Source organism: Phaethon aethereus, assembly GCF_964289735.1.
Source record: "Phaethon aethereus genome assembly, chromosome: 10".
NCBI classification, from domain to species: Eukaryota; Metazoa; Chordata; class Aves; order Phaethontiformes; family Phaethontidae; genus Phaethon; species Phaethon aethereus.
The window spans coordinates 713,657-782,413 of NC_138586.1; the positions used below are offsets into that span (position 1 = coordinate 713,657).

The 68,757-nt window shown below is 53.7% G+C and overlaps 6 protein-coding genes across 7 annotated transcripts; 5 read left to right on the top strand and 1 right to left on the bottom strand.

Moving 5' to 3' along the window:
• Positions 1-19,245: 19,245 nt before the first annotated feature.
• Positions 19,246-37,481, bottom strand: AIFM1 (apoptosis inducing factor mitochondria associated 1; the record flags this gene model as incomplete). Of its 2 annotated transcripts, none has more annotated exons than XM_082004115.1 (16): positions 19,246-19,664; positions 20,832-21,028; positions 21,606-21,730; positions 23,363-23,505; positions 24,045-24,185; positions 24,266-24,354; positions 25,394-25,501; positions 26,200-26,308; positions 27,508-27,584; positions 28,261-28,345; positions 29,096-29,186; positions 30,001-30,131; positions 30,259-30,395; positions 32,483-32,576; positions 34,635-34,762; positions 37,394-37,481. In XM_082004115.1, 16 exons carry the CDS (start codon positions 37,479-37,481, stop codon positions 19,593-19,595), a joined length of 1,815 nt encoding a protein of 604 aa, XP_081860241.1. In that variant the 3' UTR covers positions 19,246-19,592. The 2 variants fall into 2 exon arrangements, with proteins under 2 accessions (XP_081860241.1, XP_081860240.1); XM_082004114.1 differs by lacking the exon at positions 34,635-34,762 and adding an exon at positions 35,674-35,816.
• A 31-nt stretch (positions 37,482-37,512) lies between these two features.
• On the top strand, positions 37,513-41,542 carry MARS2 (methionyl-tRNA synthetase 2, mitochondrial; the record flags this gene model as incomplete). Its single annotated transcript, XM_082004157.1, has 3 exons — positions 37,513-37,849; positions 38,074-38,408; positions 40,397-41,542. Coding segments are annotated over 3 exons (1,818 nt in total), but the record flags the coding sequence as incomplete, so codon positions are not given.
• Positions 41,543-43,947: 2,405 nt separating this feature from the next.
• On the top strand, positions 43,948-48,146 carry RAB33A (RAB33A, member RAS oncogene family; the record flags this gene model as incomplete). The annotated part of the gene is made up of 2 exons (XM_082004129.1): positions 43,948-44,169; positions 47,691-48,146. The coding sequence occupies 2 exons, from the start codon at positions 43,948-43,950 to the stop codon at positions 48,144-48,146; spliced, it is 678 nt and encodes a 225-aa protein (XP_081860255.1).
• A 173-nt stretch (positions 48,147-48,319) lies between these two features.
• Positions 48,320-51,353, top strand: RBMX2 (RNA binding motif protein X-linked 2; the record flags this gene model as incomplete). The annotated part of the gene is made up of 6 exons (XM_082004158.1): positions 48,320-48,324; positions 48,412-48,527; positions 48,611-48,662; positions 48,732-48,861; positions 48,989-49,169; positions 50,911-51,353. The coding sequence occupies 6 exons, from the start codon at positions 48,320-48,322 to the stop codon at positions 51,351-51,353; spliced, it is 927 nt and encodes a 308-aa protein (XP_081860284.1).
• Positions 51,354-52,173: 820 nt separating this feature from the next.
• On the top strand, positions 52,174-60,265 carry SLC25A14 (solute carrier family 25 member 14; the record flags this gene model as incomplete). The annotated part of the gene is made up of 9 exons (XM_082004282.1): positions 52,174-52,237; positions 52,318-52,465; positions 52,887-52,981; positions 54,574-54,659; positions 55,423-55,518; positions 57,650-57,774; positions 58,867-59,002; positions 59,387-59,467; positions 60,224-60,265. 9 exons carry the CDS (start codon positions 52,174-52,176, stop codon positions 60,263-60,265), a joined length of 873 nt encoding a protein of 290 aa, XP_081860408.1.
• A 5,516-nt stretch (positions 60,266-65,781) lies between these two features.
• On the top strand, positions 65,782-66,762 carry GPR119 (G protein-coupled receptor 119; the record flags this gene model as incomplete). Its single annotated transcript, XM_082003991.1, has 1 exon — positions 65,782-66,762. The coding sequence occupies one exon, from the start codon at positions 65,782-65,784 to the stop codon at positions 66,760-66,762; it is 981 nt and encodes a 326-aa protein (XP_081860117.1).
• Positions 66,763-68,757: the final 1,995 nt, after the last annotated feature.

Consider the following 68,757-nt stretch of genomic DNA (forward strand, 5'->3'; position numbering starts at 1 on the left):
TACTGCAGTGCAGTGCCACCCAGCGCGCCAGGCTGTCCGTCTGCAAGAGAAGCCGAGGAGAGAGGCTGCGTGACTGTGGCCCTTGCCCCCGCGCCCCCGCTGGAAGAGCTCCTGCGGCCGGGCTCCCATGCCAGGCCCCAGGGCAGCTCTCGGCCCCGCAGGCGGCTGCTGCCCTGCCCCCAGAGCCCGCTGGCCAGAGGCCTGGTCCCCCGCGGCCCACGGCCAGTCTCGGGAGCACCCCCGGCATGCCCGGTCAGCCTGCCGGGCACGGCACAGGGGGTTCAGCTTGCTACGTGGGCTGGGCCCACCTGACCCCGCCTGCGCGTCGGGAAGACGTTTGGCCCGGTCTTCCTCGGGCTGCCTACCTGTGCGCAGCGGCTCTCAGCGGCCTGCGAGCTCTCTGGGCAGGTGAGCCGTGGCAGCCTGACCCCATGGTGGGTCGGGGCCGGGCTCTGGATACACTGTGGCGCTGCACGTGGCTGCCTGTGGCGTGCCTGCGGGCAGGAGGAGGAGAAGGCGTGGGATGGAGGCGGCCGCCTTGGTGCCGCGGCCCCCAGAGCGCCAGCAAAACCCGGCACCAAGGCAGCTCTGTGCGGCCCCATCCCAGCGCCGGCCTCTCCCTCCTGCCCCGTCCCTCACCTGGCGCCTCTTCTGCAGGCTCGGCAGCCTGGTGTCAGGCTGGGAGCGGGCGTTCGCCTCCTCGTCCATGGGCATCTTTGGCGTCTTCGGCCGCAGACCTTCCACGGGCACCCAGGGGAGATGCTGCCTCCTGAGGGAGGTGCTGTCCTGGGAGTGGGCACCCCAGGGCGCTCGCTCCTTAAATACCCCCCCGTCACCACGGGGACCCATGTCACAATGGCCTCTGGGCACGATGCGGCCCCCTGTCACAGAGCCCTGGCGGTCGCCGTGGAGACGCCCAGGCCCGGGACCGCCAGAGGCAGCTGTAGGCCTGCGCCCCTTGGGCACCTTCCTGCGGGGCTTGTGCTGGGCCGGTGCCACGGCTGCGGGTGCGCGGCCCGCCACGGGCAGGGCCTGGCTGCTGCTGCTTTCCCCCCGAGAGGGAGAGCGCAGCCCCTGCCGGCGTTGCGTGATGCGAGATGGCTTCTTCTCCCTTGCTTCAGGGCAACAAGCCGCGGCTCTCCCTGCCCCGTGGAAAGGGCGTCCGCCCGACCGTCGCTGAAGAGAGAGACACGAGCCTGGCGGCCAAGCAGAGCAGCGGGTGAACGCCGGCTCGGGCCGGCAGCGGTCCTTTCGGGGTGTTCGTTAAACCGTTTACCGCATGGCTGTGTGACAGGCTGGGGAGCAGGCCAGGGCTGGGGCAGCCATGCCGTGCCAGTGCCGGGCCACGCTCTGCCCGCTGATCTGGGGAGACTCCCGGCGATCCGAGCAACTGCCAGCGCCATCTTCCAGAAAGGCAAGGAGGAGCGGTGGGAGAACCTGCGGGCTGTGCCGGGGCTCCGGGGACAGGCAGAGACGGCACTGCGGAGCGAGGCCAGCGGAGGCCCCGGCGCCTGGAGCGCCGCAGGCAGGAGATTCTCTGCCTTCACAGCCAAAGACCCGACCCAGGAAGTATCCGGGAGGGAAGCCCAGGCTGTGCATGGGCTCACGCTACGCTACAGCTTCCCAAAGATATTCTTCCGAGCTGGTTTCCAGCAAGATGAAGTTGTTCTCCCTTTGCTCCACTTTTAGTCATGAGCTTCGCGTGCCAGCTCTTTGCAGAAGAGACAGGAGGACAAGGTGATTTCCCATCCCCAGGGATGAATCACGAGACTCCTGCACCAGGTGCTCCAAGCCCAGGCCCACCTCTGTCCGTCCTCTGCTGCAGCTCCGGGGACAGAAGGCCGTCACTCGGGGCAGCTTCCAGAAGCCTGGTGCTCAGTGGCTCAGACGCTGCCAGATGGGTCGGGGAGGATGGAGCGGGCTCACTCGTCTCCTTCCCACTTCCAATGCTGCCTCTGGAAACAGTCAGCTCCTCACTCAGTTCCTCCAGTGCTTGCATGTGCGAGAATCACAGAATCATTAAGGCTGCAAAAGACCTATAAGAACATCAAGTCCAACCCCCAACCCCACCCCACCATGCCCACTAAAGGGACATTAATAAATTAGGAATAAAATGAAACCCACGAACCCAAAGCAAAGCACAGCACCTGAATCGGGATCCCATGCACATGGCCGCTGCCGTTGGGGTCAGTGTTTTCCCCACAACAGGGAGTATTCCTCAAGAGACGAGAAATGTTAGTAGCAGCCGGGGGACAGCCCCGGCTCCAGCGCCACAGCTCCCCTCGTGTACAGGCCCTCGGCGACCCGTACTATTTCATCCCATCGGGATGGACTTTTCCTACGCAGGCAGCGTGTACTGCAAGAGCACAGCCCTCCACGCAGCCAGCCAGCAGGACTGCAAGCTCACCGGCTGCGAAGCTGCTGCAAGGAAAGAGGGAGCTCTGCAGGCTTCTCCGTTGTTGATACAAGGGAAGGACTGACAACAGCAGACAGCAGACTCCCCTTTCAAAACTGGCAACGCGCAGGCGCAGCAAGAAGGCGTTTAACTTAGAACAATCTGACTTTATTGGTGCAAACTCTAGGTGACTGGAAATATTCACAAGTACTCAGAGGAAGCTGTCCGAGAGGAAGGGGTGCACACAGCCAGCGGGTCCCCGCTGCCCTCCTTGCTCCGCTTGCAGAGATCCCATACTGGAGCCTAGTCTTCGTGGATGTTGAAAAGCTTTGCTACTTCGTTGAGATCGTCATGCTCTTCCCCATCTTTGATGATCTGAAGGAAGGAAGAGCGCATTAAAACCTGCACACGCTATAAACAACCAGCGCCGCAGGACTGTACGTGGTCACCAGCCAAGGCGATGAATTTCTTCGATCCTCTCTGAAGCTCTGCAGACGACAACTCACCAACTTAGGCAGTCCACAACACGACAACGGTACTTACCGCAGCCAAATGTATAGGGGAGTCTTGAATGTAGCATCCTCTGCCTCCAGGAATGGCTGGAGTTAAAGCCAACCTCCCTGTCCCTGTCGGATTTGCTTCTGATGTCTGGGTTCCCCTTTACAGCTGGGGAGAACAAGTCTCTCCAAGAAGGGATTCATCTCAACTCTGGCAAGACGAGCCAGTCTCTTGGCATTGACTTAGAGGAGCCAGCGTAAAGTGGCTTAAACTTGCAAACCTATCTTTTAGGCAACGAGACTAAGAGGCCAAGGCTCCTGCACATACTCGGCTCTCCGATTTACAGGAAGGGGTGCTAAGAGAAGGAAGCAAAGGATCTCTCTTTTGCGGGGACTGGACAAGTAGCAGGTTTAAACTGCATCACGAAAGCTTCGCATTAGATACCAACGCAAACGTCCAACACTTAAGAACAGTTCATGTGGGGACAGGTCACCTGGGGATAGTGTCGAATCTCAGTTTAAATTACGGAAAGTCTCCAAAGATCTTACAAAATGACCTAAGCAGCAGATGTTACAAAACGGCAGACTGTGGCGCATGAAGACAGGCTAAGCACCTACTCAAGGCTGCTTCTAAGCCTGACTTTTTGTGGCTGTGCATCCAGAGTGATAGATGCTTAAGACTGTTTTAGACACTTGTACATTAGGCACAGTAGCACAAAAATAGGACAGTCCACTCTGATGCCCAGCCGAGCAATAGGCATCCTGTTGAAGATGCTCCATGGCACGACTCCTACTACAACTTTATCCCTGAGGTAGGAAATGGCACCTTTGCCATAGTCTTCTCCTTGCTTTGGAACTGGAGGCGTTGCTGAAAAGCTTGGAGAAACGTGAACTTCTGAGGCTTCTGCTTCCGTTTCACTCTCTGATCGGATGCCTGTCCCTAATGCAAAGACACGAGATCTCAAACATCCAGGGCAGAAAAAAGCAGCAGCTATTTGCCTGTGGTGGTGAAAGCAGACTGAAGAGCAGGGTTCTGTAAGACACTGAGGTGTTTTTTCTTTCGCTGGAGTTGCGTCCAGCAAAAGTTAAGTTTCCGTAACACGAGAATGAAGCAATGCTAACATGAAGCACAACACTGACAATGCCCAACTTCCATCACCAAATGCAAAAGACAGAACAGTCGACTTCTTGGGGGCAGCATAGACAAAATACATTTCTTAGGTCCCCAGGCCACCTCTTCTGTGCAAAACCTGATCTTTTTATTGCTACAGAGGAAAGTAAGCTTCACTGGGAAAGAAAGTTTTAATCTTGGTAAATTAGTTACATGGTGTCTTCTTGGAGGAATGTTACATTTTCATATGGAAGCCAGCCTTTACAGCTTGCTCTAGAAAAGAAGCAAACTGACCGATGTCTCCTAGTGCTGTACAGTGAGATCGGACTGACGCTGCGGCCACTGCACAGCGCGAGACACAAAACCTTCATGAGCGCAGACGGCTCCCCAGCACGACTATAGCCCTACCTGATTGCTCCGTCACGCTTTTCGGTGTGTCTTTTGCTGTTGCTTTGGCAGACTCCTACTGTTGGCAAACTACTGTCAACAAGGCCAATGGCTTCGAACCCTACACTAGGACCCAGATTGCTCCTAGGAATGAAGCGGAGGGGAAAGAAAAACCCAAAATCATTTGTAGCATTAGTGAGACAAATACAAGGCAATTCCCTCCAGCCCCAAGTCCTTAACGACACTGCTGTGTGAGAGAGATGGTGGTACGCAGGCTGACTGACGCACGTTAGTCTCTTCTGCATACGTTAGGGTGGAACAAGGAGTCCAGCCACAGCAAGTCTAAGGCCATCAGTTTCAGAAGAAAGCAGTTCAATGAACAAACCCCTAAAATACTGAAGGCCTGCTCCCTTGAAGGAAGCTGGGTGGCTTCCACGAGCTGCATGTGTCTCGACCCTTCAGAAAGAAGTCACGCATCTGACCTCCGCATTCAAACGCGAGTATCGAGACGCAGTTCGGACGTACCTGCAAAATCTGCTCTGTTGCCTGCTCAGTACAAACGCGACCAGGAGACCGAGCTGGGGCAGAAGCAAGCGTTCCTTCAGGTCGTAATAAGACCATTTGACCAAACTTGTAGCAATGCTGAGTTACAAGCACGAGCACTCCCACCACCGCGGAGGCCCCCACCTTGCCCTGCGCGGCATCCGCTCAGCCTCACCCCGCTCCCCGCACCCCTCGTGCGTGCCCAGGAACAGCCCTCTGGGAGAGGGCAGGCACGGCGCCCGGGTGCAGGGCAGCTCCGATCCCGGGAGCTGGTAGAGTTTTATTTTAGAGACGGGACAATCTCGGGTTTTCTGGCTCTCCCCTGCTCTGCAGCAGCAGCGTTGGGTGGGTTTTTTTGGTCGGTTCCTTTTTGTTTTTTTCTTTGTGTTGTGTTTCTTCCCAGCCGGGCAGGTGCTCCCCCTTCCCCTTGGGCTCCCAGCCGCCAGCCTCCCCTCCCGGGGGCCAGGCAGCACCTTCTTTAAGCCGAGGGATTTTTGCCTTTGGGTGTGTATTCTGGTTGCTCTTTCAGATTTCTGTTTTATTATAAGCAGCGACAGGCTGTGGTGTCAAAAACACTGATGTACAGACAACACCTGCCTCAGGCCCCCTGTCTCCTGCCTTGCCTTCCTTGTCCCGAGTCTGATGCCTGCTGTGGGCAGGGCTCCTTGCGTGGCGGCCTGAGCCCGTGGGTCAGCAAGTGGCGACAGCGAGGCTGCCTGCCAAGAGCTGCCCCCAGGAGCTGGGCCGTGGGGCAGGCGTGGGCTGCGGTGCTCAGCGGGCAGCGCTGTCTTTTTGCACCATGGAGCCGGGGGACACCGTCAAGCTGCAAAAAGCTGTTGGGGAGACGCTCCTGCTCCTCCCAGCACACACCACCGGCATGGGCCTTGCCTGCAGCCGTCTTTCTCCCGAGATGGGCCACGCACAGACGAGCACTGGGGGAAAACTGGTGTCTTTTATTGTCCTGAGCAAGCGTCCACGGCCGAGCGGCGGCTGGCAGCACGATGTCCTCAGGGCAGCTGCATGCCTGGGGCACCGTCCACGCGCCCATCCCTCGCGTGCCTCCCCACGCCGCTCCCTCCAGATGCTGCGCAGTCTCAGGGCCTGGCGCTGGCAGTGGGGTGCTCCTGCTCTTGCTGTCCCGTGATGCAGCTGCAGCGGAAAGCCCTGCGCAGAGCCCGCAGAGCCCTCCTGAGGAGGGAGTGTGGCCGTTGCCTTTGAGCTGGGGTGGACAGCACGAGGGCGGCGATGCCTGTGGAGAGAGGGGAGCTGTAGGTGAGGGGCCACGTGGGCGACAGACAAGCTCCTGCCTGTCCCCCCCCGCCCAGCGCTTTCCCCAGGGAGGGGTGGCCGGGGTGTGGCCAGCCCCCGTGCATGCAGTGCTGCTGGCCTGGCCTGGGTGCCGCTCGCCGGGCTGGCGCTCGACTCGTGCACGTACCTGGGTCATTGTCGCGCACGTCCTCGCAGCCGGAGGAGGGCTGTGCGTCAGCTCTGTGCGTGGAGGCCGCTTCACCCTCGTGCGCTGCCAGGGAGGAGACAGTGATGGAGCTGCTCTCTCCTTGTTGGTCACCAGACACGGAAGAAGCCATGCTTTCTCCGTCCTCGTGTGCTGCTGGGACCAGAGGGGCTGTGGTGTCCACTCCTTGATGCTCTTCAGCCAGGGGAGACTCAGTGTCCTGTGCTGCTGGAGGTGTTACAGCCGTTGCCGCATCCACACTTTGTTCCAGGTCCTGCTGTTCCACCGGCTGCTGGTTGAGTTCTTGGACCACAAGCACAGCCCTCCTGACGGTCCCGCTCACTATGTATTGGGCTGTGATCTGCAGAACCTCCTCGTCGTGCACGGGGCTGCTGTGTGGGGCAGGTGCCTGGCTCTCTGCCTCAGCGGCTGCACCCTGCTTGCTGGAAGCTGGTGCTGGTGCCTCGTCTTGTGCTGTGGGAGAGACAGGCGCATGGAGCCCGTCTTCCTCAAGGAGGGTTGTGCCAGCGTGTGCCAGAGGGCTTTGAGGCAGTAACGATGCCACTTCAGCCTCGTCTGCTGCCAGGGAAGAGACAGTGGTGGAGCTGCCCTCTCCTTGTAGGTCACCAGACACGGAAGAAGCCATGCTTTCTCCGTCCTCGTGTGCTGCTGTGACCAGAGGGGCTATGGTGTCCACTCCTTGAGGCTCTTCAGCCAAGGGAGACTCGATGTCCTGTGGTGTTGGAGGTGTTGCAGCCGTCGCCGCATCGAGGTCCTGCTGTTCCGCCGGCTGCTGGTCGAGTCCCTGGACCACAAGCACAGCCCTCCTGACGTCCTCGCTCACTATGTGTTGGGCTGTGGCCTGCAGAACCTGCTCAACATCGATGGGCCTGCTGTGTGGGGCAGGTGCCTGGCTCTCTGCCTCTGCGGCTGCAGCCTGCTCGCTGCAAGCTGGTGCTGGTGCTCCGTCTTGTGCCGCGGGAGAGAGAGGCGCATGGAGCCCCTCTTCCTCAAGGAGTGGTGTGCCAGCGAGTGCCGGAGGGCTTTGAGGCAGTAACGAAGGCTCGTGCACTGCCAGGGAGACGATGATGGAGCTGCCCTCTCCTTGTAGGTCACCAGACACGGGAGAAGCCATGCTTTCTTTGTCCTCGTGTGCTGCTGGCACCAGAGGGGCTGTGGTGTCCTCTCCTTGGGGCTCTTCAGCCAAGGGAGACTCGGTGCCCTGCAGGGCTGCAGGTGTTGCAGCCGTCACCGCATCCAGGTCCTGCTGTTGCGCTGGCTGCTGGTCGAGTCCCTGGACCACAAGCACAGCCCTCCTGATGTCCTCGCTCGCTATGTAGTGGGCTGTGGCCTGCAGAACCTGCTCATCATCCATGGGGCTGCTCTGTGGGGCAGGGGCCTGGCTCGCTGCGGCTGCAGCTGCAGCCTGCTCGCTGGGAGCTGGTGCCTGTGCCTCCTCTTGTGCCGCGGGAGAGAGGCGCGCGCGGTGCCCCTCTTCCTCAGGGGCTCCGGCCTGGGCAGAAGCTGCTGGCTCGGCATCCGTGTGACTCGCCGGGGCAGGAGACGTGCTCTGCAGGTCGCCGGCTGCCTCTCCTGCTGCCTCTGTGCCCATGCTGCCGGGCTGGGCGCGCCCCTCCTGGGGGTCCTGGAAGAGCTCCGGGCACAAGGGGTTGACCCAGATGTTCCGGATGGTGATCACCTCTGGCTGCCACAGGCTGGAAAAGCTGGTCCCCTTGCAGAGCTGAAAGAGAGGGGCGGTTTGCAAAGGGAGCCTGGCTCCAGCAGCAAATGCCTGCCGGGGACCTGCCTGCAGCGGCTGCTGGGAGAAGGGTGCAGGAGATGATGGGGCTGCAGCTGTGCGGCGCAGCGGCAGGCCCCAGGCAGAGGGAGGCTCATCCCCCTGTCCCGTCCCGTCCCATCCTTGGCACTCACCTGCCTGGGTCTGACACGGAGCTGCCCCGGCCTTGTCAGGGAGAAACGCTGCCCCTCGTCCTCCTGCTGCCGCAGCTCGCTCTCCTCCCGGCTGCCCTGGTGCCGCTGCACAGTGGCTTTCCTGAGCTGGGCCAGGCTGCGCCCGGTGCGGGCCAGGCAGCTCCTCTCCAGCTCCTCCAGATGGCCTGTCCTCGCTGTCGTTGCCACAGCCGTGGTGCCACACACCATGCTGTGTGCCCGGTCCCGCTGTGCTGCCGGCTGCTGGCTGGGTCCCAGGCTCCCAGTGAAAATCTTGTCCAGGACCTTAGTCACTAGGCACTGGGCTGTGTCCTCCACAGCGGCGGTGTAGCCTGTGGGGCTGCGTGGGGCAGGCCCCCAGCTCTCCAGTCTCGCGGCTGCGCCCCGCTCACCGCAGATGCCCCAAGCGGATGGGACAAGCTGCTGGTGGCCGCTGGCTGCGGGGCTGCTGGCCCTTTCTCTGCCTCCGGCTGAAGATGCAGACGGTGCTGCAGGCAGAGGCGGCAGCTTGCAGCAGGTGCTGGCAGCCCGTGGCGGCCGAGCTGCGGGTACGTGCCCGGGTGCCGCTGCCTGCCTGCGGAGTGGCAGCAAGGGTGCGTCCTCTGGCATTGCACTACTGCAGTGCAGTGCCACCCAGCGCGCCAGGCTGTCCGTCTGCAAGAGAAGCCGAGGAGAGAGGCTGCGTGACTGTGGCCCTTGCCCCCGCACCCCCACTGGAAGAGCTCCTGCGGCCGGGCTCCCATGCCAGGCCCCAGGGCAGCTCTCGGCCCCGCAGGCGGCTGCTGCCCTGCCCCCAGAGCCCGCTGGCCAGAGGCCTGGTCCCCCGCGGCCCACGGCCAGTCTCGGGAGCACCCCCGGCATGCCCGGTCAGCCTGCCGGGCACGGCACAGGGGGTTCAGCTTGCTACGTGGGCTGGGCCCACCTGACCCCGCCTGCGCATCAGGAAGACGTTTGGCCCAGTCTCCCTCGGGCTGCCTACCTGTGCGCAGTGGCTCTCAGCGGCCTGCGAGCTCTCTGGGCAGGGGAGCCGTGGCAGCCTGACCCCATGGCGGGTCGGGGCCGGGCTCTGGATACACTGCGGCGCTTCACTTGGCTGCCTGTGGCGTGCCTGCGGGCAGGAGGAGGAGAAGGCGTGGGATGGAGGCGGCCGCCTTGGTGCCGCGGCCCCCAGAGCGCCAGCAAAACCCGGCACCAAGGCAGCTCCGTGCGGCCCCGTCCCAGCGCCGGCCTCTCCCTCCTGCCCTGTCCCTCACCTGGCGCCTCTTCTGCAGGCTCGGCAGCCTGGTGTCAGGCTGGGAGCGGGCGTTCGCTTCCTCGTCCATGGGCATCTTTGGCGTCTTCGGCCGCAGACCTTCCACGGGCACCCAGGGGAGATGCTGCCTCCTGAGGGAGGTGCTGTCCTGGGAGTGGGCACCCCAGGGCGCTCGCTCCTTAAATACCCCCCGTCACCACGGGGACCCATGTCACAATGGCCTCTGGGCACGATGCGGCCCCCTGTCACAGAGCCCTGGCGGTCGCCGTGGAGACGCCCAGGCCCGGGACCGCCAGAGGCAGCTGTAGGCCTGCGCCCCTTGGGCACCTTCCTGCGGGGCTTGTGCTGGGCCGGTGCCACGGCCGCGGGTGCGCGGCCCGCCACGGGCAGGGCCTGGCTGCTGCTGCTTTCCCCCCGAGAGGGAGAGCGCAGCCCCTGCCGGCGTTGCGTGATGTGAGCTGGCTTCTTCTCCCTTGCTTCAGGGCAACGAGCCGCGGCTCTCCCTGCCCCGTGGAAAGGGCGTCCGCCCGACCGTCGCTGAAGAGAGAGACACGAGCCTGGCGGCCAAGCAGAGCAGCGGGTGAACGCCGGCTCGGGCCGGCAGCGGTCCTTTCGGGGTGTTCGTTAAACCCTTTACCGCGTGGCTGTGTAACAGGCTGGGGAGCAGGCCAGGGCTGGGGCAGCCATGCCGTGCCAGTGCCGGGCCACGCTCTGCCTGCTGATCTGGGGAGACTCCCAGCGATCCGAGCAACTGCCAGCGCCATCTTCCAGAAAGGCAAGGAGGAGCGGTGGGAGAACCTGCGGGCTGCGCCGGGGCTCCGGGGACAGGCAGAGATGGCACCGCGGAGCGAGGCCAGCGGAGGCCCCGGCGCCTGGAGCGCCGCAGGCAGGAGATTCTCTGCCTTCACAGCCAAAGACCCGACCCAGGAAGTATCCGGGAGGGAAGCCCAGGCTGTGCATGGGCTCACGCTACGCTACAGCTTCCCAAAGATATTCTTCCGAGCTGGTTTCCAGCAAGATGAAGTTGTTCTCCCTTTGCTCCACTTTTAGTCATGAGCTTCGCGTGCCAGCTCTTTGCAGAAGAGACAGGAGGACAAGGTGATTTCCCATCCCCAGGGATGAATCACGAGACTCCTGCACCAGGTGCTCCAAGCCCAGGCCCACCTCTGTCCGTCCTCTGCTGCAGCTCCGGGGACAGAAGGCCGTCACTCGGGGCAGCTTCCAGAAGCCTGGTGCTCGGTGGCTCAGAGGCTGCCAGATGGGTCGGGGAGGATGGAGCGGGCTCACTCATCTCCTTCCCACTTCCAATGCTGCCTCTGGAAACAGTCAGCTCCTCACTCAGTTCCTCCAGTGCTTGCATGTGCGAGAATCACAGAATCATTAAGGCTGCAAAAGACCTATAAGAACATCAAGTCCAACCCCCAACCCCACCCCACCATGCCCACTAAAGGGACATTAATAAATTAGGAATAAAATGAAACCCACGAACCCAAAGCAAAGCACAGCACCTGAATCGGGATCCCATGCACATGGCCGCTGCCGTTGGGGTCAGTGTTTTCCCCACAACAGGGAGTATTCCTCAAGAGACGAGAAATGTTAGTAGCAGCCGGGGGACAGCCCCGGCTCCAGCGCCACGGCTCCCCTCGTGTACAGGCACTCGGCGGCCTGTACTATTTCATCCCATCGGGATGGACTTTTCCTACGCAGGCAGCGTGTACTGCAAGAGCACAGCCCTCCACGCAGCCAGCCAGCAGGACTGCAAGCTCACCGGCTGCGAAGCTGCTGCAAGGAAAGAGGGAGCTCTGCAGGCTTCTCCGTTGTTGATACAAGGGAAGGACTGACAACAGCAGACAGCAGACTCCCCTTTCAAAACTGGCAACGCGCAGGCGCAGCAAGAAGGCGTTTAACTTAGAACAATCTGACTTTATTGGTGCAAACTCTAGGTGACTGGAAATATTCACAAGTACTCAGAGGAAGCTGTCCGAGAGGAAGGGGTGCACACAGCCAGCGGGTCCCCGCTGCCCTCCTTGCTCCGCTTGCAGAGATCCCATACTGGAGCCTAGTCTTCGTGGATGTTGAAAAGCTTTGCTACTTCGTTGAGATCGTCATGCTCTTCCCCATCTTTGATGATCTGAAGGAAGGAAGAACGCATTAAAACCTGCACACGCTATAAACAACCAGCGCCGCAGGACTGTACGTGGTCACCAGCCAAGGCGATGAATTTCTTCGATCCTCTCTGAAGCTCTGCAGACGACAACTCACCAACTTAGGCAGTCCACAACACGACAACGGTACTTACCGCAGCCAAATGTATAGGGGAGTCTTGAATGTAGCATCCTCTGCCTCCAGGAATGGCTGGAGTTAAAGCCAACCTCCCTGTCCCTGTCGGATTTGCTTCTGATGTCTGGGTTCCCCTTTACAGCTGGGGAGAACAAGTCTCTCCAAGAAGGGATTCATCTCAACTCTGGCAAGACGAGCCAGTCTCTTGGCATTGACTTAGAGGAGCCAGCGTAAAGTGGCTTAAACTTGCAAACCTATCTTTTAGGCAACGAGACTAAGAGGCCAAGGCTCCTGCACATACTCGGCTCTCCGATTTACAGGAAGGGGTGCTAAGAGAAGGAAGCAAAGGATCTCTCTTTTGCGGGGACTGGACAAGTAGCAGGTTTAAACTGCATCACGAAAGCTTCGCATTAGATACCAACGCAAACGTCCAACACAGTTCATGTGGGGACAGGTCACCTGGGGATAGTGTCGAATCTCAGTTTAAATTACGGAAAGTCTCCAAAGATCTTACAAAATGACCTAAGCAGCAGATGTTACAAAACGGCAGACTGTGGCGCATGAAGACAGGCTAAGCACCTACTCAAGGCTGCTTCTAAGCCTGACTTTTTGTGGCTGTGCATCCAGAGTGATAGACGCTTAAGACTGTTTTAGACACTTGTACATTAGGCACAGTAGCACAAAAATAGGACAGTCCACTCTGATGCCCAGCCGAGCAATAGGCATCCTGTTGAAGATGCTCCATGGCACGATTCCAACTACAACTTTATCCCTGAGGTAGGAAATGGCACCTTTGCCATAGTCTTCTCCTTGCTTTGGAACTGGAGGCGTTGCTGAAAAGCTTGGAGAAACGTGAACTTCTGAGGCTTCTGCTTCCGTTTCACTCTCTGATCGGATGCCTGTCCCTAATGCAAAGACACGAGATCTCAAACATCCAGGGCAGAAAAAAGCAGCAGCTATTTGCCTGTGGTGGTGAAAGCAGACTGAAGAGCAGGGTTCTGTAAGACGCTGAGGTGTTTTTTCTTTCGCTGGAGTTGCGTCCAGCAAAAGTTAAGTTTCCGTAACACGAGAATGAAGCAATGCTAACATGAAGCACAACACTGACAATGCCCAACTTCCATCACCAAATGCAAAAGACAGAACAGTCGACTTCTTGGGGGCAGCATAGACAAAATACATTTCTTAGGTCCCCAGGCCACCTCTTCTGTGCAAAACCTGATCTTTTTATTGCTACGGAGGAAAGTAAGCTTCACTGGGAAAGAAAGTTTTAATCTTGGTAAATTAGTTACATGGTGTCTTCTTGGAGGAATGTTACATTTTCATATGGAAGCCAGCCTTTACAGCTTGCTCTAGAAAAGAAGCAAACTGACCGATGTCTCCTAGTGCTGTACAGTGAGATCGGACTGACGCTGCGGCCACTGCACAGCGCGAGACACAAAACCTTCATGAGCGCAGACGGCTCCCCAGCACGACTATAGCCCTACCTGATTGCTCCGTCACGCTTTTCGGTGTGTCTTTTGCTGTTGCTTTGGCAGAGTCCTACTGTTGGCAAACTACTGTCAACAAGGCCAATGGCTTCGAACCCTACACTAGGACCCAGATCGCTCCTAGGAATGAAGCGGAGGGGAAAGAAAAACCCAAAATCATTTGTAGCATTAGTGAGACAAATACAAGGCAATTCCCTCCAGCCCCAAGTCCTTAACGACACTGCTGTGTGAGAGAGATGGTGGTACGCAGGCTGACTGACGCACGTTAGTCTCTTCTGCATACGTTAGGGTGGAACAAGGAGTCCAGCCACAGCAAGTCTAAGGCCATCAGTTTCAGAAGAAAGCAGTTCAATGAACAAACCCCTAAAATACTGAAGGCCTGCTCCCTTGAAGGAAGCTGGGTGGCTTCCACGAGCTGCATGTGTCTCGACCCTTCAGAAAGAAGTCACGCATCTGACCTCCGCATTCAAACGCGAGTATCGAGACGCAGTTCGGACGTACCTGCAAAATCTGCTCTGTTGCCTGCTCAGTACAAACGCGACCAGGAGACCGAGCTGGGGCAGAAGCAAGCGTTCCTTCAGGTCGTAATAAGACCATTTGACCAAACTTGTAGCAATGCTGAGTTACAAGCACGAGCACTCTCACCACCGCGGAGGCCCCCTCCTTGCCCTGCGCGGCATCCGCTCAGCCTCACCCCGCTCCCCGCACCCCTCGTGCGTGCCCAGGAACAGCCCTCTGGGAGAGGGCAGGCACGGCGCCCGGGTGCAGGGCAGCTCCGATCCCGGGAGCTGGTAGAGTTTTATTTTAGAGACGGGACAATCTCGGGTTTTCTGGCTCTCCCCTGCTCTGCAGCAGCAGCGTTGGGTGGGTTTTTTTGGTCGGTTCCTTTTTGTTTTTTTCTTTGTGTTGTGTTTCTTCCCAGCCGGGCAGGTGTTCCCCCTTCCCCTTGGGCTCCCAGCCGCCAGCCTCCCCTCCCGGGGGCCAGGCAGCACCTTCTTTAAGCCGAGGGATTTTTGCCTTTGGGTGTGTATTCTGGTTGCTCTTTCAGATTTCTGTTTTATTATAAGCAGCGACAGGCTGTGGTGTCAAAAACACTGATGTACAGACAACACCTGCCTCAGGCCCCCTGTCTCCTGCCTTGCCTTCCTTGTCCCGAGTCTGATGCCTGCTGTGGGCAGGGCTCCTTGCGTGGCGGCCTGAGCCCGTGGGTCAGCAAGTGGCGACAGCGAGGCTGCCTGCCAAGAGCTGCCCCCAGGAGCTGGGCCGTGGGGCAGGCGTGGGCTGCGGTGCTCAGCGGGCAGCGCTGTCTTTTTGCACCATGGAGCCGGGGGACACCGTCAAGCTGCAAAAAGCTGTTGGGGAGACGCTCCTGCTCCTCCCAGCACACACCACCAGCATGGGCCTTGCCTGCAGCCGTCTTTCTCCCGAGATGGACCACGCACAGACGAGCACTGGGGGAAAACTGGTGTCTTTTATTGTCCTGAGCAAGCGTCCACGGCCGAGCGGCGGCTGGCAGCACGATGTCCTCAGGGCAGCTGCATGCCTGGGGCACCGTCCACGCGCCCATCCCTCGCGTGCCTCCCCACGCCGCTCCCTCCAGATGCTGCGCAGTCTCAGGGCCTGGCGCTGGCAGTGGGGTGCTCCTGCTCTTGCTGTCCCGTGATGCAGCTGCAGCGGAAAGCCCTGCGCAGAGCCCGCAGAGCCCTCCTGAGGAGGGAGTGTGGCCGTTGCCTTTGAGCTGGGGTGGACAGCACGAGGGCGGCGATGCCTGTGGAGAGAGGGGAGCTGTAGGTGAGGGGCCACGTGGGCGACAGACAAGCTCCTGCCTGTCCCCCCCGCCCAGCGCTTTCCCCAGGGAGGGGTGGCCGGGGTGTGGCCAGCCCCCGTGCATGCAGTGCTGCTGGCCTGGCCTGGGTGCCGCTCGCCGGGCTGGCGCTCGACTCGTGCACGTACCTGGGTCATTGTCGCGCACGTCCTCGCAGCCGGAGGAGGGCTGTGCGTCAGCTCTGTGCGTGGAGGCCGCTTCACCCTCGTGCGCTGCCAGGGAGGAGACAGTGGTGGAGCTGCTCTCTCCTTGTTGGTCACCAGACACGGGAGAAGCCATGCTTTCTTTGTCCTCGTGTGCTGCTGGCACCAGAGGGGCTGTGGTGTCCTCTCCTTGGGGCTCTTCAGCCAAGGGAGACTCTGTGCCCTGCAGGGCTGCAGGTGTTGCAGCCGTCACCGCATCCAGGTCCTGCTGTTGCGCTGGCTGCTGGTCGAGTCCCTGGACCACAAGCACAGCCCTCCTGATGTCCTCGCTCGCTATGTAGTGGGCTGTGGCCTGCAGAACCTGCTCATCATCCATGGGGCTGCTCTGTGGGGCAGGGGCCTGGCTCGCTGCGGCTGCAGCTGCAGCCTGCTCGCTGGGAGCTGGTGCCTGTGCCTCCTCTTGTGCCGCGGGAGAGAGGCGCGCGCGGTGCCCCTCTTTCTCAGGGGCTCCGGCCTGGGCAGAAGCTGCTGGCTCGGCATCCGTGGGACTCGCCGGGGCAGGAGACGTGCTCTGCAGGTCGCCAGCTGCCTCTCCTGCTGCCTCTGTGCCCATGCTGCCGGGCTGGGCGCGCCCCTCCTGGGGGTCCTGGAAGAGCTCCGGGCACAGGGGGTTGACCCAGATGTTCCGGATGGTGATCACCTCTGGCTGCCACAGGCTGGAAAAGCTGGTCCCCTTGCAGAGCTGAAAGAGAGGGGCGGTTTGCAAAGGGAGCCTGGCTCCAGCAGCAAATACCTGCCAGGGACCTGCCTGCAGCGGCTGCTGGGAGAAGGGTGCAGGAGATGATGGGGCTGCAGCTGTGCGGCGCAGCGGCAGGCCCCAGGCAGAGGGAGGCTCATCCCCCTGTCCCGTCCTGTCCCGTCCCATCCTTGGCACTCACCTGCCTGGGTCTGACACGGAGCTGCCCCGGCCTTGTCAGGGAGAAACGCTGCCCCTCGTCCTCCTGCTGCCGCAGCTTGCTCTCCTCCCGGCCGCCCTGGTGCTGCTGCACAGTGTCTTTCCTGAGCTGGGCCAGGCTGCGCCCGGTGCGGGCCAGGCAGCTCCTCTCCAGCTCCTCCAGATGGCCTGTCCTCGCTGTCATTGCCACAGCCGTGGTGCCACACACCATGCTGTGTGCCCGGTCCCGCTGTGCTGCCGGCTGCTGGCTGGGTCCCAGGCTCCCAGTGAAAATCTTGTCCAGGACCTTAGTCACTAGGCACTGGGCTGTGTCCTCCACAGCGGCGGTGTAGCCTGTGGGGCTGCGTGGGGCAGGCCCCCAGCTCTCCAGTCTCGCGGCTGCGCCCCGCTCACCGCAGATGCCCCAAGCGGATGGGACAAGCTGCTGGTGGCCGCTGGCTGCGGGGCTGCTGGCCCTTTCTCTGCCTCCGGCTGAAGATGCAGACGATGCTGCGGGCAGAGGCGGCAGCTTGCAGCGGGTGCTGGCAGCCCGTGGCGGCCGAGCTGCGGGTACGTGCCCGGGTGCCGCTGCCTGCCTGCGGAGTGGCAGCAAGGGTGTGTCCTCTGGGATTGCACTACTGCAGTGCAGTGCCACCCAGCGCGCCAGGCTGTCCGTCTGCAAGAGAAGCCGAGGAGAGAGGCTGCGTGACTGTGGCCCTTGCCCCCGCGCCCCCGCTGGAAGAGCTCCTGCGGCCGGGCTCCCATGCCAGGCCCCCAGGGCAGCTCTCGGCCCCGCAGGCGGCGGCTGCCCTGCCCCCAGAGCCCGCTGGCCAGAGGCCTGGTCCCCCGCGGCCCACGGCCAGTCTCGGGAGCACCCCCGGCATGCCCGGTCAGCCTGCCGGGCACGGCACAGGGGGTTCAGCTTGCTACGTGGGCTGGGCCCACCTGACCCCGCCTGCGCGTCGGGAAGACGTTTGGCCCGGTCTTCCTCGGGCTGCCTACCTGTGCGCAGCGGCTCTCAGCGGCCTGCGAGCTCTCTGGGCAGGTGAGCCGTGGCAGCCTGACCCCATGGTGGGTCGGGGCCGGGCTCTGGATACACTGCGGCGCTGCACGTGGCTGCCTGTGGCGTGCCTGCGGGCAGGAGGAGGAGAAGGCGTGGGATGGAGGCGGCCGCCTTGGTGCCGCGGCCCCCAGAGCGCCAGCAAAACCCGGCACCAAGGCAGCTCTGTGCGGCCCCGTCCCAGCGCCGGCCTCTCCCTCCTGCCCCGTCCCTCACCTGGCGCCTCTTCTGCAGGCTCGGCAGCCTGGTGTCAGGCTGGGAGCGGGCGTTCGCCTCCTCGTCCATGGGCATCTTTGGCGTCTTCTGCCGCAGACCTTCCACGGGCACCCAGGGGAGATGCTGCCTCCTGAGGGAGGTGCTGTCCTGGGAGTGGGCACCCCAGGGCGCTCGCTCCTTAAATACCCCCCCGTCACCACGGGGACCCATGTCACAATGGCCTCTGGGCACGATGCGGCCCCCTGTCACAGAGCCCTGGCGGTCGCCGTGGAGACGCCCAGGCCCGGGACCGCCAGAGGCAGCTGTAGGCCTGCGCCCCTTGGGCACCTTCCTGCGGGGCTTGTGCTGGGCCAGTGCCACGGCCGCGGGTGCGCGGCCCGCCACGGGCAGGGCCTGGCTGCTGCTGCTTTCCCCCCGAGAGGGAGAGCGCAGCCCCTGCCGGCGTTGCGTGATGCGAGATGGCTTCTTCTCCCTTGCTTCAGGGCAACGAGCCGCGGCTCTCCCTGCCCCGTGGAAAGGGCGTCCGCCCGACCGTCGCTGAAGAGAGAGACACGAGCCTGGCGGCCAAGCAGAGCAGCGGGTGAACGCCGGCTCGGGCCGGCAGCGGTCCTTTCGGGGTGTTCGTTAAACCGTTTACCGCATGGCTGTGTGACAGGCTGGGGAGCAGGCCAGGGCTGGGGCAGCCATGCCGTGCCAGTGCCGGGCCACGCTCTGCCCGCTGATCTGGGGAGACTCCCGGCGATCCGAGCAACTGCCAGCGCCATCTTCCAGAAAGGCAAGGAGGAGCGGTGGGAGAACGTGCGGGCTGTGCCGGGGCTCCGGGGACAGGCAGAGACGGCACTGCGGAGCGAGGCCAGCGGAGGCCCCGGCGCCTGGAGCGCCGCAGGCAGGAGATTCTCTGCCTTCACAGCCAAAGACCCGACCCAGGAAGTATCCGGGAGGGAAGCCCAGGCTGTGCATGGGCTCACGCTACGCTACAGCTTCCCAAAGATATTCTTCCGAGCTGGTTTCCAGCAAGATGAAGTTGTTCTCCCTTTGCTCCACTTTTAGTCATGAGCTTCGCGTGCCAGCTCTTTGCAGAAGAGACAGGAGGACAAGGTGATTTCCCATCCCCAGGGATGAATCACGAGACTCCTGCACCAGGTGCTCCAAGCCCAGGCCCACCTCTGTCCGTCCTCTGCTGCAGCTCCGGGGACAGAAGGCCGTCACTCGGGGCAGCTTCCAGAAGCCTGGTGCTCAGTGGCTCAGAGGCTGCCAGATGGGTCGGGGAGGATGGAGCGGGCTCACTCGTCTCCTTCCCACTTCCAATGCTGCCTCTGGAAACAGTCAGCTCCTCACTCAGTTCCTCCAGTGCTTGCATGTGCGAGAATCACAGAATCATTAAGGCTGCAAAAGACCTATAAGAACATCAAGTCCAACCCCCAACCCCACCCCACCATGCCCACTAAAGGGACATTAATAAATTAGGAATAAAATGAAACCCACGAACCCAAAGCAAAGCACAGCACCTGAATCGGGATCCCATGCACATGGCCGCTGCCGTTGGGGTCAGTGTTTTCCCCACAACAGGGAGTATTCCTCAAGAGACGAGAAATGTTAGTAGCAGCCGGGGGACAGCCCCGGCTCCAGCGCCACGGCTCCCCTCGTGTACAGGCACTCGGCGACCCGTACTATTTCATCCCATCGGGATGGACTTTTCCTACGCAGGCAGCGTGTACTGCAAGAGCACAGCCCTCCACGCAGCCAGCCAGCAGGACTGCAAGCTCACCGGCTGCGAAGCTGCTGCAAGGAAAGAGGGAGCTCTGCAGGCTTCTCCGTTGTTGATACAAGGGAAGGACTGACAACAGCAGACAGCAGACTCCCCTTTCAAAACTGGCAACGCGCAGGCGCAGCAAGAAGGCGTTTAACTTAGAACAATCTGACTTTATTGGTGCAAACTCTAGGTGACTGGAAATATTCACAAGTACTCAGAGGAAGCTGTCCGAGAGGAAGGGGTGCACACAGCCAGCGGGTCCCCGCTGCCCTCCTTGCTCCGCTTGCAGAGATCCCATACTGGAGCCTAGTCTTCGTGGATGTTGAAAAGCTTTGCTACTTCGTTGAGATCGTCATGCTCTTCCCCATCTTTGATGATCTGAAGGAAGGAAGAGCGCATTAAAACCTGCACACGCTATAAACAACCAGCGCCGCAGGACTGTACGTGGTCACCAGCCAAGGCGATGAATTTCTTCGATCCTCTCTGAAGCTCTGCAGACGACAACTCACCAACTTAGGCAGTCCACAACACGACAACGGTACTTACCGCAGCCAAATGTATAGGGGAGTCTTGAATGTAGCAACCTCTGCCTCCAGGAATGGCTGGAGTTAAAGCCAACCTCCCTGTCCCTGTCGGATTTGCTTCTGATGTCTGGGTTCCCCTTTACAGCTGGGGAGAACAAGTCTCTCCAAGAAGGGATTCATCTCAACTCTGGCAAGACGAGCCAGTCTCTTGGCATTGACTTAGAGGAGCCAGCGTAAAGTGGCTTAAACTTGCAAACCTATCTTTTAGGCAACGAGACTAAGAGGCCAAGGCTCCTGCACATACTCGGCTCTCCGATTTACAGGAAGGGGTGCTAAGAGAAGGAAGCAAAGGATCTCTCTTTTGCGGGGACTGGACAAGTAGCAGGTTTAAACTGCATCACGAAAGCTTCGCATTAGATACCAACGCAAACGTCCAACACTTAAGAACAGTTCATGTGGGGACAGGTCACCTGGGGATAGTGTCGAATCTCAGTTTAAATTACGGAAAGTCTCCAAAGATCTTACAAAATGACCTAAGCAGCAGATGTTACAAAACGACAGACTGTGGCGCATGAAGACAGGCTAAGCACCTACTCAAGGCTGCTTCTAAGCCTGACTTTTTGTGGCTGTGCATCCAGAGTGATAGATGCTTAAGACTGTTTTAGACACTTGTACATTAGGCACAGTAGCACAAAAATAGGACAGTTCACTCTGATGCCCAGTCGCATGTGATTCTTGCCTGTTCTTGTTACAGAATTTTGGCCATGCAAAGGCAAGGCCTGAAACATAAACCTGACTCAAGTTGTTTCTGTAAGAATTTTGAACAAACCTTCGGAAAAGCACAAGCACATCCCCCGCCATTCACCCGAGACAGGGCTACCATTGGGTATTGCACAGCTCTGCTCCACACAGGGCGTCTGCACTTAGGTATCCGCATTTTAAACTGGCAGATTCATTCTTCCACAAGAAAATCCCCTCTCTAAGCAAGCCTCACTGTTCAGCACACTAGTCCTGTACTGACCTTGCGAGCAATAGGCATCCTGTTGAAGATGTTCCATAGCACGATTCCTACCACAACTTTATCCCTGAGGTAGAAAATCACACCTTTGCCATAGTCTTCTCCTTGCTTTGGAACTTGAGGCGTTGCTGAAAAGCTTGGAGAAACGTGAACTTCTGAGGCTTCTGCTTCCGTTTCACTCTCTGATCGGATGCCTGTCCCTAATGCAAAGACACGAGATCTCAAACATCCAGGGCAGAAAAAAGCAGCAGCTATTTGCCTGTGGTGGTGAAAGCAGACTGAAGAGCAGGGTTCTGTAAGACACTGAGGTGTTTTTTCTTTCGCTGGAGTTGCGTCCAGCAAAAGTTAAGTTTCCGTAACATGAGAATGAAGCAATGCTAACATGAAGCACAACACTGACAATGCCCAACTTCCATCACCAAATGCAAAAGACAGAACAGTCGACTTCTTGGGGGCAGCATAGACAAAATACATTTCTTAGGTCCCCAGGCCACCTCTTCTGTGCAAAACCTGATCTTTTTATTGCTACGGAGGAAATTAAGCTTCACTTCAAGAAAGTTTTAAACTTGGTAAATTAGTTACATGGTGTCTTCTTGGAGGAACATTACATTTTCATATGGAAGCCAGCCTTTACAGCTTGCTCTAGAAAAGAAGCAAACTGACCGATGTCTCCTAGTGCTGTACAGTGAGATCGGACTGACGCTGCGGCCACTGCACAGCGCGAGACACAAAACCTTCATGAGCGCAGACGGCTCCCCAGCACGACTATAGCCCTACCTGATTGCTCCGTCACGCTTTTCGGTGTGTCTTTTGCTGTTGCTTTGGCAAAGACTCCTACTGTTGGCAAACTACTGTCAACAAGGCCAATGGCTTCGTACCCTACATTAGGACCCAGATCGCTCCTAGGAATGAAGCGGGGGGGGAAAGAAAAACCCAAAATCATTTGTAGCATTAGTGAGACAAATACAAGGCAATTCCCTCCAGCCCCAAGTCCTTAACGACACTGCTGTGTGAGAGAGATGGTGGTACGCAGGCTGACTGACGCACGTTAGTCTCTTCTGCATACGTTAGGGTGGAACAAGGAGTCCAGTCCTTCAGGTCGTAATAAGACCATTTGACCAAACTTGTAGCAATGCTGAGTTACAAGCACCACACTCTCACCACCGCAGAGGCCCCCTCCTGCTTATAAGCACCAGGCTTTGCAGCACAGACAATTATTTAGTGTATATTTCAGAGAGAGCATATAAGGAATATAAGAGAGAAGAATACATTGCTGTAACACCTCCTTGAACTGGTCACCAGCTGAATTTGAACTGGGGTGCTTATAGCAGTCAATGCAGCTGTGGCTTGGGTCCCAGTAAGCACAGTGTCAAAAGTGTTCCCAAGTATGCTGAGGAAATAAATGCATCCCAGAAAACAATTTGGATCTCTGTACGTATATCTGGCCAGAATCCTCCAGCACAGACTGGGGTTACTGGAAGGAATACCAGTAACATGCCAGCTAACCAGACTAGGCACCCAGCAGTGGGTAAGTCAGCGCTCAGGAGGGATCCTAAACATCTTGGAAAAAACCACAGGAAGTGTTCTTGCTATTTGCCAGCTTTTTAGCACAGGAGAAGGAAGCCTCGCTCAGTGAGGGCTGCCAAACCCCCCAAGTTAGCACCTGTCAACAAAACACAAGACTGCAACTCAGTCCCCCAGTTGCCTGCATCTGTGTCATGATCACAGCATCTTGAAGAAAAACACACAATTGAAATGGATGCTTTTGTGTCCTTGTTTAAAAGTGAAGTGAGAAACTCTTCTGGTTGCAGAGTCCATGCAGCATAGACCAACTGTTCAGGAAAATAACAGCAAGTCATACATATTTTTCAGGGGATTTCTCCAAGAAAAGTAAAACTCCTTTCCCCATATTTAAACCCCTGCTAACTTTAAATTTATGATCTTCAGCTAACAGGCTTTGGGATTTTTTTTCTGTGTGTTATTTTTTGTTTGCTTAGGTTTTTTGTGTTTTGTTTTAAAAATAACTTCAAAAAGACCCAGCAGAACCACCCATTTTCTTGATACCTCTCTTTTGAAAACAACAAACTTTCATGTATGCTCCTGGATGCAGCGATGTGTTGCTACTAAAGCATCAGTTCAGCTAATCAGCAAAGTTGCAACAAAACTGAAGCCAAGAGACTGTGCTGAGGAACTTTAGATAACTGTAACAGAAAAGCTGCTGCTAAGTTCAACCTGTAAATTAGCCTGCTTTGAGGAAGGGGCTGCTTTTTATCGCTACCTGCTTTGCTGAATGGGACTCATTGAAGAAGAAACTGGGATCTGCAGGAAGGAAAAACATTTCAGAGAGGTCAGGGCAGAGCAGCAAATGCTCAAATGCCCTCCCATTCCCTGAGCTTCTGGGAACAAGAAGCTGTACAAGGTGTTTGCTGAAGTAGTTTCACTACACTCAGGAAACGGAAACCTTTGCAAGGTGTATCTTATAGCTCCCGCAATGTGGCCAAATAAGAAATAGCAAAAGAAGAAATCAGCGTTACCAGAACATGGACTGATGCCAGTAGGGCTTCGCTGCTCCTGTCATGTTTTCTCCAGCTAGTCTTCCACTCACAACTGCATGATCATGGTGCTCCACACGTCGCCTACCTAGTTTGATATCATAGAAGCAGGCAGCATCCCCTGCCTTACAAAAGAATCATTCAGTGAGGACTAAACATTGACACTGAAAGCTTAAATTAATGCACAAACAAAAAAGGCATTGGGAAAACAAAGTGGAACCGAGTTTTTCTGAGAAATCCCAAACACCACCACCATCTTATCCCACTCCCCAGTCTACGCAAGTTACAATTTCTCAGTATGTTTCACTGATCTTCAGAAAAACAAGACAGCGTCAGATATGTTTTTCCAGAGGAATCAGTCTTGACCCCCACCAAAGGGACTCTTACACAACAGAGTAATCCTTGCTATCTTTAAGCTACCCCAACTCCTTTTACGCAGTATGAATATTCACAAACTCGCAGACTCGTTACCACAGCAACAAAGCATGCTGTGGTGCATGAAGAGCCTCCATGGCTGCTGGAAGGATCTGCACTGCAACTGGTCTCATTACTTGCTATTTTTTGCCCTATTCATTTAGTTGAGGTATACCAGCCGCCCTAACTCTGTGTATTCCGATTGCATCAGGATAACCAGCAGACAGAAAACTCCTCCGCACATACTCACCACCCAGATATTGGAGCGTGCCTGCAGCTCCGCATTCACCCTGAACCCTCCAAAGTCAGAGTCCACCTCCAGCCCAGCTGACTTTGCTAATTCCACATTAGGTTCCAGCCCTACTGCAGCCACAATGTGATCTGTCTCCACCTGTTTGGGAATTCAGAATTATTATCTTAATTTTCTCAATGTCCCTTCAAACTTCACCCTCTCCTCACTTTTAAATTTACCTTTCGGCCATCTTTCAGTTTAATCATCAGCCGATTGCCACAGAGAGAGACGGACTTTACCACAGCATTAGGCATGACGTTAACACCCTCTGGAAAAAAAAAAGATAGGAAACATAACTACTTGCTCAGGGCTAGACAGATTTCAGCTGAAGCAGGCACCTTTGGTGCAAACAGATGCAGGCAGAACAGGAGCCAGGTCAGAAACCAAGAGAGAGACAACCTTATCTTTGCTGCATGTGCCTGTACAGTTTTGACTGAAGCATGAGGGGAAAGAAACCCAGCTAAAAAGTTTGAAAGAGCTACTTAAATGACAAACAAAAGTACATTTCTCATATGATGGCACGGTCACATCCAAAAGAACTCCCCAAGACAGTTTTCCATCACTAGGGACATTCAATTACCTATTGCTCCATCACAGCCAGACCCAGAGGTAGAGGAAGAAAGTAACTCAGACCTGTGGGTTATCAGGCTCTGCAATCTCTAGCCTCAACTATATCCCTCCTCCCTCTATCCCCACGCCCCTTACCAATGCACAGGAATATGTTCTGCACTTAATACAGCAAATGGAAAAAAGGTTCTCTGATCTTATTGACTTTGTCAGCTAAACACGACAGCAGCTGACCTTAGAAAGGTGTGTGCATAAGGCATGGGGCCTCACAACCCTTCTCTCAAAGTAACTCCAGGATGACTGCATTAGGCTGTAAGAAGTAAAATTATTCAAGGCTAGAGCCACTCAGAAGAGGAGAACAGGCAGTTATCATAAGACAACTTTGGTTCCAGATTCCGGAGGCCGTTAAAGTAACTCGCAAGTATGATGGTAGGAATTACTCTGTGCAGGAACAGCCACAGCGAAGATCTGGCATGAGGACGCACATTTGCTTGGCTTTCCCAGAGGAACTGCTAAGAAGCCAGAGATTCATGGCAGCTCTGTGCTACTCAAGATGCCTGAACCACAACTTGTTCTGTTTTGCACCTGGGCCACCTTGCAAGGGACCCAGTCTTCCTGAGGCTCCACTGACAAAACAAGCAGACAGCTGGCTTTCACAAGAAAGAGCTACACAACAGCCACTGGCCTAAACACCACAGCTCTGCCACTTGCAGAGGGGGAGCACTGAAGTGCAGATTCACCTCTTCTGACTTTCTCTGTGGTCCAGTTGCTCAGATATTCAGGCAAGACTTTTCCCATATTGCCATTCTCTGGAAACAGCTGAATCACCTCCAGGCCTCTGGTTCGTGCTGAAAGGAAAGCAAAGAGGAGGCTTCTTACAACCCGTGGATAAAGAGCAGCAGCACAGACTTCAGGACACAGGCATATGCTTTACTCAACACAGGATCTTGACAGAAGTTTCCAAAACTGGGAGTTCTGGCTCCCAGATTTTCCACAGGAGCCACAAAGTGACTGACCACTGTTACACATACAACTGCAAACTCTAGGATAACAGTCAGCTGACTTCTAAGGAAAATGCTTAGTATTTTGGAGAAAACTTCCCTTATCAGAAAAATTACCATAAAGACACTACTCAAAAAGCTGCATGAACTTGTCAATAAGAATCCAGTTGTTCAGAGCCTCTTTGAAATAATAGTTTTAGGGTGGCTTTTAGCATTGAGAGAGCAAATATAACTTTTTACAGGGTGGAATAACTTTGCAACATGCACTGGTCTGCACAGCTTCCAGAGAGCCCAGCTTAAAAAATTTTTTTGGTCAGGGGCTGCTTGACAGCTAATGAGAGATAAAATGGAAAACCAGGTCAGGCCACACAGCCAACAAAACACATGTGCACTAAGGTTATTTCAGGCAAACCACAAGTATGTGCAAAAACTCAGCAGTCAAGGAATGAAAGAGAAGTTTATAACATCGGGCTGCTTACATGCAATGTTTATCACTTCTGTCAAGGTGGCAGCTGAAGACAAGCTGCCTGCAGAAGCACCCTTACCTCTTCTTCCCAGAGCACAAGCCAGCTCACTGCCAAGAAAACCACCACCAATAATTGTGACAGACTTGACTTCTCTTGAAATCTTTTCCAGACTTTTGAAGTCCTCAATCTGAAAGAAGATTTATTCGCATTTCAAATATCCTCAAACAGGAATGGCTGCAGAAGATATTTTTCTCAAATTTCTCCTGTTGAAATAAGAGCAACTCTCTCCCCAACTTCGAAAGGGAAACATGTTTCTCTTTCCTCCTGTCTTTTATACAGAAAAAAGTCTCTGACTTCCTAATGTTTGTGCAAGCTTTTCCCTGTCCAGGCCATCTCAGATTCCTGCATTTTCCCCTCACTTTCAAGAGCAATTACAATGAAATTTATAGACATCAATGTACTACAACACATACAGTACTACAAGGATACCACAGCTCACGTCCTCCATCTTTCCCTTCCCACAGTTGAGCAGACCAGACCTTATGGGAAGTCCAGCACAGAGCAGAAAGTTCCTATATGGCTTCTTATTCCCAATTCATTCCCTGAACTAGACTAAGGAGAAGGCTGCATGCCTGGTCTAAATCCCATGTTTTCAAGAAAAGTGGAGTTTGTCAACAAAAAGCAACTCTACAATGAAAACCAGAAGACCATTTATTGACCAACTGCCATGTCTTTTGTTCCCTTTGTCCCAAGACACAGGATGAAGGTGAAGAAATACCATGAAGAAGGCATGGATATCACTTTATTAGTTCATCAGAAAACGATGTAAGCCAATCCAAGAGCTAACATGAACACTCAACTTCACACTCAGTGAAAATTTCAGAGCATGAGAGCAGTCTCTGCCCAGTCTCAGGCCAAAGGCCAACCTCCTGCCCATGTGCTGCAGGACTGTGGTATACGCTTATTCAAGAGGGGTGTCAGGCTGGAGTACTAAGCTAGCTTCCTATGTCTACTCATGGTCCTGAAGGCACACACTGCTTACAGTCCAAACTGACTTGCAGAGCTTACGCTGCTTGTGTTTTTAAAAGGCCTGGAAGGTGCAAAGTCATACAGGAGGGAAACTACAAAAAGAAAAAAAATATTACACATTATTACACCTCTCAGGCCTAAGGCAAGCAGGTGAGTGGTCTAGTAGACTCTACCCTGTTTACCTGCCTGGGGAAAAGGAATAAATAGCAAATGGACTCCTGGTTACAAGCTGAGGGAAGCAGCAGCCAAGGAAAGGCTGTCCTGGACCCAAAGCAGAAGAATTAAAAAGCTGAAAATAGTGGTAGTAGCTCTGATTTTTTCAACCTCACCCCAGGACTAGCAGCACCTGGAGATTACCTTTCGGAACAGTGTCAGCCTTTGTTGTACCTCTTTTCCTGCTCTTTCAATGGCGGGTAGGTTCCTTGGGGAACCACCTGAGGACAAGGGGAGAGAAAAGGAGGGGGGGGGGGGAGGGAGAGAGAAAGAGAGACTAATGATATCATGGCCATGTCACTGGCTATCCAGACAATGCAAAGCTATCTTCAATCTGGACTGTGCTTTCCAAACTGTTACAACATGCTCTATTGTCTGTTGCTGCCTGGGTTTTTAACATGAAAGACCTTCTGTGTGAGCAGTGGGTGACCCAACAGTCACCCAGGGGAAAAGGTCTAATGCTATACACCTTGCTTTACTGACTGGAGGCAGCCAGTTCCACTTTAACCAGAGGGCTGTAGAACTGCTAGGGTCAGATGCTGGAGCAGTGCTCTGCCCAAGCAAGAGCTGGTTGTTCTGCTTGCTACTGCTACAGGAAGGATTTGAAGGGGCTGGTCTGTACAGGAGTTCCTTTACTGAGCTGCTAGGGAAGTCACCTTTTCCTCCTTCCGTGCTGATTTTCACTGGGCAAAACTTTGAATGTCCCAGAGAAGCTGCCTGATGCGAGGCACGTGAAACACCCAATGACACCCAAAACACCTATATGGCTGTCCTTCATGTTACTGTTTTACCAAGTGCTTGACACATACTGCAGAAACTTCCTTGTCAGATAAATGCCACTGAAATAAAAAGCCTGGCACAAGACAAAGAACAAAGAGAAAAAAACCATCGACTTACCGGTGGCAATTAGGCATTTGTCATAGGATATCTGGGTACCATCACTGAGTTTCACTATGTTGCCTCTAACATCCATATGCACAACCTGCAAATTAAACAAGCAGGAGGGCTCAAGCTTCCATGCACTGCAGGCCACTTGAGTTAAACTGCATAGATTATTGATTAGAGAAGCAAACTTGGAAATAACATTCTCCCACCTTTAAGTTTAGGGGAGGGGTAGGAGGGGGAAGGGAGAAGACTGGAAGTAGGAATTGAGACAGCCATCATAGATCAGGCTGATCTTCCCAGGATCTGAGTCTAAGAAATGGACTCAGACACCTAGTGTAGTTCAGCAGTAAGAGGAGTCACTGAAATCTTATTTTAGCAACATATAAAAAAACTGAGGAAGCAAATCTATTAGAAGACTCACCATAAACTTTTCTACCTTCCTGCTGCTTCTGCACAATGCTCTTGCTCACATTATAACCCACTACTCCAATCATTCTACTCTCCTTATCTCACCCTCTGATATATAGCCTAGTTCCCATTTTTTCACACCCTGTTTCTAAGCTCTACATAGTCTTGTCCCATGCCCAAACTCAACACCTACCCTTCCCTCTTCCTCATCTTCCCTCAGCTCACTAATATTCCTTATAGCTCCTCCCGTTTTCAAACTCCACTCATGCTGTTGTTAAGATTAACACAGTCCCTGCTTCATCATATACACTTTTCCCAAACTTGTATACATTCTCCTCCTCAACCAACCCTCCACACCACCATCTATGGTTGTTTAGTTTCAGCTTAGAGCACAGGCTCTCCTGTATGATGCTAGAACAACAGCTAGTGCTGTACCCACCTTCTTGCCACAGAGAACTGCTACTCCACCATTTTCTACAAAAGGCAGATCACGAACAGGCACATAGAATGACGGCGGCTGGAAATATATACTGAAAAAAACTCCATTATCAAATGTGTTCCACTTTCTTTGTGATACCAGCTATTCAGCAATTACCATTTGTATAAAGACAACTCTAGGCATCCATAACAAGCTCCAGAATTCTTATTTATCTATTTTTAAGAATTAAGAATCTTCACACTATTGAAACTCAAGGGTTTATACCAGTAAGGCTTTATCACAAAAGTCACAAGAATCAAATGTGATCCAGATCCCTGGAGCTCTGCTCTAAACTGTGAAGCTATACACTCACCTTTACTATCACTTTATTTCACAGGATTTCTGCCAGTGGTGGTGTATATCTAAGGGCATCACAGGAAGATTCAAGAGGTATTAAGTGCTGAGCAAACTCTCATGTGTGAAGCAGCACTCCTCTTGACAGCTGCCAGCACAGCCACACCTTTCAGTCTGCTCCTTAGTGCTCGACTGATTTGTTTGTAACATCTCGGCACCTCTGGGAAGCCACGCTCTATGAGTCCGCACAGCCTACGTTGTGGGGTCTTGTGGACTCCACAAGGTAGTCAGTCAGCTGCTCCAGTGCAAAACAACACACAGGCCCTGCACACAGGATGTAATGCTCCATCCCTTCTTCCATCAGCCTAGCGACAACACACAGAGACATCCTCCCCACCAGGGTTCTCTTCATAGCAGACAAACACAGAAATCTACCCAGTGATTTGTCTGCACTGCTCCCTGGGGTCCTTCAGAGCTCTGCAGCGGCTCTCTCCCAAGAACAGTTTGATCATTGTCAACTTTTCATTATTAAACACTCTCCTCCATCCTTGCTACCCGTAGGTGACACATACCTCCTCTCCTTGCCATTCCACTGTTTGAATCGCAGAGTCTCTGTCACATTTGGATCATCTGAAAACCATAGTTCTTTGGAAAGAGGTGGACGCATATAGGGCAGGGCAGGATCTTCAGACACAATCAGCACCTTTAATTGGTCATTAAACACATCAGCTGCCAGGCCAGACAAATGGCAAAACTACGACAGAGGCTCTGAAGCAAGCGCAGTATTCAGTCATGCGCACAAGTCCGCTCTAGAACAGGGCATCTCTTACCCGGGCACCAGGGTCACGAGCCCGAATGGACCTGGCAGCAGCAAAAGCAGCAGTTCCTCCACCGATCAGCAGGAAAGGAACATGAGATGGGACCTCAGGGCGAGCTCCCGGAGCTGCAGGTGAGATCGGAGAGCTTACTGCAAATACAGCAGGGAAACGGCCCAGCCCCAAAGGACAGAGTATGTCACCAGATGCCTTTCATATACAGACCTCCTTTGGCAAACTGCCCTTCAAATACCTTCTCCTCCCCTTCCCTTCCACCCCAATATACTACCCAAGAATCATGCTGCTGCTTCACTCAAAGCTGGCTCCCTGCATAAATCAAACTGTCAGATTTCAGCAAATTATTTTTTCTAAGCTAGATCTGCACAGCTGAGCTCAACGGCAATCGCAGAGTTTTGGAATAAGCCAGTAGCACAGCTTTCATCACATGGCTTTAGTTGCTCTATTACATATCTACTTTTCTCTGATTTAATATGTTAAGAGTAAGAATGATCTACATAACAAGCTTGAAATACCACTGTTTGGACAGCCTGTTAACAGGTTTCAAGCCTTGCTCTGAAAAGGTGCTACTTGTCCAGCAGACTCTCAAAGAGCTTCATTTTATAAATTGATCTATTTAAGAATGCTGCTTATGTTTGCACAGCTGGCTAAAGTGGTTGCAAAGTCAAAGACCCACAAAGTTCATTTCCAGCATTCAATACACAATTTCAGAAGCTTCATATAAGATCAGGACATTCTCTGTTCAGTAGATTCAGGACAGAAAAACATGCTTGGCCTCTACTCTGGCCAAACAATGCACTAGAGATCCAACATTCAGGTTTTAAAGTAAATGACAGTTTGCTGAGCTAGCAGGAGGGACATAGCCGAAAGATTATTCAAAACACCAGGAGAAGAGATATGGCCTGGGTGTCATTCAGATCAGAAAACAATTTTCAAAATAAATTGGAAAATAAAAACTGCAAAGTGTTTGATCTAGCCGCACATCATCTTTAAGAACACAAATCAATTTGCGAGCAAGACCAAAGCTCTGCACTGGCCATTCAGTGAACAGTTTATAAGAAATTGAAGTTTCCTAAAATGCCAGGGCGTATTCTTCTGTAATTGTATTCTGAAAGGAGACCAACTTTTGAGTTCCTACCAGAACGCATTTCGTCCCACATGCAGGTCCTGTTTCTAAGCAACATGCAGTTAAACCGTATGTAGGAATAAAACAGTCAGTTAAATATTACCATCAAGACCCACCTGCTGTGACCCGAGAAGCAGCATCTGTATCTGAAAGAGAAGACACTGACTTAATTCAGTGAAGCACAGGCTATCAAGGATACTGCACAGGGGCTGACTCAGTGAGACTACAGGACTAACAGGGTCTCCACTATTAAGGGACAGTCTCCAGAAATGCAGACTTACCAAGACCTCTGCTCCAGCATTTAGGCTCTCACTCTCTGTCCTCCAGCCTCAACCCTGATAAACATGTTTTATCCTCTCCCTCAAATCAAAGCAATCAGTTTTCTCTCCTGTCTGCAGGATGTTCTTTCTGTTTATTTCCTAGTGAAGTGACATAACACACCCTATCTTCTATGACCTAAAGCCACTGTTATTACAAAACACGTCATCTTTTGGCTCAATAGTTCAGACACTGCAGTTTGAGATTTCATAAATTAAGAGAGACCTTCAAGGAGCAACCTGCACATACAGCCTGCAAAGCATCATCAAGAGCCTCACTAATTGTCCAGATTTCTCCCTCTACATGTGGCGCAAGCACAGTACTTCTCGCATGCCCAGGCTGCTACGCATGGGACAGGGAAGTTGCTCAGCACAGAGAATTTTGTGCTGGCCAACCATAATATCCCTTTGGAATCACAGTGTCTTTGCCAGACTGCGTAAGGGTAAAAGCCAAAAGCAGGGCTAACTCTTTTCTCCTTTTATGACAGAAGGCATAAACAGCAGAAAGGAGCCCTGAGAGATAACCTACTTTATCCTCACGATTACCTGCAAAACAGAGCCTTGCCCTGGGTTATGGAAAGCTAGCACCACCTTCCGCGCTGGGAAGACATGGGAATTCACAAACAACAGAATGCACCGAGAAGTGACAGTGCTGTGAAGGCACTACTTATGCTAATCTATGTTTTCAGAAGGGCACTGTTCCATTTGTTTTAGAGGTCTCAAGTCAGCAGCTTATGAAAAACAGACCCAAACCTAGAACTAGCAGGCTAGTACCCACCAGAAGGAGATGATTCCTTTTCTTGAGATCGCGTAGTTATTGTTGTGACACGGCTGGTGAATCGCTCTTTGTTTTCTCTCAACGTTCTGTATACCTGGAGACAGACAAGGAGATATTTACCTTGTATATGTTACAGCATCAAGGAACCATTCTGCTTCTACCCCCTCGACAGGCTTTTGTCTATCCTGCTTGCTCAGAAAAGCCACCTGCTTTCAATTAAAGCAAACAGACCAAAATATACCTCACTGAAAAAAGTGCCCATAAAGGTATGTATATGTAGCTACAAGAGGAATGCCCTCAGAAAACGATCTGCTCTACATATCATGTGATGAATCTCAGTTGTCTGGTTGCTTTCCACAAGCAAACAATCAACCTTTCTGCAGATGTTTGGCCTTTGGGCTGCAGACCTGCTTCAAGAGGAACCAGATACAACAAAGCAAACGCAGTCAAATGAGCCCCAGGGCTATTTGCAAGCTAGGCCATGGCACCCAGCACAACACAAGGCTGCAGAAAAGGAAGACAAATTCAAGGCAAAAAGCAACTCCCAGCTTCAAAAGCCTAGAGCCAGCTGGACTGAACAAGCAAACCACCTTACTGGCTTGCTTTACGCCAGATGTTACAGGTATGATGTTAGCAGTGCTCTTCAGACACGGGAGCATGGCTGGTCTAGGTAACAACCTTCAGCTGGAAGAGATTCTGTCTGAATGCTGACCTGTTTATTTGTCTGGTAAACTCAGGATACAGAATAAGCACAGCTGGCATGTTCTGGGGATACAATTTAGTGGTACAGACAAGGAAGGAACATCTTTTAAAACATGTTAACTTCCAAGAAAAATTGGTAATGTAGAGAAGCAAAAGACAATGAGACTGCTGGAAGCAGGTCACAGCATGATATTTGCCCCACCCAGTTAACAAATTAGAGGGAAGCAAACAATTTTTAAGGCAAAATCCTAGCCTTGCTAGTAATCCGTATCACATGTGCACTTTCATTTTGCATTTTTTATAGAAGAGAAAAAACCTATCAAGGCAGTCTGAAACACAACCCTCTATCCAATTACTGCATTTTGAATTCTGAAAGAATATTAAAACTGGAACATTTCCAGCAAGAAATAAAAGCCTCCTAAACGTAAAGGCACAACAGGTAATGCTGCAGCTGATGCAAAACCACTTACTGTTAACTAACCGAGTGTTATGACATCCAAACTATGTTTGAACAAAAGTTAATTCCTTTGGGGAATTGAAATCTCTTTTACTCCCTAGACATTTTGTCTTTTACCAATCACTACAATTAGGTGTTTTATAATATAGCATATAGTCTCAAACAAGAACCGAGGAATTCAATGCCAGGCATGAAAAAGAGCACAGGCAGACAAAAGCATATCCAGGGAACGGAAACAAAGTCAAAAAATATCAGAAAACAAGAATTCATCAGTGTTGAAAAGAATTAAAATAAAGATTTTTTAAAGCCTTTTGCTTAAACATATAAAAGTCAAGATTAAGAAAACTGCTTCTGCTTTTGCAAGCAGAACCATGAAGTTTTTTAAGTGAGTCCAAAGGGCAGCATACAGCAAATTAAATCTGATCCCTTAGAGAAAAATTACTATTATATACATGCAAAATACCAAATCAGGTCTTCAGGATAAATTTTTCTAAAGGGACAATGCCAAGTTTTTTCTAGTCAGAAACATAGCTGTGTACTTTGCCAGAAAATGGAGTGATATTCCAGTACTCTTCTCAGAAGAAATCACAAAGTTAGACAAGTTTCCTTTTCTTTCCTCTAGCCTATTTATATTTAGCTTATTATTTCCTTTTTTTTTGTATGCCAACAGTATTGGTATCAGAATAGATACGTCAGTTAATTTGTGCCTTTCTGACAGTTACAAATTGAAGATTGCCAGTTTTGGTTTTAGATTTATTTAATGTGGAAAAGCTAATTCTAAGGCAATTTTCCCACTAAGAACAGCACTGTGTGAAAATATCAAATTTGTAAACTTAAATTATTTGACAATGTCCCTTGAAATTAAATATCTGAGGCCAGTGAGCACAAGGAAGGTTTAGTTTTAACTAAATGGCTAACTTGGTATGACATACAGAAAGGTACCCTCCCTCCACCCTCTCACCCAATTAAAGCACATTTATTTAAGCATCTTACATAAGCTCCTGTCCCAGTGACTGTTCCTCCTACAATTAAGTATAACAATAGGTTGCTGCCAGCTTTGCCAGGAACACCTGAAGACGTCAGTGATCTAGAAGGGCATCTTAGATGATGACATTGCAAAACTGCAGGTGAAGACAGGCAATGAAAGAGAAGAGAGGGAAAGAGCTGAATATTAAGGAGGACTCTTGATTAAACAGATCTTGGGAAAGACAGAATGTGCTTTGTAATTTCAGTTTAAACAGATCTTGGGAAAGACAGAATGTGCTTTGTAATTTCAGTTACCTTGCTAGTCAAAAAAAGTACAGCAGTACACAGTAAAGAATATTTAGAGGCACTAGAAAAAGACTTTTCCTCTATGCACTGTTTTGCATTTTTTTTACTTCCTAGGAGCCTTCTGCATGTGAAGAGCTTCAACAGGAGAAAATCAGGACTCAGAACTTTTAATGAATATGATCCTCTAGGAGAAAGAATTCTGAAACAAAGATTTGTATGATGCAAACTTCAAACCCATCCTCTCCTAGGCAATGCTGCTACTCTTCAGCTGTCTGGGCATGTGATTTACTCTAAGTTGGGCTAAAAAGCTTTATTCTTCTGAATCTTTTTAGTAGAACAAATGTATGCTCAACAATTTTTGGTTGATTTGCTGTACTTACACAAGCTAAACACTGATGTTCTGAATTGAGATTTGGCAAAGAATGGTTTACGGTGGCATTAAAAGTATATGCCATCCAGCTCTCCCTGAACTACATGCTACTATCACACACAAGACAACAGACAGAGCTATGGTTGGTCATAGTATGTAAAAAAAGAGCGCTTTTACTATAAAGAAACCTAAAAGGTAACTGAAATTACAGGTTTTTAAAAAAATTGTCATAAGAAGTTAATTTCCAGCCAGCTCAGCTCCCCTTGAAGTTTTCTGAAAGAAGAAATAGCTACAGAGGTAAAAAGCTAAGTAAAGTTAGCTGAAATACAGCAAGTGCTCGACAGGAGAGATGTATTGCAGCTTCTTTCCATGAACTACCTTTCTACTTACATAGGCACCCGCTCCTAATGTTGATAAGCCCACAATAAGGACAAAAACAGAACTATCGCCTTTGCCCCTGGGCACACCAGAGCTAGCCACTTGTCTGCTCATCTGCAGTTTTATGGGAACATTCCAGCGCTGCAACAAGTTGCCTAAGGAACACAATTTATTAGAGAAAGATACAAAAAGACTGTCAGTACAAAGTTACATTTTGAAATTTAGAGACCGAGTAATTTCTGAAACCAAGTAAACAAGCTACTTCTTTGAAAAGCCCAGTACCACATCTGAGGGACTGGAGTGAATTATTCTCTGCCACAACAAATGGCCCCAGGCAGTTGTGGATACCAGAAACATCTGTAAGATTAAAGAGTAACTGAACAAATTAATAGCAGGAACGTTTACTAGGAAGCTAGAAAGACTATCTCCAGCTGAAGGAGCCTTCAAGCCATATATTGCTGGGAGAGTACATCAGAGATGCACACGTACTGCACGCTTGCTGTTCTTACACCCTTCTCCAGGCCTCTTCTGTCGGAGGCAGGCACCGGTCTAAAGATGCACTTTGCTCCACCAAGTGTGAGCAGAGGCGAACATAACTTCGTTAAGACAAGCAGTAGGTACAGTTATACCAGGAAAAAATCCCTTTGCCAACACAGCTTCTTCCACTAAGGTGAACTACCAGCAGAAAGAGGCTTCTGCTGACAAAAAGGGTGTCCCAAACGAAAAGGAGTAGCAAGGCTTGCCAGTCCAGATGAAGACATCTACCAGCATGCAAGCAAGACAAAGAGCGCATCTAGCTGAACAGCTATATAACATTTTGTTTTACTATAGTTTAATCACAGACTCCCTGTCCCAATTAGATCTCTAAATAGAGCAATCACAGTGACTGCTCTGAGCACCGTGTTTATAACATGGCCAGCCAGCTGGAGCTTGCAGAAGTCGTCGGGGTTTTCTGCAGATCGTACTCCCACCCGATGCAGGAAACACCTTCCGCCTCCTCTGACACCCAGACTACACAGAGACTGCTACACCTATTTGATCTCTTCGTCTCAACGCACATATTTGTGGTAAAAACCCGCAACAAAATTACAAGCATCCAAACGGATACAAATATGCTAAAATAGCTCCATCGAACATACGGTTTCCCAAAATACAGCGGGTTTCCCCTCCCGTTCCCGGGAGCTGAGCATCTGCACCTCCACCACCCCCTCAGCAGCCTGGGACCGTTCCCTCACTACACCATTTTCCCCCCACAAGCCTTCTCTGAAGTGGCTGGCGGTGGGGCTGGGCAGCCCGTCCCGCCGGTGCGCCAAGGGCAGGCCGATGCCCCGCGCCCATCCGGCCGCCAAAAGCGTTTCTGTGAAATTACCTCCTAATTCGGCAGCACCCAGCGCCGCTGGAACCGCGCTCCGGGGGCCTTGTCGCTGGCTAACGGGAGCCGGGAGCCCCCGGGCAAGCTGCAGCCTTGGAAAACGGCGGGTCTCGACCGCGACCCGTTCCGCCGGGCAGCGGCCCAGCGGGGAGGGGGCTCTGGACCGGGCCAGCGCTCCGCCCAGGCCCACAGGCCCAGCACCACGGGAAGGGGCGCCCCGACCCGCATGTGGGAGGAAGCCAGCGCCAAGGATCCCGCCCTCCACCGTCCCGGAGCCCCCCAGAGCCCGGCCTGCCACACCGGCAGGGCCCCGCCGGCCCGCTCCCATGCCGGGGGAGAGCGAAAGCGACCTCGACTCACCTGCGGCGGCACGTCCCCGAGGCGCGGGGCTCAGAGAACGCAGAGCGCGCGCCAGACCCCCGGCAGCAGCCATGCGGCAGCGGAACATGTCTCCGGTCGCCTAACGCCGCTCGCGGCCCTGCCGGCCCGACACCGCCGCCCGCAGGGCGCATGCGCCGGCGCCCGCTCCCCATTGGCCGCCGCTGCCGCGCCTCCGCAGGCTCTTCCGGGCGGTCCCTCTGCGCCGCTCTCTCTGTGGTGGTGCCGCCATGTTGCAGCCGCTGTGCTGCCTCCCGTCCGTGTTCTGCCGTGCCGCTGCCACTGCCACCGGGCCCGGCCGCCGCCTCCTGCTCTCTACGCCTATATTCTACGCTAACGGGCCGCCTCACATCGGGCACCTCTATTCCGCTCTGTTGGCCGACGCGCTGCATCGCCACCGCGGCCTCCGCGGGGCCGGCCCGGGCCGCCTCTCCACGGGTGAGCATGGGCTTGCCGGGCGCCGCGGCCCCTCGCCTGACCCGCATCCTCCAGCTCATCCCCACGGCTGGCTCACCTCCCCCGGGGCTGACCCCCGGCTATCCCTCTTCCTGGTGTCCTTAAGCTCATCCCTAGGCCCCCGTGTCCCAGCGGCGCCGTGGGGGTCGGCACCCGCGCGCCTTCCCCACGGCTTGTGCGACACCTCGACCTCTCTGCCGTTTCAGGGACCGATGAGCACGGGCTAAAGATCCAGCAGGCCGCAGCCGCGGCAGGGACGTCGCCCCCGGAGCTCTGCGAGCGGGTCTCAGGCCTCTTCCACCAGGCCTTGACCCAGGCTGCCGTCTCCTTCACTGACTTCACCCGCACCAGTGAGCCCCGCCACCAGCGAGCCGTGCATCGTTTTTGGGGCGCGCTCTGGGACGGTGGAGCACTCTACAAAGGGTCTTACGAGGGCTGGTACTGCACTCCCGAGGAGTGCTTCCTGACAGAGAGCCAGCTCGCCGAGTGCAGGGATGCCCAGGGACGCCCATGCAAGGTGTCTTTGGAGACTGGCCATCAGGTAATGGGCAGCTACACCGCCTTGGTCAAGGGCAGCTACTCCTGCAGAAGCACTGCGCACTCACCTGTTGCTCTGGTCTGGCCAGATTTGCGGGTGTTTAATGCTTACTGTAGCCTTTTGTAATTCACATCAGCTGAGAGTCACCTGCATTTCATAGAGTGTATCTTTTGTGTTTATAATGGTCTGTGGCTATGCAAGAGAGAGCTGCCAAAACCCCAACTGGCAGATGCAAATTTCAGCCATGGGCCAGGGGAAGGATTCAGCTGCTGCAGGGTTCCACAGGCTGCTGGCCTGGAAACAGTGTTTTAAAGCAGTGATGAAAAGTTAGCTGTGCAGAAGGCTAAAGGTGTTTATAACTGAGGTGTTCTTTGGGTGTTTGGCATTTCAGACCTATTTTGTGAGGCAGTTCAGTTTGGCCTCAGGACACTTTTCATCAATCTCGTTACATAGGTTTTGGCCCTACGTAAAACACCGTAACATCATCTGCCTGGTCTGATGACCGAATAGCAGTGCAACCAGGAGTGTAGTACCTGACCAAGAGTCTCTCTGCCACTGCGTTTTCTGTAAGGCGGAAGGAGTTACATGATTCAATCCAGCAGTTGCAGGTAGTCATGGTTTAGAGCTAAGCAGAGGTTATGCTCTTGTGATATTTGTGTGAGGCTGGGGCATAGGAGTGTTGGTTCACACAGAAAGGGGTATGTTGGCAAATAATATCTCTTGATAAAACACCTAACATAGTTGGGGAAAACATATGTTTCTAGGCAGAGAAATCATTCTTCAGATCTAAAATAGAGTCAGTAGGCTTCAAAGTCAAACATACCGTGAGAACAGCTAGTTGCCTTAGCTGCATATCAAACTGTTCAAGAGAAATGGTAGCGTGCATGGTGCAAAGAAGATCTTGCAAGGGGGTAGAAAAGATGGTAGGTGTTTATCTCCAACCAGAAGGAGACAGTTTGTTGCTTGAGGGTTTTGTGAAGGAAAAGGGGTAGTTTACAACATGCCATAAACCCCATACTTCTGGTGTCTTATTTGTGTAGGGAATAATATTTCTTTTGGGGTGACCTTCTAATGAAGTAAGCAAAGGTAGTATTTGCTGCTGTCTGTTACTGAAATTAGATAAATCCAACTACAGTTGAAAGCAGTTTCGTGCCACTAGGACAAATTATTCCTTAGGGTATCTGAGCTTGAGTTGTGGTAGGTTCTTTACTGTTTGTGTTGAGAGTGAGGCACTTTCTGTCTCAGTCAGAAGTTGTTTGATTTGGTGCTAGAAACTGAAACTCTTGTGTGATGCCAAAGTCTATACTTCCTCATCTTAAAGCCTTACTTAGCTTTAAAAGGTAAGAATTCTTGATCTAGCCATAGATCTCTTGAGTGCCTTTACACAGCTCAGTCATACCATATCAACCCACAAAGTTTTACTTGATTTAGCTAAATGTGTCGTTTAATGAATTGTAAGTGTGTGGGAGAAGTGCTGTTAGTACTTTCACGTAGGCTAACAAAGTTAGCAACTAAGATGCACTAATGCTTAAACTGGGGAAAAAGAGGAACATAGCACCTAGGAAAAAAGCAAAGGCATGCACCAGGGTTGTTAGTAAGGCAGTAATTAACAATGTCATTTTGTCTTTTCATGATTTTCTACTGTTACTGCAAAACTATGTTTTTAAGAAAGCATGTTCTCATCTCCCTAATTCTTGCCTGATGACACATAAATCTGGCAGGTAGAAAGGTATTCCTTCCCTGGGGGCATGAGCTTCTTTAAAAGCGGAGTGCTGAACCATCCCAAGTGCCTAAATCCTTACTGTTGCCCTGGGGAACCCAGGGAGGCGGTGTCTTAGGAGAGAGTTCCCGCTAGTCATAGATACCAGGGGCTGCACACCCAAATGCAGAGGGAGCGTGCGGTGAACTCCATGCTGAGAATGCTGTGTGCAAAGCATAAAACTCTTTGCAGAGCATTTGGGCCGTAATTCTTTTCTCTTCTGCCTGCTCAGGTGCACTGGACCAAAGAAGAGAATTATATGTTCAGGCTTTCATCATTCCGGGATCCGTTGCGGAAGTGGCTCCAGGACAACCCACACGCCATTTCCCCTGACCCTTTCTACCAGCGTGTGCTCCACTGGCTGGAAGAGGACTTGCCAGACTTGTCCGTCTCTCGTGAGAGAAGCCGGCTGCAGTGGGGTATCCCTGTCCCCAGTGACTCAACACAAACTATTTATGTATGGGTAGATGCCCTGGTGAACTATCTGAGCGTGGTGGGCTACCCTGAGACACATGGTGAGTGGTGGCCTGCCGTGCACCATGTTGTGGGCAAGGACATCCTCAAGTTTCATGCTGTCTACTGGCCAGCACTGCTGATGGCAGCAGGTCTGCCTCCCCCCGAGCGAATCTTTGTGCACTCCCACTGGACTGTCCGTGGGCAGAAGATGTCCAAAAGCCTGGGCAATGTGATTGACCCCTTTGCTTGTATCAGACAGTACACAGTAGATGGATTTCGGTACTTCCTGCTAAGGCAGGGTGTACCTGAGCGGGATTGTGACTATTATGATGAGAAGGTTGTTAAGCTTGTGAATTCAGAACTGGCAGATGCGCTTGGAGGGCTTCTGAATCGGTCAACAGCCCTCAGCATTAACCCCAGCAACACTTACCCCTGTTTCTCAGAGTCTTGTTTTCCAAAGGTCTTGGATTACAGGGAGACAAAAGGCATGGGTAGGGCTTCTGCTGAAGACTATGAGTTTGTGGCATCAGTGGCTTCTCTGCCTCTGCAGGTGGCTAGTTATTTTGAAGGTTTCCAGATCTACAAGGCTTTAGAATGTATTGTCCTGTGCGTAAGGCAGACCAACAGTTTCTTCCAGAGACACAGGCCTTGGAAACTTGACCGAAAAGACCCTGCAGAGCAGCTCTGGCTTGACACCATCATCCATGTTACTCTGGAATGCCTGCGTGTCTATGGGACTCTCCTGCAGCCCGTGATCCCGCACATTGCAGACAAGTTGCTTTCCAGGCTGGCTGTTGAGCCAGAAGAGAGAGGTCTCTCAAGTTTGACATTTCTGCCACGCTACAGTGGGAAGCCATGTCCCTTTGAAGGGAGGCAGCTTGGACCTGACACCGGCATTTTATTTCACAAACTAGAGAAGTAAAGACGGCATCAGATAGAAACCAAGAAGCTCTAGCCTCTGACAAATGGCTTCTGTAAATACCGCTTCCCCCTCCCCAGGAACTCCCAGAAAATGTTGGTTTTTTTAAAAGCATGTTCCTCCCATCTCTTGGTGGTGGTATAAAGTGGACAAGTGGAAAGCCAGACTGGGCAGGGCTGTGCTGTCCTGCCTAGGTGACTGGCATAGGTCTCTGTCAGGCGTGGGAAGCAGACATGCTCGGGCAGACTGGTTGCATATGCGGGGCTGAGCTAGGAAAGCTTCTTGGGTAACACCATTGAAGGAACACCTAAGTAGCTAAGTTGGTAACAGAATGAACTAAAGACACAGCCTAGGGTTTGAATATTGCTGCTTTTTTTCCCTGATGTGTTTTATGTGACATAAAAGGCAGCTGAGGCAAATATTTATCCCCTTAAAATAGGAAACTCTTTCTGTGCAGTCCTGGGGCTCTGCTAGACAGCCCTCTTGCCTGTGTCTTATATCTTGTGTCCTGGCCCCTTTATGTTGTCTTTGCTGATGTGAGGAGTGGGTCAGGTGCTCTGCTGAGGGCATTTTAAACATGAATGTGGCAGCCAGTCTGCTCAGCAGTCTCCTCCAGACACAGCAACTTCCCAACTTGCTTGCTCACTCCAGGAATCCTTCTTCAGGCTAGCATTCAGGCTGAGTCTCCAGGAGGATCGAACTACCTGTGAGGAAAGAAAGGGTCTTTCCTGAGGCCTTCTCAGTGTTGTCTCTACTCATGCCGGGAGAGGGCTGAGCGGCAGTTCTGCAGCTGGTGTCCTCATCTTGACTTTGCCCCACAGGTTTCTGGCCAGGCCAGAAGTAGCTGGGGGTAGTCAGAAATGGTTTCCTGGTAACATCTCTGGGGATGGATTTGTTGGGTCCATCAGCTGAGCTTCCTTTATGGGCCAAAACTATGTGAGCCTTGGTGGAGAGGATCCCTTCTGTGTGACTGCTTTATACCGGCGGCAGTCCAGTGAGACAGGATGGTTCAGTGGTCAAACAGGTGGTCTCTGTCAGCTCCATAGACCTGCAGACATGAGCAGAATTGGAAAGGAGGGGTGTGTTTCAGGCCTACACTCAACTTTATGAGGCTTTTCTGCCTGCTGTGTGTTTATTGCACCCTCTGTTTTATTTCAGTGCTGCAGGAAGCAGGCAGCTGGGCACTGATGCCCTGGGGCAGTTGTGATCACTTGGGGACCTCTGGTAAATCCTTCCCAGCCTGTGGCTCCTCTGGTTCCCATCGAGTACCTGCACTGCAGCACTCTTCATCAGGGGCCCATTTTAGGTGGCTGTGATCTCTTCTGGGGTCACCTGGGCTGTGTCAGCAGGGGCAGCAGGAGCAGTGCAGCCCCCTCAGAGCACTGTGGGTTTCTCTGGGGGCAGCAGAGGGAAGGGCAGACCATGCCGCTTCTCCCTCCTGTTGCCCCTGTGGTTCTCTACGATACCCTCCCTGTGCTGCAGCACGCTGTCTGGCCCTTTTTGGATTACCTGTGAGAAGAAAGCCAGGTCCCCTTAGCCCACTCCTGCGGTGGAGATCCTCTTCCTCTGCACAGTTTTACCTGGTGCCCCTTGTTCTGCCATCGCTGCATGCATCCTTCAGGCTGCAGATCTCCCCGCCCTCACGCCATCTGTGCTGGCTCCCAGCATGGGCAGAGGCGCCTGCTGCCCTGCTCCACCCATGAATGATGGGGACAGGAGAGACTCCAGCCCGTTCCCAATCATCTCTGATGCTGATGGCAGCTGAAGTGCTGTCGCAACCCTAGGAAGCCAGGGGGAAGGGCTGGAGGCCCGACTCTGCTCTAGCAGGAGCTGCAACACATCCCACTGCCACCACCGCCATGGGCATCGCCACCCATGCTGGAGCACCCACTGTGCTGCCTGCACTGGGCTCTTCTGCATGCTGACGGGCACACACCTGAAACCCAAGGGCCACAAAAAGGGTCTTTCTGGCACGGCCAGCTGTGGTGAGGGTGAGCATGTTGGTGTCTCTCAGCTTCTGAGCGTGTGGGTGTTTCTGTCCTGCAGTTTCTGGTCCTGCTTCCAACCACTGGCCTTGGGCTGGTCTCCCTGGCCCCCAGGAGGTGACCAGTGTCGCTGCCCTGCCGGTCGTCTGCCTGCACGGGCAGGCAGCCGGCAAGGTGCCAGGGCCGCCGGGCCTGCGCGTCCCCGGGCCTCTAGCTTGGCCGGGGGCTGGGGCCCACCCCGGTGCCGTGCCGCCCCCGTGCCCAGGCGAGTCCCGCAGCGTCGGGCCTGGCGGGGGCGGCAGGTGGTTCCCTGCCGGGGCGTGGGGCGGGGCCGGGGCGTGGGGCGGGGCCGTGCCGGTGCCGTAGCCGGGGCGTGGGGCGGGGCCGTGCCGGTGCCGCAGCCGGGGCGTGGGGCGGTGCGGGATGGCGGCGGGCGGCGGCGGGCGGCCGCCGGGCCCCGACTCATCGCTGGAGCCCTACGTGCAGACCCGCATCTTCAAGATCATCGTGATCGGAGACTCCAACGTGGGCAAGACGTGCCTGACCTTCCGCTTCTGCGGGGGCACCTTCCCCGACAAGACCGAGGCCACCATCGGCGTGGACTTCCGCGAGAAGACAGTGGAGATCGAGGGGGAGCGCATCAAGGTGGGCCACGGCAGCACCGGCAGCCCGCCCCTGCCCTGTCCTGCCCCGGGTCTGCCTCTCTGCGCCCCAAATGCCTCTCGGGGGCTTTTCTGTTTTCGGCCCAACTCTAGAGAGGGGAACGGGGGAAGGTTGCTCATCCCTGCATCGTGGGGACGCTTTTCTGAACCCGTCGCTGCTGCGCTGTCACGATTTATGCGGTTTGCTTGAGTCTGCAGGTAGTCTGAAATGATAGCTTGGGGTGGAACACTGCTGTCCTGCCCTCCTGACACCCAGCGTAACGGCCTGCAAAGCATCAGGGTGGCCTCCAGCCTCAGACGCTGGACCAAAAGAGAGGCAAAGCTGCAGGGAGCTGGGGGAAGGAGCTGCATACAGAAAGCAGTGTGATTTGGGGGGAGCAGATGGTTGTAGGCTGGAAGGCCAGGAGCTCACACGAGCTGGTTGCAGTGGGCTTGGCGGCTGTGGTATTAATGCTGAGGACTTCTGTTAGCAGGTGCTGGGAGGGTGCAATTTCAGCAGAACTAGAATAGGACAAATTTGCTGTACAAAGGCCAGCATGGTACCTGTAAGAAAAGCATCAGCCCAAACCCGAAGAGCTCTGGCTGATGTGTCAGAGCAGATCTGCAGATCAACAGCAGGAAACAGACTGGAGAGCACAGTTTGCAGCTGAGCTGGGCCTGCCCGGTTAGGTGGATCAGCACTGACAGCCATCTGGGTGTACGACTGACTGCTGGAAGAAGCAAATATTGCTATTTTGCTGGCAGATAGGTGATCAAAAGTTGAGGACTAGTCACAATAAAATTAGAGCTACTATCAGTGGGCAAGAACTTTAGTTGTGCTTTTAAACTGTCCGTGAACATTTCTTTCTCCTTTAAGAGGAGAGGTGCTTATTTTTCCCCTTGTCTTCCCCAGCCTCCATCCAACACCACATAGCTGCAGTGTTGTAAGCTGTAGTGCAGGCTGGCATGAAGTCTGTCTTACTGCCATTAGCTGGAAAACATTGCCAGGTTTTCTACCTTCAGATATTATTTGTGCTCCAGCAGGCAGGAGTGGGAGGCAGTGCAGCAAACTGGCCTTTTCCTGGGACCGTGCATCCAAGAGGGGAGGTGAGAGGTGGGAGAGCCCAGATGGAACAGCCCAGGAGAGACTGGCAGGGAAACGAATGAGCAGCAGCTCTTTGCCAGTATTTTTCCACTCTGAAAGATGCTGGGGCAGGCACTGTCTCTGTGGGGTACAGGGTGGTTTGGATTAACCACACATGCTTGTTCAGAAACTGCCAGTTCCAGGCTTCAAGACATTACTTACAAGGGCCAGCAGAACTCACAGAATCACAGACTAACAGCGCAGAGTGGGTAGGAAGGGACCTCTGGAGGTCTTCTGCTCCAACCCCCCTGCTGAAAGCAGGGCAACCTAGAGCTGATTGCCCAGGACCATGTCCAGGTGGCTTTTGAATATCTCCAAGGGTGGAGGCTCCACAACTTCCTGGGCAATCTGTGCCAGTGCTCAGTCACTCTCACAGTGAAAGGTGTTTCCTGATGTTCAGAGGGAACCTCCTGTCTTTCAGTGTGTGCCCACTGCCTCTGGTCCTGTCACTGGGCACCACTGAAAAGACCTGGGCTCAGTCCTCTTTGTAGTCTCCCTTCAGGTATATACATGTTGGTAACATTTGCCCCCCAGAGTCTTCTCCAGGTTAAACAATCCCAGGTCTCTCAATCTTTCCTCATAGGAGAGGTGCTGCAGTCCTTTCATTATCTTCGTGGCCCTTCTCTGGACTCTCACCAGTCCATGCCTCTCCTGTACTGGGGAGCCCAGAACCGAACAACAGCACTCCAGGTATGGCCTCACCAGCACTGAATGAAGGGGACGGATCACCTTCTTCGGCCTGCTGGCAATACTTTGTTTAATGCAGCCCAGGATACCATTCACTGCCTTTGCTGCCAGGGTACACTGCTGGTTCATGTTCAACCTGGTGCCCACTGGGACCCCCAGGTCCTTTTCTGCAAAGCTGCTTTCTAGCTGGGTGGTCCCCAGTGTGTACCAGTGCCTGGAGTTGTTCCTCCCCAGGGGCAGGACTTGGCACTCCTCTTTGTTGAACTTCATGAGGTTCCTTTTGGCGCGTTTCTCCTGCTGAGGTCCCTCTGGATAGCAGCACAACCATCTCACATTCTATCCACACTCCTCCCAGTTTGGTGTCATCCGCACACTTGCTGAGGATGCAATCTGCCCCACCATCCAGATCACTAATGAAGATGTTGAACAGGACTGGGCCCAGTATTGACCCCTGGGGTGCACTGCTAGTTACCAGTGTTCAGCTAGACTTTGTGTCACTGATCACTGCATTCTAGGCCCAGTTCAACGTTCAGCCAGTTTCCAGTGCTTCTCACTGTCTGCTCATCCAGCCCAGGACCTTGTTGGCTCCTCTGTCACTTGGGTCAGGAAGTTGTCATCAAAGCTCTCCAGGAACTTCCTGGATTGCTTACACCCTGCTGTGTTCTCCTTCCAGCAGCTGTTGGCGTGGGTGAAGTCCTCCACGAAGACCAGGCCCTGTAAACATGAGGTTGCTCCTGTCTGTCTGCAGAGCACCTCATCCGCTTGTTCTTCCTGGTCAGGCGGCCTATAGCAGACACCCACTACAATGTCACCCATATCGGTCTGCTCTTTAATCCTCACCCACAAGCTCTCAGTTGGCTCCTCACCCATTCCCAAGAGCTCTCTCTTCAGAATTGCTTGAGAGAGCATCCATTCCTGCTGCTCTCTCACACAAAGGGTGGCTCCCCCTCCTCATCTGACTCCTGACTCCTCTGTACATACCACTGTGTAACTCTCGGGGTTCTCTTTTATGGTGTAGGATTAGGTGGACAAATGTCCTGATCTGGCGCACGAATGTTTGTGAAATGAGAAGTGCTTTGTGCAGTTCGTTTCTGTCACGGGGATGGTGGTCAAGTGCATCAGGAAGAGGATGAGAAGCAGGGAGCAGTCCAGCAGCAGAGAGCTGTAGGAGGGCTGCCTGGCAAGGTGTTACAAAGTCAGGTAAGTCATCAGGCAGGGACTTTTCTTGCTGAAAAGTGTGCTACCAATTCTCTTGAATATATAGGATCAGCTGCAGTGGCTGAGAATGGGATACGCTGTTCAGAGCCTTGTACTTGCCTGTGAATATTGAAAGTGAATGAAAGTGCTGACTTATGATCTCTGTTGCTAGATGAGTTGGCCTTGCTTGGTTGAATTATACAACCACTGGCCTATATGGCCTTGGGCACTGTCCGCATAGACCCAAAAGCTTGTGTGACTCCTCCATCAACCCCGGTTCATCTACTAAGAGATGGCCCCTCCCTGCAAGGCTCGCTTTGCCTGCGCCCTGCCTCACGGCTATGGCATTGCTGGCAAAGACAGAGCAGCGCAAAGTCCTCCAGCACCTCCCTGCAGGGAGTTCAACAAGGCAGCCTACGCCTCCAGCAGCAGGCCCTGCCCCAGGGTGGACACTCAGTGCTCCTGTAGCCTTCTCTCTTGTCTGCTTTGCTTCCTAGGTGCAAGTGTGGGACACGGCTGGCCAGGAGAGGTTTCGGAAGAGCATGGTAGAGCATTACTACCGTAATGTGCATGCTGTCGTCTTCGTTTACGATGTCACAAAGATGACCTCCTTCACCAACCTCAAGATGTGGATCGAGGAGTGCAACGGGCACGCAGTGCCCCCCCTTGTCCCCAGGGTGCTCGTTGGGAACAAGTGTGACTTGAAAGAACTGATCCAAGTGCCATCCAGCATGGCCCTGAAGTTCGCCGACGCTCACAACATGCTTTTGTTTGAGACCTCGGCCAAGGACCCTAAGGAAAGCCAGAACGTGGACGCCATTTTCATGTGTCTGGCCTGCCGGCTGAAGGTGCAGCGGTCGCTGCTCTGCCGGGACCTGGAGGGGCGGCCGGGCCAGGCCCGCAGGCTGGAGCCAACGCACCACGCCAACGGCAGAAACTCCTGCCCGTGCTGAGCGGGGCTCCCGCCGCCCTCTGTCACGGTCATCCCAATAAAGTCTCTGCGGCTCCACTCAGCTCTGGCTGTTGCTTTGCGCGGCTCGGCCCAGCTCGGCTCGGGAGGACCGGGGTGGGGGAGGCGCGCATGCGCGGCGGTGGGTGCGCATGCGCAGTGTGCGGCGCCACCGCCATGAAGTAAGTGTGCGGGGCGCGGAGGGAGGGACGGCCCGGCCCGGCCCGGCCGTCCCCCGCTCCCGGTGCTGACGGTACCCTCGCCCCCAGCCCCCTGACGAAGGTGAAGCTGATCAACGAGCTGAACGCGCGGGAAGCGGAGCTGGGCGTGCAGGAGGCGGTCTCGTGGCACGCGGAGTACAAGGACAGCGCCTGGATCTTCGTCGGTATGAGCCGGGCCGGGGGGCTGTGGGGGGGCCGCGCCCGCGCCATGCCGGTGCGCCCGTCCCTCTTCTCCCTCTCCCCGCAGGCGGGCTGCACTACGAGCTGACGGAGGGGGATGTCATCTGCGTGTTCTCGCAGTAAGTGCCGCGGCCCCCCGGGCCCGCCGCACCCCTGCCGCTGCCTCGGGTGCTAAGAGTGTGTTGCAGGTACGGGGAGGTCGTCAACATTAACCTGGTGCGGGACAAGAAGACTGGAAAGTCCAAAGGCTTTTGCTTTCTGTGCTATGAGGACCAGAGGAGCACCATTCTCGCTGTTGACAACTTCAATGGGATCAAGGTGAGTGAAGCCCCCTGAGACGCAGCCCTGCCTGCCCGTGGTGGCTCCCGAGGTGCTACTTCACAGGAGCCCTGACAGCATGGGTCGCTGGTCTGTGCCTTCGCTAACAGCATGACTCCTCTCATAGATCAAAGGAAGGACGATTCGAGTGGACCACGTGGCCAACTATCGTCCCCCCAAAGACTCGGATGACTTAGATGAAGTCACAAAAGCTCTCCATGCAAAGGGTTGTGGAGTTAAAACACCATCTCATACATCATCTGATTCCCTGTCGGAAGATGATGATGTGCTCCTAAAAAAGCAAAAAGGTGAGGTGTGTTCCTGCCAATCTTGACCCCAGGTGGGAATGTCTGCACAGAGCCCTCAGCCTCGCAAGGGCCCTTTGCTCGGGGGGACACCACGGACGGGTGTGCTCTTGAAAAGAGCCACAGCCCTAGCATCTAGGCTTTACTTTGTGATTGCCTGAGGGGTATCTGAGTGCCTGTATTTAGCCCTTACCTGTGAATGTTCTCCCCCAGCCTCTGAAGAGCTGTATCTTGCAGACAATAATAGCATTTTTCCTGGAAAAAAGCCTGCCAGGCTGCGAGGTTACTGCAGAGGGGAGCAGCACTGTGGGGGATGGCACGAGGGAAGGCACCAAAAGACTAAGTATCACTTAGTCTTAAAATGTAGCTGCTGCTACTGTAGGGCTAGAGTGCTGTAGGTGTATGGAATGACTGTTGTGCGGCCTACGTGAGATAACTGGATTGAACAGAATGTAACACCAGATCTGGGTGAGATTCTGTGGCTGGAAACTGAAGCCAAAGAGGGTAGAGGGGGGGGAGTTGGACTAGATGATCTTTAAAGGTCCCTTCCAACCCCAACTATTCCGTGATTCTATGAAAGTAGACCTAAAAATGCAGCGTAAGTTACACCATCCCGCATGCCTGACTACCTCCTGTTCTCAGTGGACACAGCAGGATTTGTTGCTCTACATCTGTCAGAAGAAAATGGAAAGATGCAGAGTACATCCAAATTGAACTTGAATGAACATGCCACGTAAAGGACCGCCCGTGCAGCTGTACTGATGGATTTTTAAGAAGCTGTTAGGATTTTTTCCATCTCTGCAGCAGAGATCTCGAAAAGTTACCCCTGTCAGAGGCAGCGGAGTGCTAGAAGCAGTGTCTTGCAGTAGTAGCTGCTTACTGTGGCTTGCTAACGACTTCCAGGCAGCATCCACCCGAGGTGGGTTGTGGCTCCCAAGATGAGCCCCTTAGGTGTGGTGACTGTGGGGTGGGGGTGTTGCTTCTTCTGAAGTTGGCTTGGAGCTGATGGCGTGTCACGGAGAGGAACCTTCCCTCCTGCAGCCGCGTTCCGCCTGTGGCGGACAGGTATTAGCAGCAGGTATTGGTGGCCATCGCGTAGCTACATCTGAGCCCTTGCGCTGTCAGGGTTTGAGACCCCACCAAGAGAGGAGCTCAGTGCCGTGTTGCATGGAGGAGGATGCGGGGTGGATGGGGCCTTAGCATGGGGCAGAGGGGTGTGTCAGTGAGGCTAGAGTCCTAGTTTGAGAGGAGGGTTGGAGGAAAGAAAATAGACAATAAAACTAAGGGTGGGGACAAGATGTCGCTCCAGAGCACCAAGCAGATGCACAAAAATGAGAGGGGCAAAGGAGAGCAAAGAGGGAAAAGAACTGCTGAGTCTGGAGAAGAGAATTTCCGCTGAGCGGATCACGGTATTCTTATTGCGTGGATGTTACTGAGAAAAGAGAATGAAAGGAAGGCGCTCGGTATTATGGCTGTGTTGAGGTGCCCGAGGACCACCTTGCTGGCAAGAATATGACGTGGCGAGTGCTAAAGAAGGATGGCTCAAGCTGGAGGAGAAAGATGTTGGGGTTGAAAGTGGAACAGGATCTCTCTGGGGGTAAACAGGCTGTGAAGCTTGGGTGGAGGGGGGAGAACTTAAAATGGGAGGGGAGTTGGAAACGTGCCACGGTACTGGGCAGAGCTTGGGGAGCTGAGGTGATGCTTGCAGGACTGTCCATCCTGAAAGATGCACCTTGTATTTCAGATAAGGAGAAAAGTAGACAGGAGCGGCAAAAGCAGAGCTCACAGGCTGTGAAGCAGGTGTCGTCGGTGGAGGAGGCGCACCCCAGAATCAAGATTAAGAAGGAGAAGGAGGACCCTGGCTACGAGCGCTACGCTAGCGGGAGCCAGCAGCCCTGGAAGGGCTCTGAGAAGAAGCCTGTGAGCAGGACGCAGCGAGAGGAGGAAGAGCGGAGGCACCAGAGGGTTTCGGAGAGAAGAGGGGAAAAGAGCTGCCAGGACCAGAGGGGACAAAGTGGTTTGTGGGAAGAGAGGGAAAAGAGAGAGGATGCTGGCAGGAAGGGCGACGGGCAAAGCAGCCGGCGAGAAGAGTGTCCTGAGGGAGGCAGATCCCGGGAGCGTGGCGCCAGGGAGCCCCATCACAGGCACAGGGAGCGGGGCTCCGTGAGAGGCTCCAGCCGCTGCTGAGCCCTGGGGTGAGCACTCCGGGGGCTGAGATGGGCCCCGAGCCTGCCCGAACACCCGCGCGGAGCCTCCCCGCACCTCTGGGGGCACCGCGGCTGGACCGTTCACCCTCAACAGCTTCCACTTGGCTTCTCATTCTGTCCTCGGACAGGGCTGCGGACCAAGGCGTGACTTTTGTTGCCTCCTTGCAGCATTAGGACTTGTGGGCATGACGGGACACTGCGCTGTGGCATGGAGGTGGTCACGGGGAGCAGCAGTATGCTCTCCTTCCCAAAACTGCCCAGTCCTGTCACTCCTGGGGGGACGTCCCCCTCTCACGCTGCAGGGAACAACCCATTTTGTCTTGTTGGCCTCACCCGCTGGCTGCAGCCCCTGAGCCCACCCGGTGCGTCTCCTGGCTTCGGTGCCAGATGCCAGGAGATGCGCTGCTGTGTTGCTTTGTTCGGTTTTAAATACCTCTCTAATAAAAGCGCCCTGTTAACGAGCAGCTCGCCCTGGGAGCAGCATTTCCATCTCCGGGGAACCAGCGGGGTGGGGGGCGTGTTTCTGCCGCCGTGTCCGGGCTGACTTGGCCGGGAGACCGCGGGCACTGGGTGCGGCACGGGGGGGCCCAGCGAGGGACGGGGTTTAGCCGGGGCTGGTCGCTACGAGAAATGCGACTCCCGGCAGGACCCGTTACGGACTCGGGCGGGTTTGTCCGGGGCCGGCAGGGGGCGTCCACCCCGCTCGTCGCCTGCGCGTGCCGCCCCGCGGTTCCGGTTCCGGGTCGGGGCGCAAGCGGCCAGGCAGGGCTCCGGCCGGGGCGCCGCCGCCCCGCCATGCCATGTCCGCGCTGAACTGGAAACCCTTCGTGTACGGTGGGCTCGCCTCCATCGTGGCCGAGTTCGGTGAGGCGGCGGGGGGCCGGGCCGGGTCGGGCCGGGCCGGGCCTGGCCGGCGGGGCGCTGACGGCCGCTTCTCCCCGCAGGCACCTTCCCCGTGGACCTCACCAAGACGCGCCTGCAGGTGCAGGGCCAGAGCGCCGATGCGCGGTTCCGAGAGGTCCGGTACCGCGGCATGTTCCACGCCCTCTTCCGCATCTGCCGTGAGGAGGGCGGCCGCGCTCTCTACTCGGGGTAAGCTCCGGGCGGGACAGGCTCCCCGCCGCGGCGAGCCCCCGGGATCCTGGCCGGCCCTGAGGCCCGCAGGGAGAGCAGGGGGCCGGGGCAGCAGTGCTGCTGCAGCCGGGAGACTGCTGGTTTTCCCGAGGTGGGGAGCAAACGTTTGCCTGGCAAGGCCAAGGGCTGCGTGGGTGCCAGCCTCCTGCACGGGAGGGTGCGTGGGGGCAATCCGAGGTGCTTCTCAGGCACTCGGGGTTGTTATCCTGGGTGCCTGATGGAGCTGGGCTTCTTGGGAGCCTCTGAGCCGTGGCAGGGACACGCCTGGCCCCAGCTCTGCCCTTTGCAGTTTGGAGGCTGATGGGGAGTGACTTGTGCTGGGCCTGCAGTGACCACCGTGCTGGCAGGGTTCAATGGTTTCATTTGTTCCCCCGCTCAGGATCGCCCCTGCGTTGCTGAGACAGGCATCTTACGGCACCATAAAGATCGGCATTTACCAGAGCTTGAAGCGGCTGTTTGTAGATCGCATGGAAGGTCAGTGTCAGTAAACATGTCGGTACAGGCCCTTCTCCTCTCACCAGAGCTGCGGTGTGAAGCCTCGTGCTCTCTGTGCTGTGTGGTTTTGCACATGCCTTTCTCTGTCCTTCCTAGCTATAGATTCCCACAGCAATGGAGTTCTTGCTACTTCGTCCTGTGGGTTTTTTGTACAGTAATGGCAAGGATAGCTTTCAATACAGACGTGAATCTCACTGTGCTTGCCACTGCCTGCAGACCCTAGCCAAACATCTCCCCCTCCAGCCAGGTCTGTCCTTTCCCCAGCCGTTGTCTCTGTTTTGTGATGTCAGAGTCAAAAAAAAAAAAAAAAAAAGGGGTGTCGCTGACCCAGTCTCAGCACTCCTTTCTGATTAGTCTGAGGGAAGATGTCATGTCCCATCTGTACATCAGATGTGGTACATGGCTTGAAAGCTTCAGTAGCCAGTCTCTCCTGTCTTCCTGCTGGAGCCTTTGAGTCCTCGTGCCTGAATGTGGCACATCTGGATAGAAATTGTACTGTCCAGCTCCTTGGCTTTGGCTCCAGCCACAGGGATGGGATACTGCCAGCGCTCCGAGCTGTGCGCCTCTGGCAGTGAGGACAGGGCCTCTGCAGCTCCTACCTTGAGAGTGCAGCAGCAGAAGTCTGGTAGGTGTTCACTGAAGGAGCACCGAGATCCACGTGTGTGGTTTTAAACCTTGGTGTGACACGAGTGAATGTTGTAACACTGTTCCGAACTGGGAAAGCGAGGTGGGCTGGCCACGCTGGTCCGCAGGCCAGCGAGAGGACTCGGAAGTACAGCTTCCAGGGGCTTTCGTGTTCTCCAGTAACACCTCTCCCTGTGCCTGCTTCTGCATGTGTACGCTGGCCCATGCGTCTCCCCTCGCTGGCTGTTGCAGTGTTTCCAGTTGTGAGTACCCTTGTCTGAATGTTTGTCTCCCTACAGGCCTGGGGCAGCCAGTGGCCTGGTCTCCTCTGGGAAGTGCTGTGGTCAGTACCAGCAAAGGGCTGTGCCTTTTCCCAACATAACCACCACCCTAATACTGGGCCTGGAAGTCTTGGATTATTCCACCCACCCCCTGGAACTAATTGCATCTAACTTTCTCTGCCTGGGTCGCCTATTCTCTCTTTTCTCAAGGTGGCTGCATATTCTGAGTGCGGCCAGCTGGGGCTTCAGATCAAACCAAATTGGTATCAGATTGCCTTGAGAAGTGTTGGGTTGTCCCTCTCTGTCTTCCTCTGTCTTGGCTTGTCTCCATCATGAGAAATGCGTCACTGGATACTGAAATCTCAGATAATTGTTCAAGATTTTCCTGTATCACAGTCTTTTTCTGGTCTGATCAGCTAGACTCTTCAGTAAGAAGTCCGAGAGCGTGTTGCTGAGTGTTTCAGCTGCTGCTTTCTGTCCCTGGCAGGTGTGGGGACAGATCTGCCATGAGCTGATGGTAGCTGGCCAGCCTCTGCTCATGCAGCTTCACCGTGTGATTTGCGAACTGAGCTTCTCTGCTCTTCCCAGAGCTTCTTGCTTGTTCAGTACAATCTGTGTATCTTCTCTTTGGATCTTTAGGATCTGACTTTCTTTTCTTGATTGCAGATGAAACGTTGCTAATCAATGTAATCTGCGGAGTGGTTTCAGGAGTGATCTCCTCTGCAATTGCCAATCCGACAGATGTGCTGAAGGTAAGTACTGTACCTGGCCAGAGACAGCTCCTGGCTGGCTGTGATTTGGCATGTAGAAGCTGCTGCTTTCCGGTGAAGATGCGTCTCTCCCAGCTGCGGTGAGGTGCTCTCTGAGCCACTGCTGGTATCAGTTCTGCTAATTTGGGTGTTTTATGAATAGGAGCAGAAGCCCAGAGCGATAAACAGATTTTTAAACATGCAGCTCTTAAAGGTTGTGAAATCTGTTATGGCAAGGGGTAGGGGCTGTGCTATCTTAACGGGGTGAGGGGGGTGGTAGCCAGCTGGGCATCAGATCTTCTCGGCTCCTTTCCCTTCGGTCACTGTACTGTGCTTTGCTGCCGCAAAGTCCTACCTGTTACCTGGAGTGACCAGAGCCCAGCAGGTACTGCCTGGTCCCCTCCGTTCCCTGCTGCGGGGTTACTGGGATCAAGGTAGCTCTGCTCTGAGCAAAGAGAGCCTGGAGAACTTTCCCATGCTTCTCCCTGTGTAGATCAACTTTCTTGGACATCTTTAAGAGCGGGAAGGCCTCACCTGTCACTCCTCTGTCTTGTCTGAGTTTCGCACTGTGCTTCCACCCTGTTTCTGTCCCTGTTCCTTGCCTGCCATCATCGTTTGCTGCATGGTTTGCAGGGAGAGGGCACGGGGATGGCGGCGTCTGCTCTGAGTTGCTCTGTTCGTTCTGCCAGAAGGTCCGCTGAGCTGGCATCTCTGCCCTCCTGGGCAGGCACGGACGTCGTCCTGCTGACTCTCGCGTTTCTTTCAGATTCGAATGCAAGCTCAAGGCAGCTTATTCCAGGGTGGCATGATTGGCAGTTTCATCGACATCTACCAGCAGGAGGGTACCCGGGGCCTCTGGAGGGTGAGCACCGGCTGCTGGAACCTCCCCACTGGTAGCAGAACTAACAGCTTCGTCAGCTTGTTTGTTACACCTGGGTGCAGCTCTTGAAGAGAACTGTGAATCAAGGGTAGTCGCAAAGTTCTGCTTCTGGTTACCGGACAAACAGAAGCACCTCTGTGCTGGAGATTTGGTCTATGCTATGGCAGTATCAGCGCTGGGCCAGGCAGACCTGGTTTCCAGGACTGAAGCTGGTGTGCGTAAAGTTTCACATACGTGAGTGTCCCTTGAATGGACCAGCGCTGGGGGCTGGATCCTCTCCATGGTCTGCCTTGGGAAGGACGCTCAGCCTGGTGTATCTTGGAGTCAGTGGGGGGTGACCCTGCAAGCAGTAAGCAGGGCAATTTGCCTCCCTCTGAATATGGGTGGCTGAGCACCTCCTCACATGGAGAAAGAGGAATTCTTTCAAGTAATCTGAGGGACACTAATGACATTCAGAAACTTTCTGAAGTTCCAGAAGGACAATCTTGCCCTGTGCACCCACCTACCCAGTCTTAGAATCCTTGAAACTTGTCCTCTGAGTGTGCAAAGAGTAGGACAGAGTGGTGGCTTTTGGGGAAGCTGGTGATGTAAGGCTCTCGGGCTTCAAGACAGATGAGAGTTACCTGTGCTCAAGCTTTACAGTTTGGATTTTAGCAGTGGTTCTTCAGCTTTTGTTGGTGAACCTCACTTTGCGCTTCCATTACAAGTCTTCCATATGCTCAGTTATCCAGCAGTCTGTGGAGTTGCGAGGTCAGGTGGGGAACTACAGAATCCCAGTGCTTTTTTCCAGGCAACAGTCCGATTTCTCCCTCTTATGGTCACAGAAATCTTTTACAGAAAGATAGCTGTTGCAGTATCCTGTGTGGGAAGAGGAAGAGGAGTCAATCAGCTGCCAGTGTTGACACAGTATTCACTTTGAGATTATTTCTGCTCTCTAGACAAAGAAACACAAGAGGGGAAGAGAGACTAGAAAAAAAATTAAACCCTCTGTGTGCTGCAGATGGGACACAGTGCAGAGACAGGTCAGTCTCGAGGTGGATTCCAATGATCAAGCTAGTCTCGCTGCTTTCTGGTCTGTGACAACCACTGTCTCTTCCCTCCAGCCTTCCCTCACGTTGAGGCAAAGATGTTTGTGCTTACCAGTTCTGACGTTCATCTCGGGGGTATGTTTGAGCTGGCTGTGCCAGGATTGTAACCCAGGAATTGTAAAGGCGGGAACCCAGGAGGAGACTGTCAGGCACTGCATTAGCACAGTGGGATGGAGACAGCAGGAGCCATAAACCTGAAGAGTACTTTTACTTACAGTTGCCTTGGTTTTGTGTGGTAAGCAAGCTGGTTGTCCTGATGGGCTGGCTCATAATTTGGCCACACTGAAGGATCATTCCCAGTCCCAGTGACCAGGGAACTCTCTCATGACACCATGGGTCTCCCTGAACTACTTGGATGATGTTACAGTTTCTGCGAAATGGCCCAACTCCACATTGCTGCCATGTTCTCCTTGTTCTCCAAGCCAATACAAATTTGCACCTATTTTTATCTGGTTCCTGATAAGGGGTTTGCTGGGATGGTTCTCAGACAGAAGGTAGCTGGTTCCTCTTACCTACACTTATAGTTGTTCCAGTAATTGTCTTGCCAGTTCCCAGATCAATGTCCTGGGACATTGTCCAACTCTTTTAATACATGAAAACCTCCTAAATCAAAAACCTTAGCAAAGCGTCCTCTCTGCTGTTGTGTAGCAAGGAGGACTTGGAGCCCCACCTGCTCCTTAAGCAGCTGCTTTTGTGGTGCAGGATCTTTTCTGGTATTGAAATTGGTGGGTACTGTTCAGTGGGGGAGATGAGTGGATTATAGCCTGATTCCCGTGTGCTGGGAGGAGAGAAGCAGCGTGTAGTTAATCTAGCTGCGGTAACACCACCAGGGTGGGGGAGTACTCCTTAGCTTTGGAGTAAAGTTGGAAGATGGTGAGATGGTCTGCCTGAAGGGCTACAGCTGCAAGATAGGGCAAGGAGGATACCCGGCAGACTGTCAGCAAAGGAAGCTGGGGAGAGATGTTATACTAGTGGCAGTCCCCAGGCAGCAGTTTGCACTTGTGACTGATGTTTGTGCTCTGCAGGGTGTTGTCCCAACAGCTCAGAGAGCCGCCATCGTGGTCGGGGTGGAACTGCCAGTCTACGACATCACCAAGAAGCACTTAATTCTGTCAGGCCTGATGGGTGACACCATCTTTGCCCACTTTGTGTGAGTATTTGCTGCAGTTGCTGCACTCTCCAGACTTGGCAGGGCTGTGTGAAGCAGAGGAGCAAGGTGGGATTTGGGATGAGAGCTGTTTATAGAACAAGTGCACTGGAGCTGCAGGGAACAGGCTTGGTACTTCTGAGGGATCTGCTGTATCGACTGTATCAGCTCCGAATGACCAGTGAGTATACCTGGAGAGACCTCCCTGGAGAAGGAGTCTAGCAGAAATCCTTTGGTGATGTGAAATGTCGGCTTGATTTCAGCTCGCTGGTGACCAGAAATGCTGTTGCTCTGTGTCTGTGCCCTAGTATGGACGAGGCAGCAGTTCTGGGTGCGCAGCTACCCGTAGCAATCAGTTGAAGGAGCTGCTCCAGTCCTAGGTCCTCATCTGTGCAGACACTGTCAGCTTTCAGCTGTTGCTGTAAGAGCTTTGTGAGATGAACAGAGACTCGCAAAGCTGACAAGACCCTGAGCAATCTGACGAAGTTTTGAAGTCAGCCTGCTCTGAGCTGGGTTAGAGAGGGTTAGAGACCTCCCAAAGTCTTTTTTCATCTACATTTTCCTATTCTTCTGGCAGACACTTTAGCTGGAGGTGCTGCAGTGCTTCTGTTGGGTTTGCCTGCTGTGGGCTGAAGGTGACAAGCACTAGACCATACGTGGAGGGAGGAGACAAGCAGCTGCATGTTCCCTCTTGCTGCCTTTGTTCTTCCTCCCTCCTTCCCCGCCCTGAAGAAACGTTTGCTCTGGTGTGAAGGATGTGCGCTTCCAAGAGGCTGCCTTCAGGTCTGTGTCATGTTGACAGCACCCAGAGACGCTTGCTGGACTGCAGGATGCGCCTGTGGAGACCCAGCAGTGGGCTTTGATGAGGGCCTTGATTAGACAAAGCTGAGTGTTTCCCTTCCCCTAGCTCTCTGGGGTCCTGAGGTGGTAGGGTTCCTGCCTCTGCCTGTCTGCTGGGTGCAGCTAATGCTAATTGCTAAATGCCTGTTGTAATATCCAGTGAAAGATACTCTCTTGTGCTTATGTCAAGGCCTATCTAAGCCAGAATGGCCGTGTTCAAAGGTGTTCCTCTCTCCTGTTTTGGGGTGTATATAGTTCCAGTTTTACCTGTGGGCTGGCTGGGGCCATTGCCTCCAACCCTGTGGACGTGGTGCGGACGCGGATGATGAACCAGCGGGCAATAGTGGGCAGCACGGAGCTCTATAAGGGCACTCTGGATGGCCTTGTGAAGGTAAGGAGGTGAGAAGTGGGCAAATCCCTGTCTTTAGGAGGCTGGCCAGATTCCAGCACCACATGCCACTGATATGAGCGGTTAGATTCGACGGCAACAGAAAGTGCTTGTCAGTGTTTCAGACAAACCAGAGAAGGGCCTAGAGTCACTTCCTGAGGTCACCATCAGCTTGAGCATCCTCACAACTTTATGGGACAGAACTTTGTCAGTGGTGCAGTGTAATTAGGTTCATATATAAACGACACTTCACACAACTGCGTCTCCGCTGGCCTGTCTGCTTACTGCAGCAGCTGTAAAGGCTCATATCACATGTGGCACTGGGGAGATGGGCAGAGCATGGACCAGGCGTGTCTCATAATTGGTCTGTCTCTTCTCTCCTCCCAGACATGGAAGAGCGAGGGCTTCTTTGCACTCTATAAAGGTTTCTGGCCCAACTGGCTTCGGCTCGGTCCCTGGAACATCATTGTATCCTTCAGTGTGCTGCTGGGAGGTCATGGGTGTGGACAGGCAGGGGAAAACCAAGCTGTAAAGTGCAGAGCAGGCACCTCTTTGTCTTCCCTGTGGCGGCCCAAAGCGGACTCCCTGTCCTTCTTGGACATAGGCTGTGATGTGGCTGCTGCTGGTTCAAGTGCCAGAAATGCCACTGGCTGTGACTGCTGCTTCCAGCAGCTCTATAGGTGGCCAGTGCAGGGACTTCCAGTGCAGCAGCACGGGTGGTTTCCTGTAGAGTGAGTGCTCTCAAGTGCTTGGCTTGAGACTTTCCCTTTGGCCTGAGCTCCTGGAGATGCTGCACTTTCTGGATCGGCTCCTGTTCTGTGACGGAAGCCTGGAGAATGTTCTGCTGCTCCGGGACAGGTACTGGCTCTGCAGAACCAGTGCTGCTGTGTTGCTGTACTAGATCCTTCTCGCCCTCTGAAATTGGGTGTGCATAATTTATTTTAAAGCAGTCCCAGTCTGGGGTTAGAGCCACCTCCCTTTCTCAATGGTCTAGGCCAGCCTGGGTCAGTTTGCGTCTGGGTCAGTCTCTTCGCTCTCCTGGTAGCTCTTGTCCCACAGCTCGCACTTCTACCTGTACAGATGAGTTTATGCTGCCTGGAAGAGGGGCTTCCCCACGCTGGTCTTCAGCTGTACTGTGCTGATGCTCTACCTGCCTTGCCTTGCCAGGCAGGCCCGCTGCAGCTGCGTTATGTATTTGGCACAATTCCTTGATGTTCCCGTCAGTTTTTTATCACATACGAGCAGTTGAAGCGACTTCCATTCTGACAGCTGGCTTCGTTCCGTGAGAGTCATCTTCAAGACTTGCAGCAGACAGCTTTGCTGCAGCCTTCCTCTTCATTCACCATCCCCATGTTTCGATGTCTTGGTACATGTGGGTCTGGGCTCTCCCCCTCCCCCAAATGCATGGTCCCTGGAGCACGATCTGGCTGAAGTATAACCGGGAGGCTGATGGCGGGTGCTGCATGTTTTTTCACACGGAGGCAAGTACTAATGGTGTACAAGTGTCTGGGCCTGAAGCAATATCTTCTGTGAAGATCTGTGCATTCCAGTGGCCTTTTGGTGCAGCTGTGGTTTGTTGTTTGGCTCGTGTGCATTTTTCTGCCGTGCCTGCGGGGTGAGACTGGGGGCTGGGAAGGGGTGCTGTCATGTTTTCTTGCAGAACTGTAACCTCATTAAATTATTTATTGACTGGATGGCTTGAGTTTGTGTTTGTGCAGATTTACTGCAGGTATATGCCAGAGCAGATGGTGTGTCTGCCCTTGGAGAGAATAGAAGCTGTTTTTTCAGCACACTATATATATCTTTTTTCCCCCATATATATATATATATATATATATATATATATAAAAGCAAGCTTTAGGATTCATTACAATAGAAATGTTTGTAAAACACAGTTTAATTGTTAGTGTCAGAAAAATAGGGTCTTGCACTCAGCTCAGTTTTGCAAAACCTCAGTCTCTTCACCTTACTGCTTATATTATTTTTGCTTCTATCACTTTTAAAGCCAGCTAATGTGATTTTAAAGCTCAACTCGGATGTCCCACTGCTTTAAAATAGTGGCTCTAATATTGCCAGAGTTAAGCAGAATATCAAGCAAGACATTTTGGTCATCCTCTTCTGGTTTTCTTTTAAAATGTGTATGGCTATGAAAGCAAACAGCTCTTGTGTTCTTACTCCCTTTCCTCTTTATGGGGTGGCTTTAGTTTGGGTGAAGGTCCCTTGGGACACACAGCAGCGCTGCCAGTCTGGGAGTGCTGTCAGCTGAGGTTCTCTCTGTGCAAATTGCACAAGGGACGTTCAGCCAAATCCAGCCCAGGCAGTTGAGAAAATTGTTTGCTGTGGTTTTGCAAAGGCATAGCTGCCTTGTACCAGCTGCATGCATAAGGAAGGTGACTCCAATAAGCTCTTGGACTTAAATCATGCCTTGAACAGAGGTATTGCTACAGGGCCTACAGTAGGCTGGGAGGATCATTTTCAGAGTTAAACTACACTTACAAGCTATCAGACCCAGGGAGTAGTGGATTGAAAGTGGACAAGGTTCATATGCCTCACCTAGCTTTACTCTTCAAAAGGATTTCTAAATACTACAACGTAAGTAAATACTTACATTGTGGATGAATACGAGTCTATCTGAGCGGCATTTTAATGGCAGTTCACTGCGTTCTTTTGGTTTTCTTCACTGTTTCTGTAACTTTAGTTCTGGAGCCTAAAAGTTTCTTTTTCTTCCGTGCAGCTCCACGGGATGTTGCTGCTGCTGGTTAATTTTTGGGCTGATCCTCTGACAGTTTTTTGGTATTTGCAGTTGCTACCCTGCCTGTGTTCTTCAGGCTGCTACGAGGAGCTCCTCAGCAATGACGGAAGCGTGTCCTCACGGCCACTTTGCTGTTTGCATTTCTCTGCTGTAAGGTGCTGGTGAGAAGCTCTTCTTTCCCTTCTTCTTCCTCCCATTGGATCAGCTCCCCTGGATGGCTTTGGAGATACTATGTCCGCTTGCCCACGTGGTCCCCAGCCCCTGGAGACATCCGTTATCGGAGCTTTGATGGCACTGGCTGTCATAAATGTTGCCGCATGACACTCTGCCTCACTTTGTCAATAGTAACTGCAGGTAAATGCACGGCAGTGGCGATCTCTGCGGATGTGACGGTGAGGTGACGGCTGGTTGTGAGCACACCTCGGCACGCTGCCAGGTGTTTCCTGAAGGTGGTCATAAGCCCTTCATCCCGAAAGCATCTTGCCTTTGCAGCTGAGAGGGAGGAAAAGCTGAGTCACTTTGGGTTTCTCAGTTGGTAGATCCTTATTTTGCTAGGTGTTGTAAGAACAAAAATCCCAACCCATAAACGGCATTGTAACGACTCGTGCGAGGGGGTAGCGCTGCTGGAGATCGGGCATTTTCTGAGGAGGTTAATTTCCTCAGGATGTCCTTCCTAGAAGCGCTCCCTAAACATCTGTTTGTATTATGTGCTCAGGCTTACGTGTTCCTCTTTCTAACCTTTTCTCTGCCATGCCAAGTAACGTGTGAGAGTGTGGCTGAGCAGTCTGCGTACCTGGTTATGTCAAGCAGATCCTGCTACCGCCCCACGAGGTGGCGGTCCCTGAGCTTCTGCAGCCAGTGCTGCCCCGTGGTCAGCAGTGGTGTGTGCCGTGTTCATGCCCTGAAGCCATTAATATCTTGCTACCTTCAGTGGCTGAAAAATGATTGCAAGCACTGTGAAGACAGTGTAGGCATGAGTGTTAGTCTGCAGAACATAGGGCAAATATATAGCCCATCAAAGATGGACACTGGAAGGGACCTTCCCCATGCACCCACAGAAAGGTCCATGTGGTTTAACTCTGATATGGAGGTGGTATCCAAGGCATCCTGGAAAACAACGTGCTACACAGATGTGGAAAGTAGAAATATGCATGGTCATAGATACATTAAATATAAAAATGGCAGTAAACCAGGTCAAACCAAAAAGGACTGTAGGCATCCACTTACCAAGACAAAACCTTAAATCTGAGGGCAACCTTTCAGACAGAAGAAGCCTTCCAGGGAGCCCTTGGTGCTGGCGGGCAATTGAGGAATGAAAGAACTGCTCAAAAATGCAAAGACTGTAGTAGACAAGCTGAAGGTTGTCTGGTTTTACTTGAAGAGCTCAGAGGGCTTTCTCTGTTAGAGACTTCGATGGGGAGGCTTGGGGGAAGGTCTCAAGCTGAAGCATTGGCAGAGGAGGTGGAAGGACAGAGCGTTCAATGAATGTGAGCAGGGGGCTGGGCCTGCACCCCAAATTGTTGGGGGACCTGAGGGTTGAAAAGGCTGAAGCTTCTGCTTGTAGCCTCTCGTTTAAAGTTCTCCTCACATTAGGGAAGTGTCAGAAGTGTGGATGGGGTTCGAAAGAAGGTTTGTTTTCAGAGCACTACCAGCCAGTGACTGCGATGCCTTTGCTGTGCTGATATAGACTCTCATGAAGGCTTGAGACATAAATGCCTGTGATGTGCTGGAAGGGCCAGTGGCTGATGGATGAGGAAGAGGAGGAATCCCGACTTTAAATCTGCTGGGAGGCTTCTGAAGGAGGCAGCAAGTGTGTGGACCAGGAAGCTGGAGTTAATCTAGTCTGTCTGGGTTTCCAAAAGGCTTTTCATCAAGTCCTTTATGAAAGCCATTGAAGCATCTAGACTGATGCACGATAAAAAGGAGATGCCTGTTGGGGCCTAGTAAAGGTCATGATTGAAAGTATTCGGGGTTTTAACTGGGAAAGCAGGCGGTGTTGAGCTGCAGAGGGGCACGGTGGGAAGGAGGAATCGCTGCCAGTGACGGCTGCTGAGCCAGCTGTGATCTCACAACTCAGACATCGCTGCTGCTGAGCAACGGTCCTGTGAAAGTACCTGTTCTGTCCTGGTGAGGTGGGACGGAGGAGCCCTTGCAGAGCAGGACTGCCCTGGCATGCGGAGCTACCGCAGCGCTACGCGTGGGATGGGGCAGGGTGTGCTCATGGGAGGCACAGTTTGCGTTTGTGCTTTCTCCCCAGCTCTCCTGCCACTTCTCTCTCCATCTAATCTCCCCTCCGCCTTGATCTCACACTGTGGGGTGTGGACCCTCTCCCCCAGCAGGGCTAAGGCTCCCCAAACAAAAGAGGAAGAGGTGTAAGGCCACCGCAGCCCTTCCCGTGGCCACCTGCGGCACAGACCCAGGGTGTTCCCAAGGGGCTTCCCTGCTCTGCAGGTCCATCCATAGTGGCCACAATTGGTATGTCTGCTGCATCTTCCCTCCCCAGTGCAGCACTCGCGTCGTGCCCCTTGGCCACGTCCTGCCCTGGGACCCGCTCTCAGCCTCTCCCCATCTGCCTGCGCTCCTCAGGTTACTGTTTGACAGAGGAAGCCTTGAACCTGCTCTGTTTCCTGGCAGCTCGGATTTTTCTGGCTCATGAGGCAGGAGAGGTGGCTTGTGGCACTTTGTTTAAAGGGATGGAGCAGTTGCGGTCACAGCCCACGAGGGTCACCCACCCTGCAGGAGCGTAAAGGATGCGAAAAATGGGTTTGTAGGATTCTGTAACACACAACAATGTGGAGGCTTTGTTTCCGTGAATTTCTTTGTTACAAGTTACTATTAGTAAGGTAAATACACTTATGATTAATAAAGCAAATGTGTGTATATATAATTTTTTTTTTTTTTTTTTTTAGTATTAGTAGCAAGTATATATATATATTTCATTCAGGGTATTACGGTACAGTTCATTAAGCTGCTCCCAGGAGTGAGGTCAATCGATGACGGATGATGCCTCACTTTGCAGATGATCCGCATCACAGAGCCTGGAGTCAGCCAGGCGTCCCCAGCGGGTCCAAAGGATTGTGCAGAGAAGTTCATGCTGGGGGAGCTCTCGGAGAGAGACGGGCTCGTTTTGGGTAGGTGGCCAGTTACTTTTACATGGATCCATAAGCGGGCAGAGGACACCAGCACCTGGAATAGCTGTTGCTGACTTCTACTTGCTTAGGAGGCCCCTTTGTGGGTTATAGCAGGTGTTTTGCCCTGCAGGTTATAGCATTTTCTTTGTTTTGGGCTTATCATGGATGCCCTGGGCTCCCAGCTGTGCTTATCAAGGGTGTTGCCATCTCCCACTTGCACCTGCCAAGGATGCACCAGGTTCCCAAGCTGGCAGACATTTTCTCCACCTGTATTTTAGCAGACATCTCTTGTCAGTACTTGTCCCCATTATAACCAGGTTGCCTTTATGGCTGCTGCTCCAAGAGGGGATCAGTGTTGTTCCCTTGGTCCCTGCAGGAAGAGGCTGCCTTGGGTCTGGCAGTGACCCCGCAGGAGCCCCACAGCTGTGCTACCTACAGGTACCAGTGGGGCTGGGTGTTGGGAACTCTGCTTGCTCCTTCCTAGCAGCGCCCATGTCAAAGCAGGGCACGGGCTCTGCCTTGGTGCTTGGCTGGGGGATGTCCACCGCCCCGTGTGCCATCGTGGCAGCTTCCTGCTCATGCGCTCGCTGCTCACCCCGCTGCTGCAGGGTTGTCTGGAAACGTGGCTGGAGGGGAGGGACCTCCGTGGGCACAGCGGGTGCTGAGTGCGCACCGGTCCCTTCCGGCAGGCAGCTGCTCAGCAGAGCTCTGCTGCTCGGCCTGAGAGACGCCACTACCCCCAGGGCTTCGCTGCACCGCCCGGAGAGCGAGGGGCTGCGCTCGCTGCTGCCCGCTGCCTGGCTGCTGTGCTGCACGAGCCGAGAAGCCCCAGGTGAGGGATGCCCTAAAATCGTGTTGGGGACGTGCCGTCCTTGGGCTGTGCCCCACAGGGGACGGCCATGGCTAGCTCAGCCCTGGGAGCCATCCTCGCTGTGCTGGCCTCACTCATCATCACTGCCAACGTGCTGGTGGCCATTGCTCTCCTTCGCCTCATCCAGAAGAGCAGCTCCAAGGGGCTCTATTTTGTCCTTAACCTCGCTGTTGCAGATGCCATGGTTGGCTTCACGGTCGTGGGTCTAGTCACGGATGAGTTTTCCCAGCCCTTTTATCCTCCCCAGATATTCTGTGTCCTGAGAATGGCTTTTGTGACCTCTTCTTCTGCTGCCTCTATCCTATCCCTGATTATGGTTGCGTGCGACAGGCACCTGGCAATCAGGAAGCCTTTCCACTATTTCCAGCTGGTGACAAGCCTGCGGGTCGGGGTGCGCTTGGTGGGGCTCTGGCTGGTTGCTGCCATCATCGGCTTCCTCCCGGTCCTCACCCCGGGCTTTCAGAAGATCTCCACCCATGAGAAGTGCTCCTTCTTCGGAGTCTTCCACCCCACATACATGCTCACCGTCTTCTGTGTCGGCTTCTTCCCAGCGCTCTTTCTCTTCATTTATCTCTACTGCGACATGCTGAAAATTGCTGCTGTGCACGTACAGCATATCCGGGAAGTGGAGCACGCAGGGCTGGCGGGGGGCTGCCCCCCATCCCGCACCACCAGCGACATGAAGGCCATGCGCACCGTTGCTGTACTCATCGGGTGCTTCACGCTGTCCTGGTTGCCGTTCTTCATCGCCAGCATTGTGCAAACTGTCTGTCCCGAGTGCTTCCCCTACAAGGTCATTGAGAACTACCTCTGGCTGCTGGGACTGTGCAACTCCCTCCTGAACCCCCTGCTCTATTCCTACTGGCAGAAGGACGTGCGGCTGCAGCTCTCCCAGCTGGCTGCAGGCGTGAAGAGGAGAGTCCTCCTTCACCGGGGCAATGGCCACCATTTCCCTGGCAGAGGCACCAAGTCTCTCCCCACTGTGTCCTGCCTGCGGCTCCAGGACTGACACGGTAAGGAGCGGCTGTCACCGGCTTTTCAGCTCATCTCCTGCATCATGACCATAAACTTGGGGCCTGACAGCTGTGGAGGAGATCACAGATGGGGTGGGACCAATCTGGATGCTAATTCCCAGACACCAGCATGGCCAAATCCTAGCCTGCCCACAGCCTCACAGAGCCAGAGCCCAGCCCCTTTTGCACCAGCCTCCGGTACCCCAAATTGCCGGTGCATAGCACATGTTAGATTTTGCCTGGAGAGCCATGGCAAGAGCAGCCTTGTGTCTCCTGGGACCAAGCCCTCAGCATTCACTGCACAGGCTAAGATCCTTCACCTATCGCTGCCCAGCTTCCTCTGCTCAGACCTGGGCTCTGCCTGCCCTTGCCTCTGCCTGCTGCGACAAGCCCCTGGTGCCCGGGGCAGGGCTGCTCGCACAGCGTTGGCTCCGTTGCCTTTGGCTCCTGGCCCAGGCAGCAGAAGCTGGGAGGTGTGTGCATGTCTTAAATCTCTCCTGGACCGCAAGTGCTCCCGGTTGCTGCCCTTCCTAAACTGAACTCACGATCCTACAGCTGCAGCCTACGCCATCCCCCAAGCCTGTCCCCTGCTGCAGCCAGAGAGGCGGCAGTGTTGCCCCTGCTCTGGGCTGTGCCCACCTGAGGCCGAGGCGAGGGGTATGGGTCTGGGGTCTCTGCCATAGCACGGAGGACACAGAGAGGGCTCCCGCTGTTCCTTGGCAGCTGCTGTATCTGCACTGCAGCCAGCATGATGAGAGCAGAGCCACCCCAGGTGCTGCAGGCCTGGGAGAGGTGCAGGGCAGCAGGAGCTGTGCTGTTGCTGTTTGGTTTGGGCTGTAAAGTGAGTTAATGAGTAACTGGCTGAACAACGAGCTGTGGCAAAGCAGCAGGAGAGCGGCTGCCTTGGAGCCAGGGAAAACCCCATGCAGGGCGGCTGCTTTGTCCTACCAGGGCAGCAGGGCTGGACTTGGGACTGCAAGGGTCCCTGCAACACTGACTGATCCCATGGGAGCACACAGCACTTCTGCATGCCCTGCCAGACTGCAGCGGTGGCCAGAATGCTGACACTGCCGGAGGCTATGATGATATGTAATTGCTTCTTGTAAAATCATGTCCATTTAATCCATGTGGCAAGAAAATTTCCCTTAAGAGGTTTCTTAGCTAAGAATGTACTCTAATCTGAAAATGAGGGTGCTATGCATAAACCAGCAGTTGCTTCCACCTCTGTCATTTGCCTCACCCGAAGACATGAAGGCTCAAGGCCATATCCAGTATGCACCCAGAACTTGCCTTGGTCCTGAGGCCTTCCCCATTCTAGAGGAAGAGGCAAATATAGAAGTGTTTTCTAAAAAAAACCCAAACAACAGGCCCTCTGTGGCATTTACCTCTGCCTGGGAATGCCTGAGACCAAGCATCACATGGCAGATGCTGTTCCTAGCTGTACAACATGGACTGAGCCTGAGAGAAGGCCTCTATAGAGCAGTCCTGGCTCTGCGGGTGGACTGATGCCTCATAGGTGGATTCTAGTAGGTGGATCCAGCCTGAGTCAGTTCTGGGGATCAATGCATCATCTGTCTGTACGATGCATTTGCTGCCTATTCTGGGTGAAGCCTGAGCTCCACAGGCTGTTGCATTGCAAAAGCCAACCTGTCTTCACTGAGCCTCTGAAATGCCGAAGCTGTCTTCTGCTTGCCTGACACAGGCAGGTACCCAGCGTGAATGGAGACGCTTTGCACGTGGGTCTTTTGCTGCATCCCCAGCTTGCTGACTGCCGCCTCTGGGGCACAAACCAGATGACACTGCAGATCTGGAACGGGAGGCCGTCATGGGCATGGAGCCCAGCTGAGCAGACATGCAGCCACAATGGGGTCTCCATCCCCAGTGGGGATCACGGCTCCGGCAGCCTCCTTGGTGCCACAGAGATACAATGGCTTGGATGGGAGAGGAGATGCTTCTGCCAAGCTCTTGTGTGGACCAAGGACATGGTGCAG